The following is a 72089-nucleotide window of genomic DNA, read 5'->3' on the forward strand; positions in this document are numbered from 1 at the left end:
ATGAGTAGTGTCTTTGTTTAGTTGAAGTATTGCTTGTTGAATATTGTTTCTTTTGGTTGCAAAACATTGTGTTTGTCGTTTGTCATTTATGTGTGTTTTGAATATTGTCATTTGAAGTTGTTTATGACCTTTTAATGATAAATTATGTATTGTTCATTTTGTGAAATTGTTAAATTTTTGAATCTTATTAGTTTAAAAATTATTGAATTTAACTTTTTAAAATTATGTATTGAATTTTTTATAATTTCACTCTATATTTAATTAAATCGGTTCAACCACGGTTGAACCATTGAACTATTGAACCAATCATTTGACCGGTTCGATGACCGGTCCGGTTCTCGCAACCTTGCTCAAGATCAATATGTCCAGATTTTGAAGAAGTTAGAGACTTAAATATATTTTTATATCATTAAAAATTTAAAAGTCCGCAAACCAAAAAATCAATGATCGATTTATCCTTTTCTCTTATATTTAAATATTTTCTCCTTTAAATTGATAGTATTATCTGTTTTATCTTTTTGAATTAGTTTTTATTTTTTAAATAAAAGAAAAAACTTAACGGAAACAATGTATCCATAACTAACCTTTAAAAATCAGATAGAAAACATGGTTGACTATTAATATATCTAATTTTTTTTGTGTTATCAAAATTTAAATCTAAATCTTTCTTGTCTTCATTTAAATTTTAGGAACTGGCAGAATCTATCTTTAGTTAAGAGTAATGTTACACATTTAAGTTTTTTTTATAAAACAAGTTCAATCAACTTAAACAATAAAACTTGAAATAATGCTAGTCATAATTAACTGATTTTTGTTATGTTAGACTAATTTAATTAGACTTGATTAATAAAAACTATAGTTATCTTCATGATCTTCAAGTAGTCTTGTGTGCTATTTGCATGGATTCAAAACCATTCCAAGAGATTTTCATCAACCAAAACTGTAACCACTCATTCTGTGATGAATGCATTGCAAAATATGTGGCTGCAAAGATTCAAGAGAATATATCAAATGTGAAGTGTCCTGAACCAAAATGCAGAGGAATATTGGAGCCTCAGAATTGCATGTCAATAATTCCAAAGGAGGTGTTTGAAAGATGGGAAAATGCACTTTGTGAGAATCTTGTTCTTGCAACATCAAAGAAATTCTATTGCCCTTTCAAGGATTGTTCAGCAATGTTGGTGAATGATGATGGGAATGAAGTTGTGACTTGTTCTGAGTGTTCACATTGTCATAGATTGTTCTGTGCACAGTGTAAAGTTGCATGGCATGGTGGAATGGAATGTGGTGAGTTTATGGGTTTGAATGAAAATGAAAGAGAGAAGGAAGATCTTATGGTGATGAATCTTGCAAAGGCTAAGAGATGGAGAAGGTGTTCTAAATGCAGAATCTATGTTAAAAAAAAATCAGGGATGTTCATACATTTCTTGTAGGTTTGGTTAATTAATTTCTAATGAACAATTAGTCTCTTTTTTTGGCACAATCTTATAATGTTAATGTTACTCTTTTCTCAGTTCTATTTCTTTTAGTTATGTTTATGTTCAAAATTTGTTGACTGAGCATTCCTAATGAAAAATGATGGCGTTTGTTTTAAGAATAAGTATGGGAAGTTAATTTTTTTTAGTTAGTTAATGTTAATTATTTTATATGGTTAAATTATGTTTTAAACTTTTTTTTAGAATTTATTCTTTAGTCTTAGGATATAAGATTTATAATTTATGATTTAGTCTAAAAAAATGAAATTTAAAGTTAATATATAATTCATAAAAAAATGGCTATTTTTTTGGGGAGCTGATTACTAGTTGAACTCTTGATTAATTATGGTTTTATTATTTAGATTTGAACATAGCTTATGTTTCTTATAACACCATAATCTTATATTTTATAATTTGAACTTGACTAATTAACAATATAGTATCTAGTTAGTACTATCTTTTTTATTTGAATTAATTTTAATTTGCAAATTACTCTAATTTTATTTTATTATATTTTGATTTAATTTTTTTAATTTCTTGTTTTGTAGGTGTGGCCATCGCTTCTGCTTGTGGAAAGCCATGGAATCAGTACCATGGTTGTACATAAATAGATATCACTAGAAATTTTAATTTCTTAATCGCCCCGCCGATGATCATAACAAGGATGACAGTAACAGCAAGGTGGTTGTTAACTTCTTCTCCGATAACAGGAACAAGGCACAAGAGCAGCAGCATGTTAAGTCCAACATCTCCGTCAAGAAAAGGAGATTCCTCACCATGATGATCTGCCTTCTGTCACCAAAATTTATGTAATTAATTAATTAACTAACATAGTTTTTTCCCATTTAATTAAGATAATTAATTATGTGGTAATAATAATTATGTGTTAATTATATGATCTCATACGGTTACATTAATGCAACAACAGCAACAACAACAAGTAGATGATGAGGTTGTTGAAGGAAAAGTAGTAGGGGGGAAGGGAAGCCAGACAGTTGCTTGATTCAGGAAACGATCAAGCTTCAAGCATCAGATTCTTCTTCCGATGAAAGAACACGATCCAGCACACCTCATGCCCAAGTTGGAATCAGGAAAGAACGAGAGGGAAGACAGTCCAGATCCACAATCACAAGCTTGGAGTCCCGTTCCCAACAAGCTCCAGAAACCCAACTCCACCATGGACCAATCCTCTTCTGAAGCCTCCATAAGAAAAGCCCGTGTTTCAGTCCGTGCTCCCTCAGAAGCTCCCATGGTATCTCCCTCTTCTTATTCGTATGGATCAATTAATTAACTAACTTATCTCACTCAAGCATAAATCGCTATACTCCTATCACAATTTATGTATTTTTGAAATTTTTAAAAAAATTGCTGGAGGGGTGTCGCAGTTTATTTTTTATTGTGTTTAAACGTAAATCACTGTATCTCTCTAGCAATTTAAGTATGATATTAATTTGGTGATCTTTTATCACGATTTCTATAATAATGTAAAAATTGTATTTGCGTATGTAATTTTGAGATAATGTAATCTGATAAAATTAAAATGCAAATAATTTATTTTAATAACTTGTTTTTTCATAAGTTAAAAAAATTATTTATAAACTTATTTAAATTAGTCTTAATTTAATTTTTAATTTTTTTAAAAATCTTATGAGATAAATATTATATTTTTATTAAATTATACTTGTTTATTTAATTTATTTGATTGATACGGTATTTTAAAAATTTATAACGATATTTGTAACTAATTAAAAAATATATTTATATTCAAATATTTTTTTAATTGATAATAATATGTTTTATCTTTTTGAACTGTTTTTATTTTTTATGAAACAATGTATTCATCATAATCATTCTTTAAAAATCAATTAGAAAACAGTTATCTAAATCTTTTTTTGTGTTATCTAAATCTAAATCTTTTTATCTTTGTTTGAATTTTAGGATAGTAAAAATCTATCTTATATCTTCGAAAATAAATATGATTATGGATGTGTATATATATAACATAACAATCACTCAAGTGAGTATTTTCTTTCTTAGTTTAGCTTTTGTATAGGCACTTTCTCTTCTTCAATTCTTGAATCACTTTTTATTCTTCTTAATATTTCTCATCTACAACAGAGGAGTGAAGTAACTACTCTACAAATCTGAGTTGATTTTTTTAATTCTAATTTTTTGCATCAAGGTCAAGAATGGTATTAAGTATTGACGGCAATAATCACAATACTAATAATGAAGATCCAAAAGTTGAAATGATGAAACCACAGAAGAATGGCGTAGAGCTACCCTTTTGTGGAAGATGCTGTGATTTCAAGCCATCGTGGGAGATGTTTAAGACTCTAAAATGTGGCCATAATTTTTGTAGGTTTTGCATGCATGAATACGTTGCTTCATGTCTCAGGGACAATATCATCATGGTGCCTTGTCCTGATCCAAAATGCAAGGTTAAGTATGGACTTGAATACTTTTGCTCTCTTCTTCCATTTGAAGTATTCAAGAGATGGCAGAAAGTGATTAAAGATTGTAACACTCCAATTTTGGATAAACAATTAGATAAGAATCCTATTCATGTTGCTGATGATGAAGAGAATAACGATGTCAAAGAAGATGCTACAATAGTAATTGAATCGGATGATGATGATGTTGATTATGAAAATATAGTCGACAAAAAAAAGAAGAATAAAAAACGTGGTAGGAATGTTTATTAGAATTTGCATAGGTTATGGTCAATTTTCAAGAAGATATTCTAAATTTAGCTTTTTTATTTCATATATGAGTTATGAATTTTATGGGTTTTTTATTTTTTTTAAGCTTAATAGTTTTTCATTTGTACAAGTCATGGTCTTTTTTATTTTGAAGTCAATTTTTTTTAATAGGAGTGATAAAATAACTTTTAAAAAAGAGATAAGTCATATTTTTCTACTTCTTCGAATGGGGAATACTCCCATAAAGGATTTGGATCCTCTAAAGTTTTAATTTTATTTTAGAGAGTGAAGTGTGATCTTCTATCTTTGATTAGTTTCTCTTTCATATTTATTCTTAGTCTCGTCTATAAAATAAATGGTGAAAGATTAAATTTTATTCTTTAAAGTGAAATTCAAACTTTAAAAAATTTAAATCCTCCCATAAAAATGTTCCAAACATCTTTTTTTTAAGTTATTGATATGTCAGATTTTAATTGGTTGTATCTAAAAAACTAATTAATAAATTATTCTTTAAACTCGGTTTAAAAATTCAGTTTAACTCTGTTTGGTTCACATAAACCAAACCGGATCATGCTTAATTTTTTTTTAAAAATGGCTGATACGACGTCGTTCAGCAATCCTAAACTCTACCTTCTCCTCCCTCAACGTCACTCTTCACTGAAGCTCTCGAGCTCTCTCATCTCTCTCGCTGTCGCTCATTGCTCTCGCACCCAGCTCTCTCCTTCTCTCGTCTCCGGTCTCCCTCACTGTCTCCGGACTGGCACTCAAGCTCATCGTTGCTCTCTCGGCTCCGGTCTCTCTCACGGTCTCTGGTCTCCCACTCAGTCTCGCTCGCTCGCCTTCCCTGCCTTCGTCGTCACCGACGGCAGAAGCAGCAGATCCCGGGACTGGTCGTCATCGTCTCTCCCTGTCTCGTCACCGTCTCGCAGTCAGTCCCACGCCTTCGTTGCGCTCGTCGTTGCCGGCGGCAGAAGCAGCAGGTCCCGGGGCTTCCTCCTCGCTGTCAGCAACTCTCGCCGTCAGCTTCCTTCGCAACCAGAAGCTGGTCCCGATTTGGTGAGTCCCAACAAATTCCCCTGTTCTTTCCTTTTCTGTTTTGTTGCTGTGTTTGATTTTGCTGCTGAAAATATCTCTGAACTACTCTTTTTGTTGCTGAAAATAATCACCGACGTGAATTTGTTACTGATTATCACTGAACCATCCATAATTTGTTGTTGAAAATATCACTGAGATAGATTTTTTGTTGCTGAGAATCATCACTGAGATGAATTGGTTCCTAATTATCGTTACTGAACTTTGATTTTGTTGCTGTTTTACTCAAATAATTACTTAGCTAAATCTTTTTGTTGTTGAAAATCATCACTGAGTTGAATTTGTTAGTGATTGAATCTTGAATTTGTTAGTGATTGAACCTTGACTACAATTTGTTAGTGATTTGTTAGCTAAATCTTTTTTGTCTTTATTTAAATTTTAAGAACGGAAGAATCTATCTTAGAGAAGAGTATTGTTACACATTTAAGGTTTTTTGTTAAACAATAAGACTTAGAATAATGCTAGTCATAACTAACTGATTTTTGTTATATTAGACTAATTTGATTAGACTTAATTAATAAAAAATTGGAGTGACTTCCCTTCCACCATTGGGTTGCCTACTTGCTGCAAGAACCTTGTTCGGATTCCATGAGAACGGTTGTGTCTCAAGAATCAACAATGATGCCCAAGGATTTAACAAGAAAATCAACTCAGCTGCAAAAAATCTCCAAAAGCAACTTCCTGATCTTTGATATTTACAAGGCTCTCTATGACCTTGTTGAATCCCCTTCAAAATTTGGTAAGACTGGAATACAATAATCTCATACATGGCATTTATGTCTTGGTGAAAAATCATGTTATCTAATCTTCTAATTAACCTGTCTGATTTAAAATGTTCAACATCCTTATTGTGCAATCCAAAATCACTAGGAGCTTGCTGCAGTGCAACTCTCTTTCAGATTTATGACATTGGAAATGGATTTGGCCATTTTGGTGATGTAAGTTTGCCTAACTTTTGTGTCAACTACCATGTGCTGTGATTTTTATAAACATCTTTGCATAATAATTTGATTGTTTTGATTAATAATTTGATTATCCTCTCTATTGTCTTTTGGCCAATCTATATGATGATGTCATCTCATTTGTTACTAGATTTCAAGCATAGTGGACATTGTAAGAGATAATAATAATTGCATTCATTGAAGATCCTGATGGTTATAAATTTGAACTTCTGGAAAGGGTTCTCTCTCACGAACCTTTAATGCTTCGAGTGGGTGATCTTAATCGATCCATCGAATCTTATGCAATTTCATGTTGGTTTATAGTCTTGTATCTTATTTTCTTTTTGGATCAATTACTTATTTATGTTTATTGTGCTTTTGAATGCTAAGCTGTTGTAAGGTTCAATGTTGCTCTTGAATCAACCTGTTCTGTGTTTGCTTCACTCTGATATTTTAATGGCTTTTCTTCTTCCCTTTTTGGCAGTATACCATAGCAATCATGGGTTATGGCCCAGAAGATGAAAATGCTGTTCTGGAGTTGACATACAACTACAAATGAGATGTCTAATAAGGGCGGTTACAATGTAAAGGAAATGTCCTGAACCAAAATGCAAAGGAATCTTGGAGCCTCAGAATTGCATATCAATAATTCCAAAGGAAGTGTTTGAAAGATGGGAGAATGCACTTTGTGAGAATCTTGTTCTTGCAACATCAAAGAAATTCTATTGCCCTTTCAAGAATTGTTCAGCAATGTTGGTGAATGATGATGGGAATGAAGTTGTGACTTGTCCCGAGTGTCCACATTGTCATAGATTGTTCTGTGCACAGTGTAAAGTTGCATGGCATGGTGGAATTAAATATGGTGAGTTTATGAGTTTGAATGAAAATGAAAGAGAGAAGGAAGATCTTATGGTGATGAATCTTGCAAAGGATAAGAGATGGAGAAGGTGTTCTAAATGCAGATTCTATGTTGAAAAAAGTCAGGGATGTTCACACATTTCTTGCAGGTTTGGTTAATTAATTTCTAATGAACAATTAGTCTTCTTTTTTGGCACAATCTTATAATGTTAATGTTGCACTTTTAGTTATGTTCATGTTTATAATTTGTTGATTGAGCATTCCTAATGAAAAATAATGGCGTTGTTTGTTTTAAGAATAAGTATAGGAAGTTAATTTTCTAATTAGTTAATATTAATTATTTTAAATTTTAAATTATTTTTTAAGCTTTTTTTTTAGAATTTATTCTTTAGTCTTAGGATATAAGATTTATAATATAAGATTTAGTTCCAAAAAAATGGAATTTAAAGTTAAAAGTATATAATTCATAAAACAGTATAATTACGGTCTAAACTGTTTAGATTTAAACTCTTGATTTAATTACGGTTTTATTATTTAGATTTGAACTTAGTTCATGTTTTTTTTATAACAGCATAATCTTATATTTCATAATTTGAACTTGACTAATTAAGAATATAATATCTAATTAGTACTGTCTTTTTTATTTGAATTAATTTTAATTTGCAAGTTACTCAAGTTTTATCTTATTATATTTTGATTTAATTTTTTAAATTTCTTGTGTTGTAGGTGTGGCCATCAATTCTGTTATGCTTGTGGAAAGCCATGGAATCAGTATCATGGTTGTACATAAATAGATATCACTAAGAATTTTAATAGTTCATCAACTACTTAGATTACAAGTGACAGTTTTACTATTTTCAGAAGTTATAAGTTTTTGTGAAGTTGTAATGCATAATGATTTTGTTGTTAATTATGCTCTTTTAAGTACTTATTTATCTAACTAATTTGACTCTGTCATTTTTAAATCTCACCAGATATATCATATTTGGTTATTTAATTTATTTTTTTTGATATGGTATTTTAAATTTTGATTAAGATATTTGTAACTAATTAATAAGATATATTTATATTTAAAATTTTTTTCTTTTAAATTAATAATATAATCTGTTTTATGTTTTTGAATCAGTTTTTTTTTAAAAGAAAAAAAAAACCTTAAACGAAACATTGGATCCGGAACCTTAAAAAATTAGTTACCAAACATTGTTGACTATTAATATATCTAATCTTTTTTTGTTTAATCTAAATCTAAACATTTCTTATCTTTACTTAAATTTTAGAACCAGCAGAATCTATCTTAGATAATAAATATGATTGATGTGTATATATATCACATAACAATTATCTAGGTTGTTTTATTTCTTAGTTTAGTTCTTGTATAGTCACTTTCTCTTCATTTCTTGAATCACTTTTTTTTTTATCCTTTGTGGTATTTTACATCTGCCTCAAACTAGTGAGGTGACTATTCGATAAACGATTTTGAATTTTTGATCTCTTATCATTGAATTTTTTTTTATATATTCTCTTGACCTAAAAAATAAATGGTGATAGATCATATTTTACCCTCTAAAATTAAATTCAAAATTTAAAGAATCTAAATTTTCGATAAACTTGAGTTGTTTTCTTTAATCACTTCTTTAATTCCAACTTTTTGCATCAAAGTCAGGATGACATTAAGTATTGATGGCAATAATTAATATTAACAATGAAGATCCAAAGGTTAAGATGATAAAAGCACATAACAATGGCATAGAGTTACTTTTTTGTGGAAGATACTGGGATTTCAAGTCATTGTGGGAGATGTTTGTTGCTTCATGTCTCAGGGACAATATTGTCATTGTGTCTTACCATGATTCAAAATGCAAGGTTGAGTATGGACCTTAACATTTTTGTTCTCTTCTTTCACTTGAAGTGTTCAAGAGATGACAGAAAGTGATCAAAGGTTGTAATACTCCAATTTTAGATAAACAATTGAATAAGAACCTTATTCATGTTGATGATGATGAAGAGAATAGCGATGTGAAAGAAGATGCTATAATGGTGATTGAATCAAATGATGATGATGTTGATTATGAAAATATATAAAAAAATAAAAAAATAAAAATTGGGGTAGGAATGTTTATTAGAATTTACATAGGCCGTGGTCAATTTTTAAAAAGATATTTTGAATTTAGCTTTTTTTACTTCATATATGAATTATGAATTTTAGAATTTTTTTTATTTTTTTTATAAGCTTAGTATTGTTTCTCATTTGCATAAGCCATGGTCTTTTTTATTTTGAGGCCAAATTTTTTTGTATAAGAGTGATAAAATAACTTTTAAAAATGAAAGAAGCCATATTTTTATACTTTTTAAAATATATTGAATTAACTTTTCTAAAAGTCAAAAACATTTTTTTAAAATGGTACTAAACACACGTAATCTGACTCAAATAAAGGGTCAGTTTGGATTGACTTTTAAAAGAAGTACTTTTTTTTTTAAGTTTTTAAAAAAGATCTTATTTAATCGACAAAAATTATTTCACATTTAGATAGACTTTTTAAAAAGAATTTTTAAGTATTAAAAACGTTTTTACTTTTGCTTTTTTAATAGAAGTATTTTTTTTTTAAAAGATGTACACAAATATGTTTTAAATTGAATAAAAGTACTTTATTAAAAAAATACTTTTTCACTAAAAAAGTCAATCCAAACTAGTACGAACTCTTAGTTCATAAAAATGACTTGGATATATAGTATTATTCTTTAAAATTTGATTAAGATATTTGTAACTAATTAATAGGATATATTTATATTTAGAAAAAAGGATAAATAGATCTTTGACCTTTTAATATGCGGACATTGAAGTTCTATACGGATGCACACGTGGGAGAGTTTTTAAAATAGAACAAATTAGACTTAGATTTTGAAGAAGTTAGGAACTTAAATGTATTTTTATATCATCAGGAATTCAAATATTTACAAACCAAAAAATTAAGAAAAGATTTATTCTTTTCTCTTATATTTAAATATTTTCTCCTTTAAATTGATAGTGCTTTATCTTTTTGAATTAGTTTTTATTTTTTAAATACAATGTATCCATAACTAACTTTTAAAAATCAGTTAGGAAACATGAGTGACTATTAATATATCTAATCTTTTTTGTGTTATCTAAATCTAAATCTAAATTTTCTTATCTTTATTTAAATTTTAGGAACGATCGAATCTATTTTAGATAAGAGTAATATTACACATTTAAGTTTTTTATGAACCAAGTTTAATCAAATTAAACAATAAAACTTGAAATAATATTAATCATAATTGATTGACTTTTGTTATGTTAGACTAATTTAATTAGACTTGATTAATAAAAAATTTAAATATGTAGTATTATTTCTTAAATAATAAATATAATTATTGATATGTATATAACTATATATATAACATAACAATCACCTAGATCAGACATCAAAAAATATGAGAGACACCACATTATCATAGATTGTTTTGTGCCCAGTGTAAAGTTGCATGGCATGGTGGAATGGAATGTGGGGAGTTTATGAGTTTGAATGAAAATAAAAGAGCGAAGGAAGATTTATGGTGATGAATCTTGCAAAGACTAAAGAGACGGAGAAGGTATTCTAAATGCAGAATCTATGTTGAAAAGAATGAGGGATGTTCACACATTTTTTGTAGATTTGGTTAATTTATTTTTAATGAACAATTAGTCTTTTTTTATGGCTCTATTTCTTTTAATTATGTTTATGTTCACAATTTATTGATCGATCAATTCTTAATGAAAAATTATGATTCTGTTTTTCAGTTTATGTTTCTTGTATCATCATAATTTATCTTTATAATTTAAAGTTGACTAATTATCATTATAATATCATTTCGGTTTAATTACTCTGTTAGTCCTTCAATTAGGTCCCTATACTTTTTTCTTTTTAATTGGATCTCTACACTAAATTTTTTTTTTCAATTAAGTCCCTCTTAGTAGTAATTAGCTTAATTTTATAGGGACCCAACTAAAAAAAAAGAATTGGTATAGGGACCTAAATAAAAGGAAAAAAAAGTGTAGGGACCCAATTAAAAAAAATTTGGTGCAAAGGACTCAATTAAAAGGAAAAAAAGTATAGGGACCTAATTAAAAATTTCGTAAAACTATAGAGACTAACAGAATAATTAAACCTATCATTTCTAATGAACAATTAGATAAAAGATTTTTTTAATGTGAACTTGTTTGATTGTAATAACAGCCAAGTCTTTTTATCTTATTGATTAGAGATTTAATTAATTAGAAAAATGCTCTTTTTCGGTACAAATTTTTAATGTTAATGTTTCTTTATTTATTTTTTATTTTGTTTCTTTTAATTATGTTTATGTTCGTAATTTGTCGATTGAGCATTCCTAATAAAAAAATGATGGCATTGTTTCTTTTAAGAATAAGCATAGGAAGTTAAAATTTTAATTAGTTAATATTAATTATTTTGGATGGTTAAATTATGTTTTAAACTTTTTTTTTTTTAGGATTTATTCTTTAGTCTTAGGATATAAGATTTATAAATTTAAAGTTAAAAATATATAATTTATAAAAAAAATGGCTATTTGGAGGATGGAAGTGGGATAGAAGCTGATTACTAATTGAACTCTTGATTAATTACGGTTTTATTTTTTAAATTTGAACTCAACTCATGTTTCTCATAACAGCTAGCATAATCTTATATTTCATAATTTGAATTGGACTAATTAACCGTATAGTATCTAATTAGTACTATCTTTTTTATTTAAATTAATTTTAATTTGCAAATTAATTTAGTTTTATTTTATTATATTTTGATTTAATTTTTTAAATTTCTTATTTTGTAGGTGTGGCCATCACTTCTACTAGAAATTTTAATAGTTCTCAACAATTTAGATTGCAGGTGGCAGATTAACTATTTTCATTAGTTAAAATTTGTTGTATAGCTGTAATGCATGCTAATTTTGTTCGTTTTAAGTAGGGTTAAGTACTGAAATCGTCCCTAAGATAAGTGGCGAAAATCAAATTCGTCCCCGACATTTTTTTGCTATTAAAATCATCCCGAACGTTCAGAAACACTTTAAAATCATCCTTCGCTGCTTAAAACAAAAATTTTGGACAGTTTTGCCCTTGTAGCAGTTAAGTGTCTGTTGCAGCTTTTAATGAATAAAATAAATTAATTTGTTTATTTATATATTTATATTAAATGGTTGTTTGGGGAGGGTTGGGTTGGGATTAAATCAGAGCTGTAATCCCCAACCAAAGAAGCAGTGCAGGAGATAGGGCTTGCGGAGGTGAGTGAAGCCATGGCTGCCGAGAGCTCACGGTCGTGTCAGAGTAGATCATCTGCGCCGAAAAGGGAGCTTGTGTGTCGGCATGGGGAGAGACCCGTGCTTAGAGTTTCTGGAACGAGGAACAACCCTGGGCGACGATTTTGGGGGTGTGTCTACTATGAGGTCAGTGATTTAAGTTTCTGTAGGTGGGTGATGGCAATGTGTTGTTCGTTCTGGGCACTGACTCTAGTGGGTTGCTGCAGATCCAGGAGGAGTGTGATTTCTTCCGATGGGCAGACCCAGAAGCAGACAGTGACGATCCTCATGTTGCAAGGATGAAGAGAAAAGTTGCGGCCATGAAAGCAAAAGTGAGGGACGTTGAGTGGAAGTTCAAGGTTGCTGCAGGGTTAGGAATTTTTGGGTGGGCAGTCCTATTTTGCTTCTTGTGGCAGATTTGGTTTAGTCAGAGACAGGGGGTTGCATGTGTGATGCCATTGAAGTATGGTTAATGAAATTAGGGGAGAATTTATGATGCAGTTTGTATTTGTTTGATTGGGTCTGAGTAATGTAAATTGAGTGTTACTGGGTGTTGAATGAACATGTGGGTTTGGTTTAGGGTTTAGGTGATTAACTATGTGAGTGGAATGATGTCCTTGTAATTTGACAATTAATTGGAGAATAATTTTTTCATGTTAGTCTGCAATTTTTGATTGATGAGTTGTGTTAATGAACTTTACAGCATATGAACCTAAAGATGGAAATTGATTAAACAGATGCAGAATAATACTAGCCAGAAGACAATTTTGGGTAATTGATTAATAAGCATAGCAATATAACACCAAAAGGTGGAAACTTCAGTCACCATGATTTCCATTACATGGACACATAACAAAATATAGTCTGTAGGCTAAGGAAACAACAACAAAAGCTGGATTCCTAGGATATCTAGAAACATAGAGCAAGACTGTTGCTCACTAAGAGAGTTCAATTACAAACCATTAAATATAAGTTTCAAACAAACCAAAACAAGTGTCACACACATTGAGGTTGTTTAATCAAAAGTACATTAATAACAGCACAGAACACAAATCTTCACAATAGTCTAAAGTTTTTCCCAAAGTCTTGGAGGAAGTTTTGCCATGAGTCTCAGCTTTCTTGGAGAAACATGAAGTGGGAATTTGTGGCTGAAGGAGACAGTCCTGGCTGCTTGGCTGGAGCAGGCTGCACCCATCTCCTTTGGTGGTGGTGGTTGCTGTGTCTTGCTTCTGGTGGGCTTTGTCTTGGGCCTAGTTGAGGATGATGTGGGCCTGGACCCAGATTGGGTTGAGTTGGGCTTGGATGTTGTAGTGGCTGGTTGGGGCTGATCTGCCTCTCCTCTCTAGTTTCATCCTAATTCGAGGTAGAAGTGTACCATTAAAGTTTTTAATTCTTTCTCTATTAACAGCCCACCTAGTCATCAAATAAACCCTGATGTCCTCCAATATTGTCACTATAGGTTTCTCCCTAGACTCTACTATTGCACCATTAAAGCTCTCACACATGTTGTTTACAATAGTGTCACATTTAGGGTGAAAATTAAACCTGGATCTGCTCCAAAATCTTGGAGGAATAGCATTCAGATGTCTGTGTGCATCCACATTGATGGTCCTGATGATTTGCATCTCTTTCTCCCATTCCTTCCAATGTGTAGCCTTTGCAGACCTCCACATCAGCTGTTTCAAGTGTAGGCCAGAAAATTTCTTCCTGAAGTTGCTGTAAAGATGGCGGACACAGAACCTATGATCTACTCCAGGGATGACTTCATCGAATGCAGGCAAGAGTCCCTAAGATAGCAGGTAAATCCCATTATTTTTCAAACAATGTAATCAATATTCAATGTATTTAGTAACCAATCTAATCAGTCAATCAACTTACATTATTTAGAAGGCAACATGTTTAGCAAGCAACATATTTATCAATCAATATATGTAGCAAGCAACATATTTATCAATCAACTTATTTAGCAAGGAACATATTTATCTAATCAAACAATTTATTTATCAATCAATTTACTTTCTGCTGATCAGACATGAAGGTTGTTTTTCCAATGATGTCTACTCCAAAATCATCAATTAACAACCTGAGAAACCACTTCCAGGTGTCTTTGGTCTCTGCCTCCACAACAGCGTACGCTATAGGAAGCATTTGATCATTAGGATCCCACCCAACGGCTGTCAACAACTGCCCTCCTTGAGGTGTCTTTAGAAAACACACATCCAATCCCAGAAACTTTCTACACTGCAGGAAGCTCTTCTTACAAGCAGCTAGACACACATATACCCTTTGAAAGATGCAATAATTGTTTAACCTCTGCTGCTGGTCCTCAACCTCGAAATCAGGGGACCGCTGGACCTTGAGTGTGACTGATGACCCTGGATTAGCCCGTAGCAGCTCCGAGCAGTAGTCAGCGATCCTTTTATACTGCTCTAGGTAAGCTCCCTGAATCTCCTCCAATGCAGCTTGTCTAGACCTACCTGCCATCGAAGTTGTCACTGTCAAATTTCATTTCCTTTGAGCCTTGTTGACCAGATCATTTATCTTCACCTTAGGGTTACCTTGCACTTTCTTCCTAAAAACCCTACTCAGCCAACCAGTATGGAGTATCCCTACCCTGTGTGACTGGCCACAGGTATGCTTAAGATTCATTGACCTGAGTTGCCAAGTCTCTTTCTCACTCATTTTTGCTGCGTACAACCAAAACGGACACCCCTCTTGACAAACAGCCCTCACTCTCACCAAGTCCAGCTTTGCATACCTAAGTCCCTTTCTTGTTTGCACTGCATAAGCTGTCACAGTGTCCTTGAATTCCTCCCTTGAAGCATATACAGTTCCAACTTCCCATTTGTAAGTTGTCATGTCTTTCACATCCCTATGTATTGGATACCGACTAGCTTCATGGTTATCATCATCCTCACTGTCCTCTTTCTTCGAACCACCACCAACTTCATATTCCAAATCAACTTCATCACTATTGAACCCTTCATCATCACTGAAATCACCTCTTGCTACCCCTTTTCCTTTATCAACCCGATCACCATCAGTCCCACCTCCTACTTCATCAAATTCACTCTCATCATCGTACTCCTCTTCGCTGTCAGTAAACACAACATCATCTGCACTGTCAACCTCATCAGCAGATGGAATAAAATCCTCATCATCGCTATCGTCGTCACTGTTCGATTTGCCCTGCTCCTCAACATACTTATCTCCCTCATCAACCTTCTCCACATTGTCCATTTCCCCCTCCTAACCCAGTTCACCCTGAAATATCACCAACTGCTTCTCATTATGTACCTCTTCATCATTGCCCCTCTCCACCTCCTGATTAAGTTCACTCTGGCCTCCAACATCAAGAAACCCTACCTCAGGAAATTCTTCAACATCATCAACCTTATGGACCACATATAGCTCAACGTGACCCCTTTTTCCCGCTATTTTACACATCTCAATGGCATCTCTGTCTCCCTCAAATAACTTCAGATCCTTCTCTAACCATTTAGAATTTGGGTCCTTATACCAAAAACCTGCAATGTTCTCCTTTGTGTACCCAAACTGTCCTACCTCAGCATATGCCTCAAAAAGAGACCAGCAATCCATATCGATATCTTCGATCACTGTCCTTTCTCCACCTATATACTCCAATGTACCATTGTCATATCCAAATCTACCACCATGGTACACAGTCAGGTTAAAGGTTCCCATCACCTAAACCCTGCAAACAAAAATCGCACCCAAATCCCATTTGTAAACTAACGAATACCCATGACTGATTATGTAGTCCAAGCTGAAAAAAACCGAAACAAATGCGGCACACATACCTGATTCGAGATGGCTGACACGAGAATGAGCTCGTCTCCCAGTCTTTCCCACGCAATGCAAATGCAGTGACGATTCTACTTCAATGGAGCTATCACACTGTTAGGGCATCATTGAAGGTGAAGGATCAGTTTTCCTTGGGTTAACGTTACTCATAGAAGGAACATCTTTCGCGGGAATATAACCCCATGCGTCAATTGGGCCAGGGGCAAAATTGGAATTAAAATTTTTTTAATGCGCTTCAGGATGATTTTAAAGTGTTTCTGAACATTCGGGATGATTTTAATAGCAAAAAAACGTCGAGGACGAATTTGATTTTCGCCACTTACCTTAGGGACGATTTCAGTACTTAACCCTTTTAAGTACTTATATGTTATCTAACTAAAACCCAACAAACAACTTAATTAAATTTAAAAAAAAAATAACTTAAATAATAAATATTTATATTAAAAATAATTTGTAAATAAATTATTTTATATTTAATTTTTTAGTTTTAAAATTATTTATTTAAAAAAATTTTAAAAAAAATTAATAATTTTTTTTAAATTTTTCTATAAACAATTAAATAACTTTTTAAAAAGTTATACTTTATCTTTTTATAAGGACAATTTTTTAAAATAAATTATTTATATTTTAATTTTATCGAATTACAACATTTTAAGATTATATACGCCAATACAATTTTTATATTTTTATAAAAATCACAATAAAAAATTAGCGAATTAGGTTCACACATAAATCGCCACAGGGATATAATGATTTACGAGTATAGGAAGCTAATGAAAATTTTGTACAATATGTACAATAGAGATTTATTCTAAAAATATAACCATTAGTATTATATTTTTTGGTCAGCTTTTGAGATGAATAGTTTCTTGACATGTCATTTAAACATAATAAAAAAGAAATCGCCACACCCCTGCCGCAATTTCTTTACAAACTACAAAAATGCATAAACCGCAACTAGGTATGGAGTCTCCAACCATCCCATTCTTTCATTCTTCTTCCGCCGCTGCTGCTTCCGTCAACCTTACTCGCCCCGCCAATGATCATAACAACGATGACAGTAACAGCAAGGTGGTTGTTGACTTCTTCTCCGATAACAGGAAAAAGGCACAAGAGCAGCAGCATGTTAAGCCCAACATCTCCGTCAAGAAGGAGATTCCTCACCATGATGATATGCCTTCTGTCACCAAAGTTTATGTAATTAATTAATTAACTAACATAGTTTTTTTCCCATTTAATTAAGATAATTAATTATGTGGTAATAATAATTATGTGTTAATTATATGATCTCATACAGCAACAATAACAAGTAGATAATGAGGTTGTTGAAGGAAAAGTAGTAGGGGGAGGGGAAGCCAGACAGTTGCTTGATTCAGGAAACGATCAAGCTTCAAGCATCAGATTCTTCTTCCGATGAAAGAACACGATCCAGCACACCTCACGCCCAAGTTGGAATCAGGAAAGAACGAGAGGGAAGACCGTCCAGATTCACAATCACAAGCTTGGAGTCCCGTTCCCAACAAGCTCCAGAAACCCAACTCCACCATGGACCAATCCTCTTCTGAAGCCACCATAAGAAAAGCCCGTGTTTCAGTCCGTGCTCCCTCAGAAGCTCCCATGGTATCTCCCTCTTCTTATTCGTATGGATCAACTAATTAACTAACTTGTCTGACTCAAGCATAAATCGCTATACTCCTATCACAATTTATGTATTTTTGGAATTCGTAAAAAAATTATTGGAGAGGTGTCGCAGTTTTTTTTTTATTGTGTTTAAACGTAAATCACTGTATCTCTCTAGCAATTTAAATATGAACCTAATTTGGTGATCTTTTATCACGATTTCTATAATAATGTAAAAATTGTATTTGCGTATGTAATTTTGAGATATTGTAATCCGATAAAATTAAAATGCAAATAATTTATTTTAATAACTTATTTTTTTTATAAGTTAAAAAAATTATTTATAAACTTATTTAAATTAGTCTTAATTTAATTTTTAATTTTTTTAAAAATCTTATGAGATAAATATTATATTTTTATTAAATTATACTTGTTTATTTAATTTATTTGATTGATACGGTATTTTAAAAATTTATAACGATATTTGTAACTAATTAAAAAATATATTTATATTCAAATATTTTTTTTAATTGATAATAATATGTTTTATCTTTTTGAACCGGTTTTATTTTTTATGAAACAATGTATTCATAATCATCCTTTAAAAATTAATTAGAAAACAGTTATCTAAATTTTTTTTGTGTTAATATATCTAATTTTTTTTTTTGTTATCTAAATCTAAATCTTTTTATTTTTATTTGAACTTTAGGATGGTAAAATCTATCTTATATCTTAGAAAATAAATATGATTATGGATGTGTGTATATATATAACATAACAATTACTCAAGTGGGTTATTTTCTTTCTTAGTTTAGTTCTTGTATAGGCACTCTCTCTTCTTCAATTCTTGAATCATTTTTTGTTCCTTACAATATTTTTCATCTGCAATAGAGGAGTGAGGTGACTACTCCACAAATCTGAGTTGATTTTTTTAATTCCAATTTTTCGCATCAAGGTCAAGAATGGCATTAAGTATTGACGGCAATAATCACAATACTAATAATGAAGATCCAAAAGTTGAAATGATGAAACCACAGAAGAATGGCGTAGAGCTACCCTTTTGTGGAAGATGCTGTGATTTCAAGGCATCGTGGGAGATGTTTAAGACTCTAAAATGTGGCCATAATTTTTGTAGGTTTTGCATGCATGAATACGTTGCTTCATGTCTCAGGGACAATATCATCATGGTGCCTTGTCCTGATCCAAAATGCAAGGTTAAGTATGGACCTGAATATTTTTGCTCTCTTCTTCCATTTGAAGTGTTCAAGAGATGGCAGAAAGTGATTAAAGATTGTAACACTCCAATTTTGGATAAACAATTAGACAAGAATCCTATTCATGTTGCTGATGATGAAGAGAATAACGATGTCAAAGAAGATGCTACAATAGTAATTGAATCGGATGATGATGATGTTGATTATGAAAATATAGTCGACAAAAAAAAGAAGAATAAAAAACGTGGTAGGAATGTTTATTAGAATTTGCATAGGTTATGGTTAATTTTCAAGAAGATATTATGAATTTAGTTTTTTTATTTCATATATGAGTTATGAATTTTATGGGTTTTTTATTTTTTTTAAGCTTATAGTTTTTCATTTGTATAAGTCATAGTCTTTTTTATTTTGAAGTCAATTTTTTTTAATAGGAGTGATAAAATAATTTTTAAAAAAGAGATAAGTCATATTTTTCTACTTTTTCGAATGAGGAATACTCGCATAAAGAATTTGGATCGTCTAAAGTTTGAATTTTATTTTAAAAAGTGAAGCTTATTTTAAAAAGTGAAGCGCGAAAATTCTGTTTAACTCTGTTTGGTTCACATAAACCGAACCGGATCATGCTTAATTTTTTTTTTAAATTGCTGATACGACGTCGTTCAGCAATCCTAAACCCTACCTTCTCCTCCCTCAACGTCACTCTTCACTGAAGCTCTCGAGCTCTCTCATCTCTGTCGCTGTGGCTCATTGCTCTCGCACTCAAGTTCTCTCCTTCTCTCGTCTCCGGTCTCCCTCACTGTCTCCGGACTGGCACTCAAGCTCGTCGTTGCTCTCTCGGATCCGGTCTCTCTCACGGTCTCTGGTCTCCCACTCAGTCTCGGTCGCTCGCTCGCCTTCCCTGCCATCGTCGTCACCGACGGCAGAAGCAGCAGATCCCGGGACTGGTCGTCATCGTCTCTCCCTGTCTCGTCACCGTCTCGCAGTCAGTCCCGCGCCTTCGTTGCGCTCGTCGTTGCCGGCGGCAGAAGCAGCAGGTCCCGGGGCTTCCTCCTCGCTGTCAGCAACTCTCGCCGTCAGCTTGCTTAGCGCAACCAGAAGCTGGTCCCGATTTGGTGAGTCCCAACAAATTCCCCTGTTCTTTCCTTTCCTGTTTTGTTGCTGGGTTTGATTTTGCTGCTGAAAATATCACTGAACTACTCTTTTTGTTGCTGAAAATAATCACCGACGTGAATTTGTTACTGATTATCACTGAACCATCCATAATTTGTTGTTGAAAATATCACTGAGATAGATTTTTTTGTTGCTGAGACTCATCATTGAGATGAATTGGTTCCTAATTATCGTTACTGAACTTTGATTTTGTTGCTGTTTTACTCAAATAATTACTTAGCTAAATCTTTTTGTTGTTGAAAATCACCACTGAGTTGAATTTTTTAGTGATTGAATCTTGAATTTGTTAGTGATTGAACCTTGACTACAATTTGTTAGTGATTTGTTAGCTAAATCTTTTTTGTCTTTATTTAAATTTTAAGAACGGAAGAATCTATCTTAGATAAGAGTATTGTTACACATTTAAGGTTTTTTTATGAACAAGTTCATTCATGTTAAACAATAAGACTTAGAATAATGCTAGTCATAACTAACTGATTTTTGTTATATTAGACTAATTTGATTAGACTTAATTAATAAAAAATTGGAGTGACTTCCCTTCCACCATTGGGTTGCCTACTTGCTGCAAGAACCTTGTTCGGATTCCATGAGAACGGTTGTGTCTCGAGAATCAACAATGATGCCCAAGGATTTAACAAGAAAATCAACTCAGCTGCAAAAAATCTCCAAAAGCAACTTCCTGATCTTTGATATTTACAAGGCTCTCTATGACCTTGTTGAATCCCTTTCAAAATTTGGTGAGACTGGAATACAATAATCTCATACATGGCATTCATGTCTTGGTGAAAAATCATATTATCTAATCTTCTAATTAATCTGTCTGATTTAAAATGTTCAACATCCTTATTGTGCAATCCAAAATCACTAGGAGCTTGCTCCAGTGCAACTCTCTCTCTTTCAGATTTATGACATTGGAAATGGATTTGGCCATTTTGGTGATGTAAGTTTGCCTAACTTTTGTGTCAACTACCATGTGCTGTGATTTTTATAAACATCTTTGCATAATAATTTGATTGTTTTGATTAATAATTTGATTATCCTCTCTATTGTCTTTTGGCCAATCTTTATGATGATGTCATCTCATTTGTTACTAGATTTCAAGCATAGTGGACATTGTAAGAGATAATAATAATTGCATTCATTGAAGATCCTGATGGTTATAAATTTGAACTTCTGGAAAGGGTTCTCTCTCACGAACCTTTAATGCTTCGAGTGGGTGATCTTAGTCGATCCATCGAATCTTATGCAATTTCATGTTGGTTTATAGTCTTGTATCTTATTTTCTTTTTGGATCAATTACTTATTTATGTTTATTGTGCTTTTGAATGCTAAGCTGTTGTAAGGTTCAATGTTGCTCTTGAATCAACCTGTTCTGTGTTTGCTTCACTCTGATATTTTAATGGCTTCTCTTCTTCCCTTTTTGGCAGTATACCATAGCAATCATGGGTTATGGCCCAGAAGATGAAAATGCTGTTCTGGAGTTGACATACAACTACAAATGAGATGTCTAATAAGGGTGGTTACAATGTAAAGGAAATGTCCTGAACCAAAATGCAAAGGAATATTGGAGCCTCAGAATTGCGTATCAATAATTCCAAAGGAAGTGTTTGAAAGATGGGAGAATGCACTTTGTGAGAATCTTGTTCTTGCAACATCAAAGAAATTCTATTGCCCTTTCAAGGATTGTTCAGCAATGTTGGTGAATGATGATGGGAATGAAGTTGTGACTTGTCCCGAGTGTCCACATTGTCATAGATTGTTCTGTGCACAGTGTAAAGTTGCATGGCATGGTGGAATGAAATGTGGTCAGTTTATGAGTTTGAATGAAAATGAAAGAGAGAAGGAAGATCTTATGGTGATGAATCTTGCAGAGGCCCAAAGAATCACAAGAAGGCAACAGGAAGCACAAGCACGCAATAGTTTTGATAATAATTTTAATCCTCCCTTATGATGCGTCAACCAATTGGTCAGGGTAAATTTTTAAATAGAATTTTGATATGCGAAATAAATTTTTAGCCGGTCAAATTAAAAAATATTATGAAAAACAAAAAAAAATTGTTGATTCTATTAATTAGAAAACAATAATTTTCAGGGAAAAAAAAGGAAACAATAGTTTTGATCATGTTATTTTATTTTAAACATTTTGAAAAGGTAAAATTAAGAATATTAAAAGTTTTAAAATATATTTAGGGTGTGTTTGGCAAACATGTTGCAAGAGAAGAAGCACGTTTAGCTTTCTTGAAAGCTTCAATTTTTTGTTTGGCAAACTTTTGATCCATGAACGTAGAAGTGATTTTACTCTCAAAATCACGTTTACAAGAAGCTACAATTTTGAGCTTCTGCGTTTCACCAACGGGCTTTTAGCCATCAATACTCTATCTTTATTTATCTTTTACCAACTTTATCCTTTATGCATGTTATTATATTATTTATGAAATTCTTATTATTTTTGTTTACATGAACTCTTTTTTTCTATTATTTATTATTTTTTTATTAATTATTTATTCGATATTATACACTTTTATAATTGTAATTTTTTGTATTATTTTTATTATCTTTTTATAATATGATTTATTGATTCTATTAGGTAAAATAAATTAAACAAAAAATTAATTGCAAATAATAATAATAATAAATTATAGCATATTAAAAAAGAGTATTAAGAGTATTAAAAATATACTATATAAAAAAATAACATAAATTTTTTTTTGATTTATTTCAATTACTACCAAGATCAATATTTAATTTTTTTTATTATTCTTAGTACTTTCTAAAATTTATATTTTGTTAGTTTTAATTAAAAATATATTTTGTTAATTTTTATATATTATTTTTATTTTAGTGTATAAATATTAATTTTATTATAGAATTAATTAATAAGATCTATTCAAATATCTAAATTAAAATGATAAGATAATATACAAAAATTATTTAAGTTGGTGTCTATTTTAGTAATTTTTTATCTAAAAGTGATTTTGAGTAGTATAATCCAAACAACATTTATTTTACTATAATCCATTTTGATATAAAAATTGCCAAATATAAATCACTTTAACACAAACTTACTTTTTATCAAAATCAAGTTTGCAAAATCAATTTTATACAAACTCCCATTTGCAAACTATAATCCAAACACACACTTACAGACCTAACAATCATTTAGGTTTTCATATTATTTAGATTATGGGATTTATATATTTTAATAAAATTATAAATATTCACGTGTCGTAATATTTTTATATTTGATTCTGAGAAATTTTAGAAATGATTTTTAATTTGATCAAGTTTATTTTCAAAAGTATTTATCATAATATTATCATTCGTCATCTATTTAAAGTAAAAATATTATAATAAAAAGGTTTAATTACTTTGTTGGTCCTTATAGTTTTGCCAAATTTTTAATTAAATCTCGGTACTTTTTTTCTTTGTAATTGGTCTTTGTACCGAATTTTTTTTTAATTGCTCTCTACACTTTTTTTTTCCTTTTATTTAGGTCTTTATACCAATTTATTTTTTTTAGTTCGGTTCCTATAAAATTAAGCTAATTAGTAATTACTACTAAGAAGGACTTAATTGAAAAAAAATTTAGTGTAGGAACTCAGTTAAAAAAAAAAAGTATACGGACCTAATTGAAAATTTTACGAAACTATAGGACTAAAAGAGTAATTAAATCTAATAAAAATAAATAGTACAAAATTAAATAAGTTTTATGAAATTTTTGTTAATATTTCAGTCGTCTTCGTCTTCAAAGCGAAAGCGTACAATTGCATCCTGAGAGGGAAAAAGGGAAAGGAAAAAACGAAAGCATCAACGAGTCAACGACGATGGGTGGAGCATCTCACGCTATGAAACGAATCCCTCGCATCAAATTCCCGCAGAGGCATCCTAAATCCTCAGGTAAATCCTCTCTTTCTCTTTCCCTTTCATGACACAATTTACTGATTTAGGGCACACTTTCCGCTTATCACACAACATTAGCTTAGTGATTCTACAATTTAATTCACATTAGAATTGGAAATTTCAGATGAGGAAATGAATTTGCGGTTTGTTTGTTATCAAATTTTCAATGCAGGATCTGCATCCGCAGCTCAAGGTTTGAATCAAACAGGCGACGCTGGTTTAGCATTCTTTTCCGGTTCAAACGCTTCGGCACCAGCTGCTGGGAAAGCCTCTCTTCAACCAAAGAGAACTCCTGTTTCCAAAGAAGAGATTGAGGCCATTTTGGTATGTATTTGTAATTCCTCTTCGCATTACAGAATGCACTTTCTTGGTCCATCTTTTGTGAGATGAATATTTTGGCTGTGGAATTATTTATAATTAAACTTTCTTATCTTGTGGCAGTTGGGCGGCTGCTTCTAATCGAATGAGTTCTGTAACCCTGATTGATGATTATTTTTAGCATGCTGTGTTATTTTGGAATACAACAGTGTACTGATTATAATACTTGTCAATAATGTAAGTGTTTGCCACCATTAACTTTTTCCATTGATGAAATTCACATATTGTTTCTGGAGAAAAGTTTTGTCTCTCTTGGTTTTGGTTTCATCTATGATGAACTTCTGTGGTTATTTGTCTAATTAATTAGTAATTACCCTACCAATTAATCAGATCTAATTATGGAATATGAGTCGGCATAATTTTTAGGAGAAGGTCATGTTATGAGTAAACAAAGAGACACGGGAACATAGTTGATAGCTTGACATGGATAAGGCTAAATCCTGTTACGGCATAATCTGTGTTTTTCTATTATAAATTTATAACACGATCCTTTCATGTTCGTAAATTGTCTAATTACCGGAGACTGTAGTACATTTTCAACGTCTCTTTGTAATCAGTTGCATATTTATAATTTACGGCTATTATAACGAGGATTGATGGATTGAGAAAAAAAGAACTATTTCAAACAACATCTATTACTGGTAATGTTGATGACAACATTTTGAATATTCTCGTTACTCCTTTCTCAGTGAGTCGCGAAACGAGCCTTCTTTGTTATTAACTAGTCCTATGAGTTCTCAGATGATGAAACTTCTGCAGTCGATTCGTAGAATTCGCCAGACGCCTTAATCGGCGGCATAGCTTACGGAGGATATGCACGGAAGGTAACATGGTGTTTACTTTCCGTTCTTTGTTTACTTCCTTATAGATCCAACTTGTACATGGCAATTTATCAAATGATGATTCTATGTTTGCTTAGATTGTTGGTAGAGCATTGAGATCAATGCAATCTGAATATGGTGGAGCTGCTAGAATAGAGGATCATCCTCAACACCTTTTGATGGCTCTTAAGGAAGCACTTGCTTTAGTTGGACCTGTTAAATGTTTATGATATCCATAACTTGTTCACAATCACAATCAGTGGTTGCTAGTTTATATTTGGAACTATAGTAGTGCAGCATATAGGGTAAGGAAGAATAAAAACTTTTTAAAAAGGATAAAAAAATGTCATAAGAACGTAAAAATAAGGTTTAATTATTTTATTAAAATTTTAATTAGGTCTTTATAGTTAAAAAGTTTATAACTGAATCTCTATACTAGATTATTAAAAACTTTTAAAAACTTTCAATTAGGTTCATTCTAACTATTTTTTGTGGATAAAACATATTTTAGTAAAATATTCGTTTTGGTGTTTGATAATATTATAGGATTATTATGTTATTTTTTAAAAAATATTAACTAACAAAAATTTAATTACAAAATTATCTAATATAAAAATTTAATTATAAATTTTTAAATTATAATAATCTAATTAAAAATTTAGTAAACTTATAAGAATTAATAGAATAATTAAACTTAATAATTTAGAGGAGTCTGTTCTTGTATATGCCTTTTATGTTGGGCCGGGTCGAATTATCCACAAATTAGGATATCCTGCAAGACAAAGGAAACATATCTCACCAAAAAAATAAAGAACGAAAACTTATAAAAGGACAAAGGAAACAAAATTGTATGTAGTGTATAACTTGAGATTTGTTATATATATAAGTCTTTTTGGCATATAAGTTTATATAAATTAATCTTAACCCAACAAAACTCACTTATATAAGTTAACCGTAACCTAGTAAAACCCATTTTTATAACACACCCGTGAAATCATGACATTCTTCCTCCAACATTTGTATCCTGCGTTTTTCCTCCTCTTCCTCTTTTTTCCTTTTCTTCTTTGCGTTCTTTCTCTTTGTCGTTTTTTTTATTGCTGCTGTTGCTGCACTTTTTTCCTCCTCCTCTTTCTATTGATTTTGTAATACTATGTATTTTTTGATAAGATAAAACAAGAAAGAAAAGATGAATAAGAAACAGTAGAAGATGAGAAGGGAAAAGAGAAAGAGTTCAAGAATCCTATTCATGTTGATGCATGATGATGAAGAGAATAGCGATGTCAAAAAAGATGCTATAGTGTGGTGATTGAATCGGATGATGATGATGTTGATTATGAAAATATCGTCGACAAGAAAAAGAAGAATAAGAAACGTGGTAAAAATTTGCATAGGTCATGGTCAATTTTCAAGAAGATATTCTGAATTTAGCTTTTTTACTTCGTATATGATATATGAGTTACGAATTTTAGGATTTTTTATTTTTTTAAACTTAGTATAGTTTTTCATTTGCATAGGCCATGGTCTTTTTTATTTTGAAGTCAAAAATTTTTTTAATAGGAGTGATAAAATAACTTTTGAGAAAGAGAGAAGTCATATCTTTCTACTTCTTCAAATACTTCAAAGTATTTTTTAAAAATGGTATCAAACACGCGTAATGTGACTTTTCATAATTCAAAAATAAAAAAAAAATAACTTTTACTATTTTCCAAACGAAGTGTCATAGTTTGGATTGATTTTTGAAAAAGTACTTATTTTTTTATTTTTAAAAAAGATACTTTTTTAACCGATAAAATTATTTCACATTTGGAATAGATTTTTTAGAAAGAGTTTTTAAGTATTAAAAACGCTTTTGCTTTTGTTTTTTTTAATACTTTTGTTAAAAGACGTATCCAAATATGTTTTAAATTGAATATAAGTACTTTATTTTAAAAAAATACTTTTTCACTAAAAAGTCAATCCAAACTAGTACAAACTCTTAGTTCATACAAAATACTTGGATATATAGTATTAATTTTTAAAATTTGATTAAGATATTTGTAACTAATTAATAAGATATATTTATATTGAGTAAAAAGGACAAATATATCTTTGACCTTTTAATTTGAGGACATTTAAGTTCTCTAGGATTTGAAAATACATTTAAATCCTGACCTTTTCAAAATCTGGACATATGAATCCCTCATGTTTACTTAGATTTGTCAGACCTAACGGAAAAATCAAACGTGACTCCCGTTGTATGACCTGATCGATACGGATGCACACGTGAGAGAATTTTTAAAATGGGACAAATTAGACTCAAGATTATTGTGTCCAGATTTTGAAGAAGTTAAAGATTTAAATGTATTTTTATATCATCAGAAATTTAAATATCCATAGACCAATTTATTTTTTTCTCTTATATTTAAACATTTTCTCCTTTAAATTGACAGTACTATCTGTTTTATCTTTTTGAATTAGTTTTTATTTTTTAAATAAAAGAAAAAACTTAACTGAAACAATGTATTCATAACTAACCTTTAAAAAACAGTTAGGAAACATGGTTGACTATTAATATATATCTAATCTTTTTTGTGTTATCTAAATCTAAATCTAAATCTTTCTTGTCTTTATTTAAATTTTAAGAATTGGCAGAATTTATCTTAGATAAAAGTATTGTGACACATTCAAGGCTTTTTAATGAACAAAGTTCAATAAAGTAAAACAATAAAATTTGGAATATATATAATATTAGTTATAATTAACTAATTTTTGTTATGTTAGACTAATTTAATTAAATTTGATTAATAAAAAATTTAGATATGTAATATTATTCCTTAAATAATAAACATAATTATTGATGTGTATCTATATAACATAACAATCATCTAGGTCAGGCACCAAAACATATGTGAGACACTAAAAAAAAATCACCTAGGTCAATTGTTTTCCTTCTTATTTTAGTTCTTGCGTACGCATTCTTTTTTTTTTTATTCTTGAATCACTTCTTTTTTTTCTTACGGTATTCCTCTTCTGCGGCGGACAAATAAGGTGACTACTTGACAAACCCAAATTTAATTTTTTAATCACTTCTTTAATTCTAAATTTTTGCATCAAGGTTTAGCTCTTATATACACACTCTCTCTTCTTCAATTCTTGAATCACTTTTTTTTCTCTTATGGTGTTCTTTATCTGCCGCAAATGAGCGAGGTGACTACTCAACAAATTTAAATTTATTTTTTTAATCACTTCTTTAATTTTAAATTTTTGCATCAAAGTCAAAAATGACACTAAGGATTGGATGTAATAATCACAATATTAATAATGAAGATCCAAATGTTAAGATGATGAAACTACCTAAGAATGGCATAGAACTACCCTTTGTGAAAGATGTTGCATGTGATTTCAAACTATCATGGAAGATGTTCGAGACTCTTCAAATTCCTTATTCTTTTTTATAACATTTTTTAAAATCTTTTATTAATTAAATAATATTTTATAAATATTAAAAAATTTGAATTTTAAAATTTAAAGTTATTCATCTTATTACCTTAAATACTTCTATATTTCGTAATGAAAAATATTAAAAAACTGTCAGAATTTGTTAGATTTGATTGTCACTTAGGCATTATTTCAACTTTTTTAGTTTAATTTTTTTAATTTAATAATTTAACAACATATTTTATTTTATATTTTAAAACCTAAACAACTAAATAATGACTGAAATAATAAATTTTAATAAGCTTCCATCTTCTAGTATTTAAACTTCATTTTCTAATCGTCAAGATTCACCTCACCCAGTGGCGGATCCACGGGGGACCTAAGGTGGCCATGGTCCCTCCCAAAATTTTTTAAAAAAAATAGTAAATAGTAATAATTAATAATATTAAATTTTTTTATATATAATATTAAAAAAATATAAGTTACAAAATTTTATAAATTAAAATAACTAAAAACTGCACTATGTATTGAATATTTGAATTATTGTTGCTCTTGTTAATAAATAGTCCATTCTAATAATTAATAAAAATGGTTCTATTATACTAGCCCAAGCCCATACTATTAATTAAAGTAACCCTAGTACATTTTTTAAATATTTGTTTCAAACCATCAGAGGCATCAGCGCCACTTTTCTCTCTCTTTTAGTGGTTCCTAAACTTTTGGTCTTCTACTCTTCTCATTCTAATTTTCCTTCCATACTAAAACAAGACATATGAAGAAAAACCATTGAAGAGAAGTGAACAGCAAAATATTAACCATTGAATGCACAACAAAGATTCAAAGAGGTATATTTCAATTTTTTTTAAGTTAATAACAATGTCAAGTATTATTTATATTATTTATTTAAAATAATTAATTTATTTTTTTTTATAATAGACAGTGTTCAAAGATTGAAGTGAGCACAAAACTCAATAGAATTATTTTTTTGGTGAGACTTGGAACAAAAAAATCATCAGGTAAATCAATAACTTTATTTTTGGTTATTATATATTTGTGTTTCTAAAATTATTTGTTATTACTCAATAGGTTTAATATTTTTTTTAAGAAAATAATATATGCAATTATTTTTGTTTTTTTTTTTTTTGTTAGATAGTTCAAGTTAAGTTAAAAATGTCAAAGATGAAAACAATTCACTCATTTTTCAAGAGAAAAGAGAGAATATATGATGAACAAAATTCAGCTTCAGATTCTTTGAGTAATGTTCAAAATATTATTGAACAACCTGTGACACAACTTGTTGAGTAAGATATTCAACCCCCTGCTTCCAAAATAACAAGGACTGAAATAGATCAAGTTAATATTGATACATTGATGCGTGATCCCGGAAAGCGTCCGCAAATTTGGATACCAGGTGGAGCTCTCACTTCAACTCAATTTGTAGCCTTTTACGTATGTTTGGAGCAACAACTTCAGTTCTGGAAGATTTGGCTACTAATGGATCTACATATTCTCAACGTGGTGATGCTACTTATGCTCTTAAATCTTTATTATTATTTGATTTTGTTTTCATTTTGCATATGATGAAAGAAATCATGGGAATCACTGATAAACTTTGTCAAGCATTGCAACAAAAATCTCAAGACATTTTGAATGCTATACATCTGGTTTCTAGTACAAAGTCATTGATTCAACAGTTAAGAGATAATAGTTGGAGAGCACTTTTGGAGAAAGTTAGTTCTTTTTGCAATGATCATGCTATTCAGATACCTGATATGGGTGCTTTTTTTAGTGACATAATTCGGTCTCGTCATAAAAAGGATGTTGTCACTGTTGAACACCACTATCGTGTTGACATTTTTACTAGCGTGATAGATTTTCAATTGAAAGAGCTAAATAGTAGATTTAGTGAGCAAGCAACCGAGCTCCTCATATTGAGTACATCTTTAGATCCTAAAGATGCTTTCAAGTTATTCAGTGTTTGCAACATATGCAATCTTGTAAAAAATTTCTATTCTTTAGATTTTTCTGAGCAAGAAAAGATTCAATTGGATTATGAGTTACAACATTATGAACTTGATGTGGTTAAAGCTCCAGATTTTCAGAATTTGTCTACTCTTGCTGAATTGTGTCAAAAATTGACAGAGACAGGAAAATCAAATATATATCCTTTAATTGATAGATTAATTCGTCTTATTTTGACTCTTCCTGTGACAACAGCAACAACTGAACGGGCCTTTTCAGCTATGAAGATTATTAAAACAAGGCTTCGAAACAAGATGGAAGATGAATTTTTAGCAGATTGTATAATTGTATATATTGAAAAGGAAATTGCTTCAAAATTCACTTCAGAGATAATAATTGATGATTTTAGTTCCATGAAGCATCGTCGAGCAAGTTTAAAAATATCAAAATCTTAAAGTATGTAGTTGAACATTGACTTTTATATAATATAATTACTTTTTTAATATATATGGTACAAATCATATTTTATTAATTTTTTGTTATATTTATATTTAATTGCCCCCTCTTATGAAATTTGTGGTTCCGCCACTGACCTCACCAGCGAATTCATCTGAGTGACGTGAAATGCCAATGGAGTTGCAAAGAATTAGGACTTACACAGCACGTTCTTGTTTTCCTTTTTTTATTTGTGGTTTACCAAAACCTATATATGAGAGACACCAAAAAAATATATACATAAAAGAGGGAGTATTTTATAATAAGCATGACACGTATACTATTATTATATAGGAGAGTGACATTATTTTATTCAGTTATAGTTATGGGAATCATAGTATTACTATCATATGATATAACAGTCAAATTAAAATTTTGAAAAAAAAAATATTAAAAGATCCACAGAATTTAATATTTTTTATAGTAGTTAATCAATAACATTTAAAAATATAAATTAAAAATATGTTATTGAATTATTAAATTATAAAAATTGAGCCAATAACTAAAAATATTGAATAAAAATAATAAATTATGTTAGTTCTTAAATTTTTCTCATCAATAAATAACAAACTAACAAAACCAAAGAATAGGACTTACAATTCACCAACGAGTTCATCTTGGTGAGTGAAATACCAATGGAGACATTTGCTTGATTAGTAAATAAAAAAAAATTATATGTCTATTCTTGTAATTTTCAAAAATTAAGTGTTTCTGAAGATTAATGTCTTAGTTAATATGTGTTGTTAAATTTATTTTTATATTATGAATTTTTATTTTAAAAATTGTTTTAATAAACACAACACACTTAACTATTGTTTAGGTATATTAAAAGTTGTTTTTTATTTTGTTAGAATATAATTAGGATCAATTAAGATCAATTAGTATTATTTAATATATCTGAATAATACTAATTGATTCTAATTATATTCTGATCTAACATCTGAATAATACTAATTGATCCTAATTATATTCTAATAAATTTAATTTTATTAAATAAATATAAATATTTCAACTTTTAAAAAATTACTTTAGTAAGATCCTTTTCAAAGTTGTTTTTTTTTTCTCTTTTCTATTTTTGTGTACCAAAACCCAAAAAAACATATCGAAGAGGGAATACTTTAATTTATAACACGTATTGTATCATATAGGAGAGTGGCATTCTATATTGAGTTATGGGAATGATAAAATTACTATCCATATGATATAACAATCAAGAAATAAATCAAATTAAAATTCTGATACTTCACTCATATTCTTTACTACTTTCCACATCTTTATGAACCAAAAACTAAATGCATATGAGAATCAAGTAATTAACAAACTAACAAAACCAGAACTCGTCCAAAATTGAAGCAACTTAATTAGGGTAATATACTAATTATCCCTCTGTAATAAAGTACTATACTAATTAACAGGTTCAGCCATATACCTAAGAAAATTAACATTAATAATGGCCAAAACCAATGCTAGGAAAAAAGGAACAACTACTATTTCCATTACCATTAGCAGCAGCAATTATAGTATTGTTCCCAAAATCGCATGATCCTAAAGAATTCTGATTGTTACTGCTAGCAATTCCATTATTGGTCCAATAATCCCAATGTGCTTGTTGTTGTGGATGATGAACCGCGTTGAATCCAACATTATTCTTCAAGTTTGAATAAAAATTAGAAGAAGAAGAAGAAGCAGCATAATTCCAATGTTCTTGCTGTTGTGGATGATGAACAGCATTGAATCCACCATTATTGTTCAAGTTTGAATAAAAATTGGGAACCCTAGTTTGCATTGGAGGCATAATTGAAGAAGAAGAAGCAAGTGGTGGTGATGGCATCAATTCTTGGAACATGATCTTCTTTTCAGCGGTTGCAAATAGGTTAACCTTCAACTGTTCCAAGGATTCTTTGAACTTAACGAGCTCCTCCAAATCCATATCATCAATTGGATTCTCCCACCACTGCGATGAAAACCCTAAGCAACCGCCATTGTTGTTCATGTTCTTTCTTGCATTCTCAGCCTCTTCGAGTCGCTTCTTCTCTTCTTTGAGAGATTCTTCCAAAGACTCATATTGTGCTCTTAGGGCTTCCACTTTCTCCTCTTGCTTCTTCTTCAAGGCACCTACGGTGTTCGTGTGCGGAAGAGCGGAACCAGAACCAGAATTGGAATCTCCTCCGGAGAGGAAACGGTGGATCACGGCGTCCGGCGATGGATATCCGCAGGCGTAAAGCTTTCCGATTTGCGAGGAGACGATCAAGGCGGTTTCCGCCTGGCAAAGGATGGAGAGCTCGGTGACCTTGTTGAAAAGCCCTAATTTTCTCTTGGAGAAGGTGACGTGGCGCTTGTTGCTTTGTTCAACTCTTTTGATCTCAATCTTCCTTTTACGTGTTGCTTTGTCTGGGATTATTGCATGGGAAGAAGCCATTGTAATAGCAGCGACAAGAAACTCAAGAAATTAGGAAAGACGAAAAAGAAGAAAGAATTGATATAGTGTGAATTGAATGAGAAAGAAAATTGGTGAAAAATCTTTCACTTAATTTCCCTTTATATAAACTTGCTATTGAGTGTAAGAAATTAATTTCATACTAGTATTTTTACACGTGTAATAGGGCTTGTTTGTAATAGGGCTTGTTTCATGAGCTTTTAAAAATATTTTTTTGAGTTATTTTTTTCTAAAGATCTTATGAAAAAGTAAAAATAATTTTATGTTTGGATATTTCATTAAAAAAGATTTTTTTATTTATTAATTATATTTGGGTATAATAATATAAAAGTACTTTTTTATTTATTTATTACATGAAAAATATCTTTTTTTTAAGAAAAAAATATCTTTTAAAAAAAGATGTAAATTACAACTTCTAAGAAAAGATCTTTTTTTTTTTATTTTTCTAAAATTTTTATTTTTACCACTAGAAATTTACCAAAATAATGACTCCCAAACAAGCACATAATATTACGGGAATATAATTTTTTTAAAATTATGGTCTATTTTGTTCTGTTCATTATAGATTATGCATGTCATAAAAAATTTATAAAATTAAATTATTTTTACAATAAAAATCGTAAGTTAACAAAAATTTCTGACTAAAAAGATTAAGGTATATGTAGATAAAAAATTAAATAATAATATTTTTAGTTAATATTTTTATAAGAAAAAATCTGATTTTTTATTAATAATTAATTTTAATATTCGTTATCTAAAATTTAAAACAATTTAACGTGTATAATTTTACATTTAATTAAGTGTTAAGTTTATTGCACAAATAGAAATAATTAATTTTTATACTTGTTATCTAAAAATAATATTTTTTTCTATGTATATAAAAATATAATTAGATATTAGCATAAAAAATTATACTGATAGTTATAAAATTAACTCAAAAATAATTTTTTTTTAAAATTATATATAGAGTAAAAATAATAGAGAGAAATAAAAAAATGGAGAGAGGTAGATGAGAGAATTTATTAATTTTAAAAAAAAAAATTCAATTTTAATAAGAGTGTTGTAACGACCCAATCCCTAGTAAGTCATGATCATACTAGAAATCAAGTGTCACCAACTTGTTCACATGAAACCTTTACTATGTATTATTAAGCCTGTAATCGGGTTAGCGTACTATCGAGTTTTGGATAAACTTTTATAAGAAAACTTGCAAGAACAACTAATTAAACATACACAAGCATAAGCATACAGGTACTGTCGTACATATAAGTATATGTATATATATATATATCCTGAGTTAGCATACAACCCTTCAGAAATACTACTATGCACAACCCAACACTCCGGGCCCTGGTCCATATAGAAAACCCCTAAACTGGCGCCCGAACTAGCCTAGGCCACTATGTACACCCTACTCTCTCAGTGAGTCTGACCAAAAGTGAGAGATTAACACAAAGGCTAGGCTAACAAAAAAAAACTAGCAAAAAGCACAACCGCAGCTCCCAGAACTCAGCTGTCATCGTCAGAAGAGATCACAACCACATCAGAACACTCCTCAGGATCCTCGTCCTCGTCATCGGAAATCTCTATAATCTCGGGAGGGGCACTGGCACTCGTGCTACTGATCTGACCAGCACTCGCCGGTCCACTAATAGAGGCGGTGAGCGGCTCCTCAGAAGATGGCTCGGAAGAAGATACTGAGATCTGCTCCACGGGGATGTCCTCCTCTGGTACAGGCTCTGGAAAATGCTCCTCCATGGGCTCAGGCTCAGGGTCCGCCTGATCCGCAGGCTGATCGGGATGCTGGTGAGGCACCGGCCCATCATGAAACGGGTGAAATGGAGCATCCGGGTGGAGCCACTGCAGTGGGAACTCATAGGGCATGTCGGGGTTAAACTGTGGAGTGTCAATCGGGTGATGGAAAGGATGATCACGCAGAATGTACATACGAGTCCTAATCTCCGCAGCTACTACATAAAACCTATGCTGTACAATATCCTCGTATATATAGGGAGGGTCCATCTCGTAAAATATAACTCCGGTCTCCATCTGAAGGGGAGGAAGAGAAGGGGTAAGAACTGGGGGGTTCTTAGTAAGGTCGGGGGTGGTTAGTTTAGTCAGGATTACCACAATTCAAGTAATTCACAACGAAATATACAAGTGTCACAAAGAAATATCTAGTCACCACTATTCAGAATAACATTAAGGAATGTATAAACACAAGAAGACAATCACAAACAATTTCACAATGTCAAGTAAAATGTAAATGCGCAACAAGAATGATGCATGTCTATTCCTAACGCAGGCCATGAGCTCATGTGTCGGTTGCCTACCCGCTCCCGACATTACCCGGGTACAAGTCCCAGATATGGCTTTCCAGATGCATACAGTGTGCTTATAAGTCGTACGGCTAGGCCGCATACAATGTGACTTTCCAAATCAATAAGCGTACATCTGGAAAACAGTTCTCAGTGTGTGGGCGTCCCCACTTTACATTTGGCACTAAGGCCCAAACAATGTCACATCTGCTCTCCTGTGGCAGTAATTTTGAATAAAAACTCAAAATAGCATTTTCCTTTCAAAACTTAGTTTATAATGATAAACATAACCTCAGTCTTTTTATAAAAATATAATGACATTCTTTAAAATAAAATTTCCAAACTAATATCTTGTCCTTCAACGAGACCGAAAACCTGTTTTATTTTGATCAAAATATTAACTTAAAAATTTATCCATTCTCGAGCTAACTAAACACAACTTCATCAAAATATCAATATACCAACAAAATTCAACAGGAAATGCAATCAAATTTCAATAACACTCAATCCAAACATCAATTTACTTTCAAATATCATTTAGTCGGTGAAAATTTATCAAAACCCTACCTTCGTACGTAATCGAAATACTCGAAACTCTAGAGAAACTTTCTGACCGTGCTGCTGAAGGGAAAAACGTCCGGAATCCTCCGTGCCTCCTAGAACTCCAGGTGGCCAAGCTCAAGGGGTAGGGGAGCTACGTCACCGTCGATTTCCACCGGACAAAAGTAACACCAACACGTAGAGGAGGAAGATACGAACACTTTTACCGGATTAGATTTTTTATTGGAGTTACAAATCGTAAGAAATCGAACTCAGAAGAGGTAAGGTTCCATGGTTTCTGATTCCTCTCACTCACGGCTTACTCTCTCTTTTTCTTTCAAAGTTGGTTCGGTGATGCATGAAGGAAAAGAAAGTATGATTAGTGATGAAGGTGATTAAAAAGGATTTGTGGTAATAAGGTTTATTAGGTGTCATTGGGAATTAAATGAATGTAACAGGTGTCATGGTTGCATAGACATATGTATACATATAAGCCACGACCCTTTGTTTCTCTTTTTCTTTCTAAAGGGTTCGGCTATAATGAATAAAAGTAATAAAAGAAAATGATGCTAATGAATGATAGTTTGTAGTGTAAAAGTATTATTAGGTGTCATGAGTTCATATAAGTATAATAGCATGCAAGCCACGTTCTTTTCTTTCTTAGTCCCTTAATGACATTAGTTATATATATATATGCACATACTTGTAAATGAGCCACATTTGGCTTTTCTTTATACATGTTTTCTTAATGGCTTCGGCCAAAAGAAAGAAGTAACTAATAATAATAATAATAATAATAATAATAATAATAATAACTATAAAAGATTAACTTAATTTTTGTCTATCAAAATAGTTTTTAATAAATAGTTCAAACTAATAAAATAAGTTATAATTAAATTAAACTTCGATAATCATAAAATTTTATTTAATTATCTTTGTTAAAAAAAAATAAATTTCTTAAAAACAAAATCTCAATATAATATGATAACTCATAAATAACTAATTACTTAATTTTTAAAAACAAAAAAAACCGAGATGTTATATCCTACCCACCTTACAAAAATTTTCGTCCTCGAAAATTGCTATAAACGAAAATTTTCATCCTAAAAGAAAATTTTGCTCTCAACATTTCCTTTACCTGTAAGCAGGTGTGGGTAAACGGTTCTTATCTTATTTTCTAGTCCTCAAGTATGTTGTGTGTCCTCATCTCGTCTCAACTTACGTATAGCAGTTAAAGAAAAACAAGAACTTGACGCACCAGAAACATAAAGTGCAGTTAAGGAGCGAGTCTTAACACAAAACTGACCTTGGGTCAGGGAGTCCGAGTACGAGCATCTTCAGTCATCATTGTAAATACTCTTCCTGGCTGCTGAGATTTAGCTGAATCTTGAGCAATCTTCTTCTCACAATTCCTCGCCATGTGTCCAGGCATACCACAAAAATAACAAACGCTCGAACCCAATCGACATGGATTCCTACCATGGTTCTTCCCACACTGATTACAAACAAGGTTTGTTAGTGCTGGCTGTGGTTGCTTTCCAGTATCTCGTCCTTGCCTATCGATATTGTCACGAGCAGGAAGATTACTAACTTGCTGATTCCCATAAGAAAGTGTTCTATTCATTTTAAAGTTCCTTCCCTGAGGGGCTAAATACCGATTAAAATTTTTCGGAGGTAATTCTTGACGACTCATCTTTGCTGCCGCCACCTTCTTGGTACAGTCTTCCACCAACTGACTCCTATTGACAAGCTCTGCAAAGTTTCGTATTTGCAGTGGTACCAACGAGTGCATTAGTTCTTCGCAGAGTCCTCCTTCGTACTTCAAACACTTCCATTCCTCAAAATCATCTGGGTTTCCCTGACAGATCTTAGAGAATCGGCACAAATCCTCAAATTTCCGAGTATATTCTGCTACTGACATTTTCCCCTGCGTCAACTGCATCAGTTCCATTTCTTTAGCATCACGAACAGTTCTAGGGAAGTACTTTTTGTAAAATTCTTCCTTAAAAGTATCCCAGTCAATCTCTTCCACCACCTGCCTTAACAAGCGTTGCACTCCATGCCACCAGTGTTCAGCTTCTCCTTCCAGCATATAGGTCGCAAATTCCACGTACTGTCTTTCTGGTACATGTTGCGCTCGCAATGACTTCTCAATACCACGGAACCAATTGTCAGCTTCAGTTGCAACAAGCGTCCCCTTAAACTTGGGCGGATTTACCTTCAGAAAGGTTGCTAGTGTCATAGGGTTATCGTGGTTTCCGACACCTTCATTATCATTACCGTCTCCACCACGCTCACCATTGCGTCCTCCGTTACGATCTCCGTTCCTCTCCCCTAAACGGTCAATTGCTCGCGTAGTAGCAGTTGCCGTTTCACGCACAGCCTCAGCCATGGTGTTCATTGCAGCTATAAAAGCATCTGCACCCCTCGTTGGTTCCTCTGCATGGTTCGCACCACGCCTACCATGTCCTCGTCCCTGTGCAGCCATCAAGATTCTGTGCACACCCAACATGTAATATTAAGGTGATCAGTCTTAACATTTCAGGCAAAGTGTGAATAGTCTCTAAAATGGAAACACAGTGACAATCATGCAATTCATATCACAACGATATCCTATGTGCATGAGACACAACTCAGAGAATGCAATGAAGCATGATTCAGTCCATATCCCCAGGCTTTAATAGGAACGAACTGCTCTGATACCAAGTTGTAACGACCCAATCCCTAGTAAGTCATGATCATACTAGAAATCAAGTGTCACCAACTTGTTCACATGAAACCTTTACTATGTATTATTAAGCCTGTAATCGGGTTAGCGTACTATCGAGTTTTGGATAAACTTTTATAAGAAAACTTGCAAGAACAACTAATTAAACATACACAAGCATAAGCATACAGGTACTGTCGTACATATAAGTATATGTATATATATATATATCCTGAGTTAGCATACAACCCTTCAGAAATACTACTATGCACAACCCAACACTCCGGGCCCTGGTCCATATAGAAAACCCCTAAACTGGCGCCCGAACTAGCCTAGGCCACTATGTACACCCTACTCTCTCAGTGAGTCTGACCAAAAGTGAGAGATTAACACAAAGGCTAGGCTAACAAAAAAAAACTAGCAAAAAGCACAACCGCAGCTCCCAGGACTCAGCTGTCATCGTCAGAAGAGATCACAACCACATCAGAACACTCCTCAGGATCCTCGTCCTCGTCATCGGAAATCTCTATAATCTCGGGAGGGGCACTGGCACTCGTGCTACTGATCTGACCAGCACTCGCCGGTCCACTAATAGAGGCGGTGAGCGGCTCCTCAGAAGATGGCTCGGAAGAAGATACTGAGATCTGCTCCACGGGGATGTCCTCCTCTGGTACAGGCTCTGGAAAATGCTCCTCCATGGGCTCAGGCTCAGGGTCCGCCTGATCCGCAGGCTGATCGGGATGCTGGTGAGGCACCGGCCCATCATGAAACGGGTGAAATGGAGCATCCGGGTGGAGCCACTGCAGTGGGAACTCATAGGGCATGTCGGGGTTAAACTGTGGAGTGTCAATCGGGTGATGGAAAGGATGATCACGCAGAATGTACATACGAGTCCTAATCTCCGCAGCTACTACATAAAACCTATGCTGTACAATATCCTCGTATATATAGGGAGGGTCCATCTCGTAAAATATAACTCCGGTCTCCATCTGAAGGGGAGGAAGAGAAGGGGTAAGAACTGGGGGGTTCTTAGTAAGGTCGGGGGTGGTTAGTTTAGTCAGGATTACCACAATTCAAGTAATTCACAACGAAATATACAAGTGTCACAAAGAAATATCTAGTCACCACTATTCAGAATAACATTAAGGAATGTATAAACACAAGAAGACAATCACAAACAATTTCACAATGTCAAGTAAAATGTAAATGCGCAACAAGAATGATGCATGTCTATTCCTAACGCAGGCCATGAGCTCATGTGTCGGTTGCCTACCCGCTCCCGACATTACCCGGGTACAAGTCCCAGATATGGCTTTCCAGATGCATACAGTGTGCTTATAAGTCGTACGGCTAGGCCGCATACAATGTGACTTTCCAAATCAATAAGCGTACATCTGGAAAACAGTTCTCAGTGTGTGGGCGTCCCCACTTTACATTTGGCACTAAGGCCCAAACAATGTCACATCTGCTCTCCTGTGGCAGTAATTTTGAATAAAAACTCAAAATAGCATTTTCCTTTCAAAACTTAGTTTATAATGATAAACATAACCTCAGTCTTTTTATAAAAATATAATGACATTCTTTAAAATAAAATTTCCAAACTAATATCTTGTCCTTCAACGAGACCGAAAACCTGTTTTATTTTGATCAAAATATTAACTTAAAAATTTATCCATTCTCGAGCTAACTAAACACAACTTCATCAAAATATCAATATACCAACAAAATTCAACAGGAAATGCAATCAAATTTCAATAACACTCAATCCAAACATCAATTTACTTTCAAATATCATTTAGTCGGTGAAAATTTATCAAAACCCTACCTTCGTACGTAATCGAAATACTCGAAACTCTAGAGAAACTTTCTGACCGTGCTGCTGAAGGGAAAAACGTCCGGAATCCTCCGTGCCTCCTAGAACTCCAGGTGGCCAAGCTCAAGGGGTAGGGGAGCTACGTCACCGTCGATTTCCACCGGACAAAAGTAACACCAACACGTAGAGGAGGAAGATACGAACACTTTTACCGGATTAGATTTTTTATTGGAGTTACAAATCGTAAGAAATCGAACTCAGAAGAGGTAAGGTTCCATGGTTTCTGATTCCTCTCACTCACGGCTTACTCTCTCTTTTTCTTTCAAAGTTGGTTCGGTGATGCATGAAGGAAAAGAAAGTATGATTAGTGATGAAGGTGATTAAAAAGGATTTGTGGTAATAAGGTTTATTAGGTGTCATTGGGAATTAAATGAATGTAACAGGTGTCATGGTTGCATAGACATATGTATACATATAAGCCACGACCCTTTGTTTCTCTTTTTCTTTCTAAAGGGTTCGGCTATAATGAATAAAAGTAATAAAAGAAAATGATGCTAATGAATGATAGTTTGTAGTGTAAAAGTATTATTAGGTGTCATGAGTTCATATAAGTATAATAGCATGCAAGCCACGTTCTTTTCTTTCTTAGTCCCTTAATGACATTAGTTATATATATATATGCACATACTTGTAAATGAGCCACATTTGGCTTTTCTTTATACATGTTTTCTTAATGGCTTCGGCCAAAAGAAAGAAGTAACTAATAATAATAATAATAATAATAATAATAATAATAATAACTATAAAAGATTAACTTAATTTTTGTCTATCAAAATAGTTTTTAATAAATAGTTCAAACTAATAAAATAAGTTATAATTAAATTAAACTTCGATAATCATAAAATTTTATTTAATTATCTTTGTTAAAAAAAAATAAATTTCTTAAAAACAAAATCTCAATATAATATGATAACTCATAAATAACTAATTACTTAATTTTTAAAAACAAAAAAAACCGAGATGTTATAAGTGTCATGTGACACATTTGATTATTAAATTAGATAGTAATATATGATACATAATATAGGTATATTTCAATTTTAATTTCAATTTTAATATTTTAATTTTAATTTTAATGCAATTAAAGAATGTCATGTTGCACATTTTGATTGTCAAATTAGTATTTTAGTTGTAAAATTAGTAAGGAGGAGGGAAGAATTCTTTAATTTTAGAAGGAAAGATTTAATTTCAATTACAATGAGAGAAGACATGTGACACATTTTGGTTGTAAAAATTAGTAAGGAAGAGAGAAAATTTTCTTAATTTTGGAGGGAAAGATTTTATTCCAATTGTAATGAGAAAGTGACATGTGGCACATTTTGGTTGAAAAATAATAGATATATAATAGATATAATAAAATATATAATAGATAATAGATTGATAATGATATATAAGAGAGATAGAGTGAGTGAAGGAATGAGAGAGATAGATAAAGGAAGAGAGAAGAGGGGAGAGTTTTTTAATTTTGGAGAAAAAATTTTGATTTCAATTGCAATGAGTGACATGTGGCATATTTTGGCCTTAAAATTAGTAATATATAATAGATAATAGATATAATAAATTTTTATTTTAAAATTATAAATTTAATATTAATAATTAAAAATAAATTATAAAAAAATAAAATATCTTAAATTATTTAACATGTCAATTGTTAAAATAAACAAATTTAAATTAAAAATAAGATTAAAAAATATTAATTATTATTATGTGTAACAAAATCAATATAAAAATTTACTAATATTATTTAAAGACTAGTTATTTATAAATATTATTAAATTTATTTATTTTCTCAATCCTATTTAATTAAAAACAAATTTAAAAATTTATATCTAAAATATTTTTTATCTCTATCTATAATTCTAATAGATAAAAAAATATATTTCTTCAATTTATCTTAAAACTCTTTAATTATCTTTAATTTTATTATTTTTTAAAATTATTAATTTTTATTTTAATTATATTATCTCATCATATTATACACTATCTTTTCTCTTATCATATTATTATGTTGCCTTATTTTATTCTCTTTTATTGTTTTCTTCTTCTATTCATTCCAATTGCAATTAATTATCACTATACCATTGTCCCAACTTTCATTTTTGTTTATCACTTTGATCTATAACTACTATTGTGTTAACTTTTGAGTTATTAAAGATTTGCTAAAAGAATTATTTTCTTCTTTAATTTAGATATTTAGATGTATAACTATTATATAAATTCTTATTATTTTTCAGACTTACTTGTTAAGTCATATTTTATTGCTTTAAGAAAAAATTTAAGATATCAAATATTCAAATTTTTTGTTAATCAAATTATAAAATTTGTCAACAATTATAAAAAAATAATATCAAATATATTATATCTTCTTAAAAGAGTAATATTATATATATGGACACTAATATTTTAGCTACTATTAATATGTACAATTGAATATAAAAATATTATATTGTTAAATATCTTTTCTACTCTTAACACTTATTTGTAATAATTTTTAATCTTTTTCTAGATTTAATATGTGAACTTCTATATCTCTAACTAATAAAATTTTTAAGATTTTCTTAAAGTTTCATTTAATTTCAAAACAAAATTGTAATTTTTATATTGTTATTTTTTTAATATTTTTAGAAAATTAATTTTTATGTTTTTTAAATTATAAATTAGAGATAAAAAATAAAAATTTTAATAAATAATAAATTATTAATAAATAAAAATAAAAATAAAAATTTTATAAGTTTTTTTTATGTATAGAATAATGAAATTTAAATTAATTTAAGTATAATACTAAAATTATTATGTTGTTATTATACGTAACAATCAAGATAAAAAGTTATAAATTTATATATTCTTTTAATCTTATTTAATTGGAAGCAGATATAAAAAATTAAATTTAAAAAACTCTTTTTTCGCATAATTTCAATTGCTAAAATTTTTTTCTTTTAATTTTATATTTAATATCTTAAATCATCTTTTATTCTATTATTTTTGAAAATATTTTAATTTTTATTTTTATTATTTTTTTACTATTTTTTATACACATATTTATTATTATTTTTTTATTAAAAAAAATAAAGATAAGGAGAGAGTATTATATGTACTTCATAGAATAAAAAAAAAATAATATAGGTAGAAGTTATATTTTTTACCAAATTTTAAAATGATAATTATATTAATTACTATTTATTAATAAAATGAAGATGAAAAAATTATCTGGATATCAAACTTTTCTATTATCTTTATATATTGTTATAAATTTGGTGTCTTAATATATGTATTTGTACATTTAATTAGTGCATTGGCAGTGTAACAAGCACGTACCGATGTAGGACACATGAGCAAGAAAATTTTTGGTGTAGGGTACATTTCTTTTGTTTAATTTATTATAATTGATTCAGATAATTAAAGTCTTGTGTATTGCTAATTTAAACTATCCATATTTATTAGTAATTGGTTGGACTTTTTGCAAGGATATAACTAAGGTCATATAATAATTATAATTTGTTAATTAACGATAAATTTTTAAATAAAATTTTTAATTTAAAAGAATTAGTCTTTAATTTATTAAATTAAGAGATATTGTAAAAAATTTTGTGTAAGGATGTGATCAATAAGATTCGTGATATAGTAATTTAGAATTTGTTTGATAAAATTTTTAAAAGAGATATTTATATTTTTAATAAATAAAAAGTCATGTATTTATATTTGTAGTTTTTTAAAAATATAAATACTTTTAAAAGTACTTAGAATGAAAATTTTTAAAAATGATTTGTACTTAACGAATTTAAAAAGTTTAACATAAGTTTATACATTAATTCATTTATAAATTTAATTATTTCATTAATGTTTATTACAGTATTTTTTAATTTTAAAAAATATTTTATCAAACACACTTATTATTGTTTATGTTTATTGAAAGTTATTTTTAATTTAATTTATTAATTAATTTTATTAGCCAAAGACAAACTTTTAAATGAAATTTCGATCCGTGATAAATTAGTCTTTGACCTAATTTTTCTTTACATAGTGTGAATGAGAAAGAAAAATTGTGAAAAATCTTTTACCTGATTTCTCTTTATATAAATTTGGTGTCTTAAATAATGAGATCTAGCGTGTAGTAATTTATATTTTTAAATAAAATTTCAATCTATAAGAATTAGTCTTTAATTTTTGATATTGAAAAATAGAATGAAAAACTTCTTGCAAGGATGTAATTAATGAGATCCGTCGTATGATTAATGATATCCGTCGTATAGCAATTTAGATTACTTGATTTGGTAAATTTTTTGACTATTTATATTTTTGATAAATAAAAACAATCGTGTATATGTGCTTCTAGTTTTAAAAAAATATGAGTACTTTTAAAAGTACCTAAAATAAAATTTTTTAATAATAACTTGTACTTATCAAAGTTAAAAAGTTTAGTATAATTTCATATATTAATTCATTTTTAAATTGAATTCTTTCATTAATGTCTGTTATAGTAATTTTTAAATTTTAAAAAATATTTTATCAAACACATTTGTTATTTCTTATATTTATTGAAAATTATTTTTAATTTAATTTATTATATATAGATGTTATAATTTTTTTAAATGCTATCTTTTAAAAATTAATTTTTATAAGTTATTTTTAAAAAGTAAAACGTTATCAAATCAAGTTTTATTGGTCAAAGACAAATTTTTAAATAAAACTTTGATCCGTGATAAATTAATCTTTATTACATCGGATTAGAGGATACAATGAGAAAATAAAAAAATTCTAATTGTGCCAAAGAAATCTTGTGAAACAGTTGATTTTAGCAAATCAATGGATATGAATCCGTTAATGTCTTTGTACAATATGTAATATGAGCAGAACAATGCAAGTTTAATATTGAACATCTTTTCTTGATGTGTGAAATGACATCAAAAGTGTGGAGTTTCTTGTAACATACAGAGGCTTAAAAACTTTCATGAGTTATATTACATCATAGACTTTGTAGGAATGTTTATGAGTTGTTTTGGAATTAAAAGGAAAATTAAGATTCGAAAATACTATGAGTCAGATCATTCTTTGCAATCAACTCTACGATTTGAATTTGTAAAAACTCAATGGTGCATACAACCATTTCTAGCCCTGATAAAAAAAATCTATGTATTCTATATAACTTTTGAATATGTATGTGAGTTGGAATCAATATTTATGTTGGCTCTCTTTTTTTTTTTATCTTTTTTTAAATATTTTGACTTTACTCTGTATTCTTTATAACTTTTGAATATGTATGTGAGTTGGAATCAATATTTATTTTATATATATTAAGGTTCTGAGAATTAGACCAGTCATTAAACCGTTTTAATTACTGATTTATTAATTTATTAGTTTAATTAGTGGTTTAATTAAAAAATCATTTTAAATAAAATAATAAATAAATTATAAATAAATATCTTAAAATTTAATTATAGTTTAATATAAATTTTAAAATATCTTCTAAATTTAAAAGATTATATAAAATATCATCAACCAAATTCATATGATCTTATCAAAATACAAATTTTAGAATAATTTTGAATAACTATTATTCCCACTACGGTCAAACACAATATTTTCATAAAATCCTTAAGATTAAAAAACCATAACACTACTACTCTTTTGGTTGGTTTTAGAAAACAAAACTTTAATCCTCTCAATACAGTAATTCCACATAGATTCAAAGCAAGTAAAACCAAAAAATTTTAAACGTATATTCCAAGAAATGATGAATAAACCAAACGTGAGAGCGGTTTTCACATAAACTAAAAGTTAGTTGACAGAGTTACATAATATAAAGTTGTCAAAATTATTATGATATTTTTTTACATAGTATAATATAATACTCTTTACATAGTATGATATTTTTTTACATATGCGCATGTTATATTAAATAAAAAAAAGTTTAAGAGTTAATAATGTTAATTTATATTAACTAGTATTTTTAGTTAGTAGTCTAATATTTTAGTTTAGCAGTTCAACATATTCTTTTAATCAATATTTTTAAATATTATTAGTTAATTATTGGTAAAAAATAATAAATTTTATTGATTCTATAATATTACCCTATTAAATATTTAAATTGTAATATGTTATATTATTTAATTTTTATTATAATAAATATTTAGTCCTAAAGTTTTTAATATCAGACATTTTAATCTTTAAATTTTTAAAATACACAAAATAATTTTTAATATTTATCTCTGTTAGACAATATAGTGTCCATTCAATTTAATCCATTTAATCAAAATAGCTATTTTTTTTATAATTTTTCAAGTATTGTCTAAAAATCTTTTAAATTTTTCAAAAACTATTTTGTATTTCACTCTTTGAATTAAATTAAAAAGAACTATATTATCTAAAGAAATAAATATTAAAAACCATTTTATATATTTTAAACATTAAATACTAAAATGTTAAATTTTAAAAACTTCATACATTGACTTGGATAATTACTTTAAATATTATATTATAAAAAATTTGATCAATTAGGATAATAAATTGTCTTTATCAAATCTATTCACATAAAAGAGTAACAAATATATAGTCAAAATCTAGTCATGTAATAAGTAACCACCATGTAATATATCTGGCACCCATGCTTCTTCTTCTTAAGAATTCTTTCTCTTCTTTGAAGCTATGTATTCGTGTATTTGGGGAAACACCCCTCTTTCTTTTTTGGAGGATGCTCTCATAAAGATGCGTAAAATATCTTTTTGTAAAGACACTTATGTGTCGCATTATTATTGAACGTATTAATGAATTGATTATTTTTGAATTTTTAACAAATTAGAATAAAACCAATTTTTTTATAACAATAGTAATAAACCTAATTGTTATCAGATCCGGTCGAACCAACCAATTTACATAATCCACTAGATCATGATTTTAAAAAAAAAAACAAAAACAAAAATCAGAGATATATTTGTCTTTCGGGCCTGCTACACATACAAGCAAAAAGACCTTACAAGTGATACAAGCCCCCAGTCCACAATCATTCCACACGCGCAGTGAATAACATTGAATGGAGCGTCATTTACACGCGCTCTACCCAAACGGTTGCACTTCGCGTAAACCGCTCCTTAATGGCGCATTCTTCCACTTCTCAAAGCCATTCAAAGAAAACTCAACAGTTCCATTTTCGAGCAACATTCGAAAGCGAAGATATACAACTCGTCGTTCATATTCGAAAATTTCATCAACACAACATAGAACTCTCGATCGAGAATCTCCAGAAAAAACGAAGTTATAATACTGAAGGTACATTACGTTACTATTTTAGTCATCCTGTATACATTCCACATTTCGAAATCGAAGAACTAGGTTTTACTATTCTTCTACGTTGTTGTACGTTTTACTATTCTTCTTGTTCTACGTCTCATTTTACAGTTAATAATGTTCTACTTGTTCTAGTTTTTACTGTTATTCTTGGTTCTATATTACACTGTTCTACGTAGTTCTTCTAGGTATCACTGTTCTTGTTGTTCTAGTTCTACTGGTAACTGATTTTTGGGGGTATATTCCGTAGTTTGGTGGGTGTATATGGAGTAATTTGTTGGGTGTATATGGCATAAATTGTTGGGTATATATTTCTGAACTGATATATTGTAATAGTCAACAGTTGCAACTGTTCTTATATTTGCTTGTCCATGGGTGTATATTGCTTGACCTTGTAATATTGCTTGACCTTGTAAATTAATGCATGTTTGAGCGATATCTGACTGATATATATGGGTGTATCTGACTCATATCTATGGGTGTAACTGACTCATATCTATGGGTGTATCTTACTGATGTCTATGGGTGTATTTTTCATTTCAGAAAAAATGGCAGCGAGAAACTAAGCTGGAAAAAATGTAAGAACAATAATTTGTCTTAGATGAAATCAGTTTTATATAATAGAAATATATCTGACTATAATTTTGTTTTTTGTTTACAGCAAACCAAAGACCTTAAGTGTGCAACATATCTGTTAAATGAGAAATTTAGAAACATGAGTGAGGAGAAGAAAACGATTGTGAGGGATTTGGGATTCGGTGGCTTGATGCACATCCCGCCACTAAGGGTGAATCACCAACTATTAAGGGAGTTGGCTAACAACTTCAAATTAGGGGAGAACAGACTGGAAACCGGATACGGTTCTTTTAAAATAAGACAAAAAACAATAGGTGATGCGCTTGGCATCAATGTATCAGGTAACTCGCTAAAAATTATAGTGTATATTAAGTGATGCTTGGGTGTATTTAAATTGATGCTTGGGTGTATTTGAACTGATTTTTATACTATATTTTTTTCCTTTTTGTAGGAGATCTATTTCCTCAGAAGGTCAATTATAAGAAACTTTCTGAGGATGATAAAGAAATTTTTAGAAGATTTCAGGGTAAGACCCTCAAAAGTCTTACAGATGAGATGATGGATATTGGCGTTGGTAACGAACAGGATCGCCTAATGTTCAAGAGGATTTTCATCCTCTATATACAAATGGCATTCCTTTTACCAACAACAATAAACAAAATCTCACCTGTGTACCTAACCCCAATTTTTGAGATGGACACCATAACAGAGCGAAACTGGGGAGGGCATGTTTTGAGTTTTATCATCAAGGACATAACTGATTATAAGGAGGAAAAGAAAAAGGCAATTGATGGCTGTCTCTTTGCCTTGATGATAATTTACTTCATCTTTCTAAAAATAAAGACAAGAAAAGGGCAGAAAGACCTCCAAAACCATGGATTGCCAACTGGAGTAAGGAGCAGTTGGTCGAAAGAATGAGGGCGGAAATAGAGGAAAATATGGTAAGTCATCATAATATGTTGGGTGTATTTTATTTACCTGAATGCTGCTAACTAAAATTTCTAATGTTTCAGGGGATTGTAAAAATGACGGAAACAAGAGAAAAAATGAAAAAAATAGAGAGAAAAGAAAAAAAAATAAGAAATAAAAAAAACAAAAAAAAGGAAGGCAAGTTCAACATCGTCTTCGGAGACAGAAATAACTGATAGTGACAGTTCTACCTCTGAGTCTGAGACTTAAGAAGACTCAGAGGATTCACCAAGAAAAGAACCCAGCAAAAAAGGAAAAAAGTAAGTACCATAGTTAGGTGTATTTTCTTTATAAAGTTGGGTGTATTTTGTTTATCAAGTTGGGTGTATATTGTTTATGCAGTTGGGTTTATTTTGTTTATTAAGTTGGGTGTATTTTGTTTATTATGTTGGGTGTATCTTGTGCATTCATTTGGGTGTATTTTATATCTTTAGTATGTTTTAAATAATGATTGTTTGCGTTCCAGAATGGACTCCAAAAAAAGAAAGAAGAGTCAAGAGGATTCTGATTCCGAATCCGAATCAACTGATGAATAATGTTCTGAAATTATTATTCCTTTCTTTTGCCTTTATTGTCAAGATTTCATGTATTAACAGGGTGTCTCTTATTAACTTATAGAAGCGAGGAATCATCACCGGTGAAGAAGCAAAAAAAAAAAAAAAGAAAAAGACACAAAGAACACCAAAAAAGTAAGCACTTCTTTGGATAATATTTTGTGATAAAATTAATTTTTTATTTCTGATTCATAATTATTTTTTTCACCCAGGACACAATCCAAAAAAAAAAAAGGTTGTTGTTGAGTATTCATCTCCTGAAGAAGATCAATCCTATCATGGGTATAGTACTTTGTAAGCTATATTACCGTCTATCATCAAGATTATTTTTGTTAACATCTTCTTTTATGAATGTAGTGACAGATATGAAATAGGAAGTGAAGATCTAGATGAATTGTTAAGGGAAAACAATAAAAATTCTGCTGCACAGGGGTATGTCTTGTTGGGGTATATATTTCAGATTTTAGGGTGTTTTCTTTGCTAATAATTGTTTCTTGTTTCGCAGGGAGAAGGAAACTGACATGCGATCGACGGAAGGTCACTATGTCCCCTCTGAAACGTAAGAAGCTTTATTTGATAAAATCTTGTTATCATGATTTAATTGTATGATATTTTGTCTGAATAACATGAAATCTGTTTAGAATACCTGACGTAAACTTGGGAAGTGATGATCCTTCCTCTCAAGGACTTACAGAACAAAGCAGTGTAAACAGACCGACAGAGAGCATGTAATTTCTGTTTCAAATAACTGTTACTTTTGTTCTTTTATTACCTTCTACTTCTAATTCTGTATATATTTTTTTTTAGAAAAAATCCCTTTATTGTTTTATTCGAGAAAAAAAGGCAGGAAAAAAAAGTAAAAACTGCAAGTATGTAAGTTCTCAAAAAACAAAGTCTGTCTTTCTTATGAATTGTTCGGGTGTATTTTTGACTTTCTTTGGGTGTATTTTAGGTTGAGTATGGTTGAAGAGTCAGCCAGTGAGTCGGCTGATTCGAATATGATGGTTGTGAAGGAAGAGACACCATCCGAAAGTCTTGCCATGTGAGTTTTTCAAGAATATTTCAACCTTATAACTTTTTTATTTTCAAAGCCATTGTTAACCTTTCATTTTTCTTCTTGTTTAGAGTTTCGATTCAAGTTTGTCTACCAGTATCCCAAACAACCATTGAGCCAGAATTTCAAGAAACACCTTAAACAGAATATGAACCAAGCCCTCTGCTACAAATTGAAGAACCTACAAAAACGTAAGAAATAGTATTAGATGTATATTTTATTACAGTATGGGTGTATATTGGGTTACAGTTTGGGTGTATATTGCCCCTAAATAGTTTTTTTTATGTCATGATTAATTTTATGTGCCATGCAGCACTCCTGAACCCCCACCCCCAACAACTTCAAGAAAGCACACCCACACTTTCCCCAGCTCCATCGAAAATGTAAGTTCATTAGAGTAAAATCAATGTATGGGTGTATATTGGGTTACAGTTTAGGTATATATTGGGTTACAGTTTGGGTGTATAGTGCCCCTGAATAGTTTTTTTTATGTCATGATTAATTTTATGTGCTGTGCAGCACTCCTGAACCCCCCCTAATAAGTTCCCCCAGCTCCATCTAAAACGTAAGTTCATCAAAGTAAAATCAATGTTTTGGTTATCATCTGTATATTCTTATTGTTATAATATGTTATACATGATCACGCAGTAATCCAGCCCCAGAAGACGCTGCTGCGTTGATGATGATGGCACGGACAGCATCGTACATTCCTAAAACGGATCCGATGCCATCATTCAGCCTTGACTTCACTGATTCTAGCCAAGAAGAAATAACAACGCAGGAGGGAGCGTCAATGCAAGATGAACACAGGGCAAAAACTCCAGAAACCCTAAAATTGCTGGAACAGTTAGAGGATCTGGTACATAAAATTGCAAGTGGTGGGGTGACAAAAAAAGAAAAAAGTCCTCCAATTCCAAAGGAGAGTGGGGCAGAGAGTTTCGAGAAGTTTGAAACTCCTGTCAAGCCGAATTTAAATACTACTGACATGAAACAGAAATACTACCACTGGGCTATACGGGTGAAGACCTATTCAAATGGGAGAACTGATGAGTTTGACGACATCTGCAGACTCCAAGCCCAAGATAGATACACTCTGTCAAAATTCCACCTTGCATCACTCGCGCCTAAATCACATATAGAAGCTGAGGTAATATTACAACAACATTAAGTTTTGTATCACCAAAATTAACTACAATGCTGATTGATGTAAAATTGATTTCGGCATCTTTTTCTAGATTGTCACTGCCATGTGCTTCATCATAAACCAACAAAATATTCCAAGGTTTCAAGAAGAAGTATACTGTCTCTCCCCTGATATTTTGGTAAGGGTTGCTTCAACGAATTTTGGGTGTATTTTCTTCATACCTTCGGGTGTATTCTTTTTCTTATATTGGGTGTATTCTGTTTATTCATTTGGGTGTATTTTCTGTGTCCAATTGGGTTTCAGTTGTTTATTCGTTTGGGTGTATTTTTTGGATTCATTTAGTTGTTCACAATTTTTGCAGAACATGACCCTTGCAAATCATCCAGATGGCGTATTCTTACAGCCTAAAAACGATAAGCCATTCAGCGTGGAAGACTATCCAATGTTCATACCCTTCTTGGACCTTCAAAAATTAAAATTGCATCGTTATGTAAGTTTTCATTTATAAAACTACTTATTATCATTTTTTACTTACATGGAAAATAAACTAAAACAGTGTTCAATCTGAACATATTTCAGATATTTGCACCTGTTTGCTATTCACATTATTGGTGGTTATGGATCGCTGATACAAGAAAGAGGAAATTTTATATAGTCGACCCATTACACAACAAATCTCCTTCCGATACAAGAACTGCGCTGAATAAATTTGTTGTAAGTTGGTTCTGTATTCTGTATATATATATATAGTTGGGTGTATTTCTATTTAATATAAGGTGTAACTATTAGCTCCTTTGGGTGTATGCTTTTATTGAAATTATTCATGTATTACTGATCTGTTTTGTGTTTTAAGGGATACGTAATTTCACGAATTAAAGTATATGCTGGGGACACCTCTGAAATCAAAGGATATGGACAGGAAAATTGTAGCACCATACCTTAAGATCTCAGGCCAAAAGACAAGGTATAAATTTTTCACTCTGAAAATTAAACTTTTCTATATGTAATTTATAATTTATTTTTCTGTTTTCAGCTATGACTGTGCTATCTACGTATTGAAGTGGCTTGAGATATTTGAGCCCGCAAACATTAAGAGGCGGAAGTATGAGTGGGACAATTGGACCTAGGTAAATATGTCTAAAACTAAATAACTCTGTATTGCATTACTCAATTAACATGGTTGATTAAACAGAATATTCTTTTTTACTGTAGGACGAGGTGGACCACTTTAGAGTAGAATATGCTTCTCGGATTCTATGTCATGACATGAATCTAGACAAAGATGAAGCCATTAGGGGAAGTAATGCAATCAGACTGTCCAAGCCATCCTCGTTCTTATTGAGTCCATATTGTCAGATAGATTTCTCAGGATGTTGACACTGCTTAATGTAAATGTTATATAGTCTTGTAACAAATGGAAGACATGTTGTAAATATTTGACAATTATAATGCAGTTTATTGTGAAATTTCTTTCAATAATTAAACTCTGTCTGCTGTATTTAAAATGTATGAATTACAGGTACTATAATATGAAGAAAAATATCAAATCAAATATACACCCATAACCTGCCATTTTTTACACCCAAAGAAAGTTGATTATACACCCTGAAATGTATCACCCCTGATGCTTTATCCCTAAAATCCTGAACCCTAAACACTTAATACCATCCATATGCAAATTGTATTTTATAACATAAAATCCATAAAACGTTGTAAAAAAAACAAATAGTATTTTATAACATGTATATATATGTAAAATGTGAAATACAAGAAAATTCAGAAATACACCCAAACGAACACTGATTTTACACCCATATTCTGTAACTTTATACCCAAAGAATTATCCACTGCTGCTGGTACCCTGAACTGATAATTCATAACACGTGCTTGATATTGGCTAGAATTTGAATGCACCACTGATCAAAGAGGTTCAACTGAATATAAGGAACTCACATATTAGTTAAACTATTAACGAGAAAATTAAACTCAATCACCACGTACTTAAAGAACATCACTTTTACCTCGTTTAAAGCTTTCGTTTTCTTCTTCTTTGTGGCATTTGCAATCTGTTTCTCCAACTTTGAACCTAGCCTATTTTTTGGACGTCCTCTTGTTCGAATCCTTGGAGGGCTTTGAAGCTCGTTAACGAATTTCAAGTTGGCATCTTCGTGAGATAAAGAATATGTGCCCTTCCTTTTGGCTTTCAATGATTCCATCTCAACCATGACGTTATCGTACGCATGGTGTAGAATTGCAGTCAGCTCCTCAGATTCGGATGCGAATTCGCAAATATTTTGCGAACGAAAAACCAATTGGTCAAACCTCTTGCTTCTTGGCTCCAACAGTGGCTCATCGTGGCTGCTCTTGATGTGTGTGTGTCGCCTCTTTACCTTCTTGCTCCATCGTTCCAGTATATATCTCGGTGACACTTGGCTTACTCGTTCAAAGCTTAACACGCTTAGTGCGTGACGGCACAGTATCCCTCTCGACTCGAATAATAAACATTGGCATTTTACCTCAACTGCTACTGAGTCGTAAGTAACCACAAACTTGTTGAATATTGAGCTGAAAACTTGTTCTCCGACTTCGTATACTGAATAGCCTAGAGCGGAATTCGTTAGTCTAGTGATGCAATTCGCCTTTCCTCTGAATTGTGCTTGAACTTTCCTAAACTTTTGATGAGTGTACACATCTTGAAACTGATCTTCAATGGAGGATTTTGTTGCACACGGTATGACCGTATGAAAATCTTCAGTATCTGATTCTCTCTCTACTTGCTCCCTGCTTCCAAGGTAATTATCGTATTGTTTGACGAATTGAATAAGCGAACTGTTCCGAGTAATAAACTTGTTAAAAAATGAATGCATGCTCTCGCTCCTTTGTGTGCTTCTCATCCCTGCCCAAAAGTGGTGATCCAGATAGATTGGAACCCATATATGACGGTCTTCATAGAGATCTGCAGAATACACCCAAACATACATTATGAATACACCCCAAAAAACATGTGATTTACACCTCTGCTGCATATTTTAAACAAACATTATCTGAAAGCCACTTGTTGTCCACAAGACCAAAATTCAGCAGAAAATCGTTCCAATTCCTATCAAATGAGTCTTTGCTATGAGAGTTCCAAACAACTTGGCTCATTTCTTATTCGATTTCTGCATGTCCCTTGTACCCGTTTAATTTGCTTGGAATCTTCTTCATGATGTATCAAATACACCAACGGTGAATTGTTGTTGGCATACAGGCCTCTAAAGCCCTTTTCATTGATGCACATTGATTGGTGAGAAACCCTTTCGGAGCATTTTCTCCCATGCAACGAAGCCAACATTCAAATAACCATTTGAATGATTCAATTTCTTCGTTTTTCATCAAAGAGCATCCGAGAAGTGTTGACTGACCGTGGTGATTCACCCCGACAAAAGAACCACAAATCAAATTATACCTGAAACAAATTACCATAGTGCAGAGTGAAAAATCATTAGGTACACCCAAAAAATGCTTTGTATACACCAAAAAACACCCAATATACACATCTGCTGCGGTTTCATAAAAATACATTAATTTAGCATCATAAACAGGGACAGTTTGTTACCTGTTTGTATTGTAGGTGGTGTCAAATGAAATAACATCTTCGAAATACTCAAAGGCAGCTCTACTTCTTGCATCGGCCCAAAAAACCAGCTTAATCGATTGATCCTCCTCGAGTTCAAGCTCAAAAAAGAAATTCTTATTCTTCTCTTTTATTCTTAACAAATATTTTCCGAATTCCTTTGCATCTTCTTGTTCGGAAACATTTCGCACTTCTCTCGTAATGTAATTCCTCACATCCTTTTCGATAAAATTTAACTCGCGGTGACCCCCGGCAGCCGCAACAAATGATTGGTAGGTTTTGCTTGGTCTGATACCGGCCTCCTCGTTATTCTCTATTGTACGACGAATGGACATGCTTAGCTCCCTGTGCTGTTTGAGCATCTCTGCTTTACTTGGACAGGAAGGGTGTGAATGATCCAGCACAACCTTTGAAATGATCCAAGCACCAACATCCTTCAATGTGTGTATATAAATTCTTGCAGGACAGTTTAAACCGGCTGTCGGATTGGTCTTCTCGGTTGGAGATATTTTAGATTTCCATTTTCCCTCTTTGCTACATGTAATCAATTGATTCTTAATTTCGTTTCCCTTCCTATTTGTGCTCCGAACTCTTGTAGAAAAACCTGCAGCCTTGGCATAGTTCCTGTAAAATTTTCCAACATCTTCAAGGGTGGTAAAGGTCATTCTAACCTTCGGAACAAACTGGTCATCAACAACAGAGAGAGGCTGCAGAATACACCATGTCAAAAACTAAAAATACACCCAATCATTGCTGATATAATACACCCGAACCGCAACAACTCAACTAAAATAACAAAAAAAAACTATAAACTGTAAATACACAGGCTGCAGAATACACCATGTCAAAAATTAAAAACACACCCAATCATGTCTGATATAATACACCCGAACGACAGCAACTCAGCTAACATAACAGAAAAAGCCATAAACTGTAAATACACCCACACTTATCGCAAAAATACACCCAAAAAAGTTCTGATCTACACCCGAGCGTCTGCTATAAATTCCAGATAATTAACCAAAACTAATACATTACATTCAATCCACAGATTCATGTTAACGTGTTAGTTTCACAGTCAATGTTCACGAATTATTCAGCCACACAATGCTATTCAAATGACTGTAACAAAATTCAGAGTAATCATATGTAAATCAAACCTCAGGAACTTCGTTAGATTCAAATTCATAATCCACTTCGCCCTGATTCAGCTGACAATCTGAGGTTAAATCATCCATAATCTTCAAAACGAGTTCAAAGTTTGATTTCAGAAAACAACAAATCAAATAGAAAACGAAGCTGGAGTTGCAAAGAGAGGAACTAACGTAAATCACGAAAAACATACCAGTGAGAAAGGAGGGGAAAAGAACGATCGAGAAGAAGGAGGGAAGACGCGCGAGAAGAAGAACGAGCAAATCTGAAAATAAGGAGAACGAAGAAGGAAAGAAATCTTTTAAATTTGGTAGTTATATATACGCGGGATCTTATATAGCGCGTGTATTGGACGTATGTGTAGCAGCGTATTTTTTGGGTTTATTCCTTAATGAACTTGTAAAACATACAAACCCTAATAGCTTGTATGCAGAGTTTTTCTGTTTGTCTTTTTATCAAAAAATTTAAACATGATTCGATTTATTATTGTTGTTATAATAAATCGATTTTGTTCTGATTTATTAAAAAATAAATTATTAACCAATTTAATAAAAATGTCCAATAATATCATCACATATAAACATTAAAAAAAAGATATTTTTAGAATCTTTATCAAAATGATCTCTTTTTTTTACCTCTCTGTGTAGTCCGAATGTGGACCAACCCTCTCTTATTTTTATCAATGAAATAAAAGTCTATCTTCGCTTGAAAAGGACCAAAAGAAAAAAAAAATGGTAACCACCCGATCTATATACACGCAGAACAATTTTTTATAATAACTTTTTTTTATCGGTAATCTTAATTTATATTTTTAGAACACATGTGAGTTAAATTTTATTAAAATTATAACTTTGTTAATTACCAAAAAAAAAAATTACAACTTTGTTTAAATTAAATTCCCAGGTATCCTTACCACTTTAGAATGGCGCCTATAATAAGAATGACTTAAATAATTAGGTCGTTTGTTGTTTTGTAAAATTGAGCTTATATTACTTAGATTGGTTATTGAGACTCTTCTGATTTTCTCTAATTCAAGGATAACAAGAGGTTAAGATTTAGTTTGGTAAAAATTTTTATTTTTTAAAATTAGTTTATAAAAATTAATTTTTAAAAGTTAATTTTTTTTAAAATTATAGTATTATCTGAGTTTGATAAATTAAATTAAAAACAGTTTTTAATAAGTATATACAATAAGTACATTTAATAAAATAATTTTTAAATTTTAAAAATATTATAATAGACATTAATATAAGAATTAAATTTTAATATTAATTAATGTACGAAATTATATTCAATTTTTTAATTTTGATAAGTACAAGACAATTTTAAAAAATTTCTCTTTAAATATTTTTTAAAAAGATCAGTATTTTTAAAAATTGCAAGTATAAATATATAAGCTTTTTATTTATCAAACATAAAATGAGATGCGCTTTTAAAAAGAATAAACATCTCTTTAAAAAAGTTTATTAAACCAAGTTATAAATAAATTAGAATATCTTTTGGTAAAGATGGGTCAAATTGAGATTGATAATAAATAAATAAATAATACCAACAATTAACAAAATCAAAATGCAAGTGATTGAAGAAGGTTCTAACATGGGTGAATTAATTTTAAAATAATTAAAGATGGCCCTTAATATATCATATATGTTGTTGACTCCTCTTTAATGTGATTGTGGCCCATATTAATCCATCAATACTACCTGCCTTTCAATCACAATTGATTGGTTTCTTTGTTGTATTAAAGTCGTCAGATCCTCTTACCATTCAACCTTAGCTGGTGTGTTTTCAAAAGGCAGAGATATGCTGACCAAAATTAAATATTAGAAAAGAAAAAGGTCAAGACATGTATATGTAGTAACATTTAAATAAATAAGTAATATTAGAAAAACAAAAAAAATTCAAAATTTACTTTATTTAATATTTATTAATTATAATAATTAATAAATATTAAATAAGAGATATTTTAATTATTTTTTATTAATTTTTTTTAGTTACTAAATATTTTTGTAAATAAATATGCGACACTCTGTACGATTTATATGCTTTTAAATATATACGCAAAATAGACTTTTGAGTGTGTCGGTCAGGGTTGTTGGTGAGCAATAAGTTTCATTTTTCAGTTAATTTTTTTTCATGATATTAGATAAATATATATATATATATATATATATATATATATATAGCACTGGTTAGCAAGCAAATTAAAACCTATTTTCAATTCTATTATCGATAGAGAATTACATATCCAACATAAAAATAACATAATATACTTTGAGTATAATTTAAAAAAAAATGTTTTGTAAATTTGTTTTTTTTTTTTTTGCACAACAACAATATTATATTTTTTTTAATTAAATACAGCAGGTAGTCAAGAATTAATCCGCAGCAAATTTAAGTTTCGTTTAGAGAAAAGGACAAATAGACCTTTTGTCTCGCGGACATTTTCGTCTCTGACCATTGAAAAATACTTTCAAGTCTCTGACCTTCACAAAACTTGGACGAATTAGTCCCTGACGGAGGCATTTGGACGGATCAGTTCCTGACGGATGCATTTGGACGGAAGGACTGAATACTGATCCGTCTAAGTTTTGTGAAAGTCAGGGACTTAAAAATATTTTTTAATGATCAGAGACAAAAGTATCCGCAAAATAAAAGGTCAGAAATCTATTTATCCTTTTCTCTTTCATTTAAAAATTTATTATTGATCAATTAACATATTTCAATCTGATTGATATATCAATCAGAAAATATTTCCATCAAAGCATCACTAAAAAGATGGTTATAAATAAGTAGATTGAAGAAGTAGTAATTATTAATAATTACGTCCACCTTTGAATTTGAATAAAAAATAATGAGGGAACTATAAACTATAAAGTTAAACACGTATGCCTTATGTATAATCGTGTCATGTGTGGGACATTATTGTTTTTAATTCCTGAGACAAACATAAAATTGAATCAACATATATAAACAATTTGAATGCGACAGAAAAAGTTGGTTTAGACATAAATATTTGTCTGTGTGTCTAACTCACCTTTTTGTGAGCCTATGACTTTTGCTATGATCAATTTCGAGGATAGGGGGTTGATTGGAACGAGTAATTACAAATTATTAATTAGTACTAAATTAGAGGGCAATAATTGAAGGAAGAGACAAGAGAGTGATGAGAGTGAAGAGAAACAATATACAGAAAATGTAAGAAGGATCAATTTTTTATTGTAAATTATAAATCGTGTTCCAATCTAATCAGATTGTCATTAAATTTAACAAAAATCTTAATAAGTTTTAGACGAAATATGATTGTGAGTTTAGTTTGAGATTTTCATAGCTGGTATATTGTTTTAAAACTTATTTTTATTAAATATTTTTTTATAATTGTTAACAAGGAAATTTTGATTAACTAAAACTCTTTCAATTCAATTTCAAGTTTTAATAAAATATTTTTTCATACTAGCAATAAGATAATAATTGTATGATGGAAAAAATATGAGTTTACAAAACTTTAATTATTTAAAGCTTCATATATTGGAGATATATATATGTGTAAAATCTACATACCTTGAGCTAAATGGAAAATGTTTTCTCCTTAAGATCCCAAGGTTTTATCCAATTAAATATTTAAAAGACGTCTATTAAAATTTTTAAAGTAGTAAGTTTTTGTGAAAGAAACAAAGATGGAAACTGTGATCTTAATATATGATTAATATATTCAAAATTTTAAAAGTTACTATATTAAAATTTTCAATAAAAATCATTAATTTTTTTATAAAAAAAATTACGTATACATAAAAAATTAGTTATCATATATTTATACGTATTAATTGACATATTTTTTAACTAAATAATCAACCACAAGAAATACTCAAATATATATAGCATAATAAAATAATCAAATTCTTAATAGACTAATAATAATCAAACTTGTTTAGTATAATAAAAAAGTTTTATAAGATATTAAATACATATTTATATATAATAAATTATTTTTGGTATATAAATAACTTTTGTTCTATAATCTATATTCATCATATAGTTACAAGATTCCTAATAATTGCACCTGCACTAATATTGCAAACTCCACATGTTTACTCCAATTTAACAACCAATCTTTTGTATCTTTTTAGCAATTTCTTTCTTCCTTTCTTCCTTTCTTTTTTTCTTTTTTCTCTTTAGTTACATCCATCCTTGGACATTGTTATGGGGCCTCCATCCAATGCAATTATACTCTACACACTTTAGATTTAAAAATTAAAATCTTTTTCTTTCTCTCTTGTTATTAGAGATGGATCACTCCCTTATCTCTAGTAACATATTTTGGCCTTTTCCTTTATTTTGTCCATTCATGATTAACCATTTTACAGCAAAGAGAATGATATAATATCTTATTCCAAATTCTTCCTTTCACTCTAATAGGCAAAAGTAAATTGAACTTGGATTTGCCACTTTACAAGTGTTTCAAATTCATGGGGTGGGAAAAATATAGAGAGTAAGAAAAAAAAAGTACCTTGTTTTATTGAAGGACCCCCACCCACCCACCAAAGGCAAAGATTGTAGTTAAGATCATCAAGATTTATATATAGATTAAAGAGGAACAACAACTAGCCAAGAGGGGTCACCATCAACTAGCTCAATTCAAGAAAGATGATGATTATGTTATTTACATTCAATTAGTTTTTGTCTTATCAACATTAATAGAAGAGAAATGTTATTTGTACACCAAAATCAGTCACTAATATATTTGTGTATAAATATATGTATGATTTTAATTTATTTTTAATATGTATTTATATTTCAGCATGTATTTTATATTGGTGGTTGACTTTGGTGGCTTATTTTAGTGTACATGTAATATAACTCTTTCTTTTTTTTTACCAAAGATATGAAGACTCGAACCCGCAACCTCTTAATTGAGTATGGGGAGACTATGCCATTTGAGCTATTGCTTCTTGGCAAAATTTGGAAAGATAGGAGACTCGAACCCGCAATCTCTTATTTTAGTGTACAAGTAACATAACTCTTAATAGAATGATGTATTTATTCTGTATTATTATTATTTTATTTATCATATGATATATTAGAATAAATATAAATTATTTTATCTTATAATAATAAAATATAAATAGATGATAAATAAAAAATCAGCCACATATATTTATATTATATTATTAAAAATTTGACTAATTGTTCAATTCAGTCTTAGTTACAAAATTTACATGAAACAGGTTTCAGTTAATTTTGAGACTTATTTTTTAAGAGATTAAATATCTATTACATGGAATTTTTACATGGGTAAATATTTTTTTGGGTAAAACACTCAAATTAATTCTCAGCAATTTTAGATTGAAATTTTAGTTCTTAATAAATTTTTATTATTCTAAAAATTCTTCAGAATTATTCCTAAATAAATAAGTTAGTCCTTTCATTGTTTTTATTACAAAATTTTAATATACATATTTAATAAATAATTTTTAAAAAAATATTATAAAACAAATTACTTCAATTCCCCTAAAGAAAACCAATCTATTTGATGATAGTTATTTTTTAAAAACTTTAAAATAAATAAAATTTAATTAAATAATTTGTTAGTAAAATTAGTCAATATTTTTCTTCCCACTTATGACGGGCATGGAGACAAATGAAGTGAGACCCCACACTCTCTCTCCTTTTCTTAGTTTCACTTCAAAAACGTTGAATGATGACATTTGGTGAGCTACAATGTCGTCCTAAGCAGGCCCCATGCATAATGCATGCGAATTGCCAAGCTCTACCTTTTTTTTTAAAATTGGGATTTACCTAATTCATCTTTCTTTTCTTAATGTTCTTTTTAACCTCTTCTATATTGATTTTGTTACTTACTTACTTTGGAACTACAGCTTGATTGATGGATATACAAAGAGTAATTTTTGGGAGTAAGTAATTTTTAGTATTTTTTTATTATTATTTGATTAAATTATTTTTAATAAATAAAATTTATTAATTTATGTATATAAATGATTAAATTCTAAAATATAAGTGTAAATTTAAGCTGTATTGATTTATGTGTATAAATTATAATAAATATATGTATAAAATATATATTTTTTATGTATAATTTTTTTTTATAAATAAGTATAAATTATTATTGATCAAATTAAAAATATTAATATTTATTGGCCGTATAACATTGCTCGTGTGTGTATATATATATATATATATATATATGTGTGTGTGTGTAAATTTTCCATATAATGTAAGTGGGTGGGTAGGTGAAAATTTTGTCACAACAATGATTATTTTTATGCATACTAGACTATGGAGTAGTGTTATAGGAAGAGTTTGAGGTGTACGGGAATACCGGTGTTCCAGTTGTTTTAACCGTCGATATGAATTATAAAAAATATATAAATTGAAATCAACGGTTAAAACAACTGGAACATCGGTATTTTCTGGTACACTTAAAATTTTTCCAATGTTATAATTGGTGTATGTTAAGATGACTATTATTATAGTGATTATTATGATTATACAACTTTAATAATATTTAAAAATATTACTAAAATTAAAATAATATTTTTTAATATAAAAAATAAAAAATTGTAAGAATATAAAAAAAATTAATCTTAATTTTAGTAAATTTTTTAAGAACTACTTGTTAAATTTGTGTAATCAACATGGCTATCTTAATGATAGCTACCATAGGCTCAACTATTATAATTTTGATTAGTGCCTTATATATAATTTTTTTTTCTAAATTTTGCCTAAAAGAAATCTTTACTCAAGGTTTTTAATTTACATTGGTTTTTTCACATACCATATAGCAAAAGGTTAAATATTAGCGAGGTAATAATCAACTTGTATTTCAAATAAACCAATACGCCCATGTGAGTAGCTATTTATAAGTGAATGATTTATTTATGGGACAACAAAATCAACACAAGAACTTGCAAATACACGTACATTAGGATATTTTGGTAGCCCTAGTGTTCTTTTTATTTGATACATCATACATCATGGGTCCATTACCATATGTAGGAATAGGCACTGGATTTTACAGACTTCAGTAACTACTCAATTTGTATGCATACACACATAAAAATATGAAAAATAATAAATTCTACAGAGGAAATAAAATTTTCCCATAGTTAATTAACCCTAAGATAACTTAATGTTGAGACTTGAATAAATTATTTATTTAAAACAATATAATTTGGACTCAGTAAAGTGTAAGCCTGTGTGTAAGGTAACGAATTTGACATCTGACAGAGTTGTGGGCCGTGGGTACCCGCTAGAGTTAGCTGACGTCATCATGGACCCAATTGTGGGCCTACACTTTTATTGGGGCATTGATTTTTTCCTTCCAAACAAAAATTTATTAAAACAGGTTCTACAGAATCAGATGGGTTGGTCCTTCATAATGACTTAGTTTATTATTTAGCTCTGAGGCAGTAATTAATAATTTAATATTTTTTGCCCACAACAAACACCTTTTATCTTTTCCATGTTTTTGGACTTTGGCAAATTAAAGTAAATCGTCTTTTAAAATATTCGTACAAAGATGAAAATTTTAATGAGATGAAATTAGTTTACTTAATTGTTTTTTGTTTTTATAAATATTTGCTTTTTAGTTTTAGTTTAGTAAAAATTTTAAAAGTCTTATTATAGTTTCTACTGTTAATTTATTTTATTAAATACTATTGTGGAAGTTAAATATATATTGATTGGTCAAGTGTTGCCACGTTAATATAGGACAAATTAACAATAAAAAATAAAATATAAATTTTTAAAATTTTATTAAATATTTGTTTGAATGCCATTAAGTTGATAAAAAAGATTTTTTTTAATAAAAAAATATTTTTTTAGCATGTTCAGTAAATTTTTAATAATAAAAATAAAAGCATTAGAAAAATAAAAAAATATTTTTTTGAGAAGCTATAATTTATATTTTTTTAAAAAATATTTTTTACGTAATAAATAAATAAAAAAGTACTTTTATATGGTTATATCCAAACATAAATAAAAAATATTTTTATATGAAATATCCAAACATAAAATTATTTTTACTTTTTTATAAGATCTTTAAAAAAAAATAATTTAAAAAAAAATTCTTAAAAACTCACCTAAACAAATCCTAAACTAAAATTAGAAAAAAAATTATATAAAGACCAAAATAAAAAAATTAAGACCTTATAAAAATAAAAGCTTAATTAAAGTTTATTTATTTATAATAAAATATATTATTATATTTTTAGCAAAAAAAATTAGAAATAAATATTTTTTACTAAAATTATTCATGGAGAGTATATCTTCTCAATTTTTTTTCTAATGTAATTTTTTATCGTTTAATATTTTTTTGATATATTTTTTCTTCTATCTTACTTAAAGAATATAAAATAAAAAATCACATTTTACTAAATATATGTTTTTTTTTTCTATACATAATGCATGCATAGGGGATATGTTAGAATTAGATGTAGCCAGGCAGTGGTAGTTTTCTTTTCCCATGGGACATTTTTCTCTGTGTTGGCCTTAGTTTTTTATGACATGACAGGTGCCATGCTGTGTCCACTACAGTGTCTGTCCTCCATGCACATTGCAGACCCACAACAAGACACCATGCCCACTCTCAAATCCTCTATCACTGCTTCATGTATTTCTTAGCTACCAAAATTCCAACTCACTATCCACACAGCATTCCTTCCTTCACCCCCTTTTTTCTCTCTTGTATTTTATGTCATGTACAAGTGCTAGATATAACATTTTCCCATTAATAGTTATACAATAGCTTCTTTTATTACTAACAAATTAACTTTCATAAGGCTCTTTATTTATTAAAATGCACTAGGACACTATACCCTATGCTCAAAACTCCACCTCACCCTCCTGCTACTGCTTAGTAGTAATAAGTAAAGTAATAATAGATTAGTAATGTGGGTCTTCTCCCAATAACCTTCCCTTCCCTTCCATTAAGAAACAAATCTAACTCCTCTTTATATCCAAGTCCCCTTCACTCTTCACTCTTCAGTCTTCACTTCACCTAACAATGGCAAACCCTCCCATTTTCCTCTTCCTTACTATCTTCATTGCCACACTTCTGTGTTGTTGTTCTTCTTTTGAAGAAGAAAAGAGAACAACATTCATAGTCCAAGTCAACCACAACCTGAAGCCTTCCCTTTTCACAACCCACACTCACTGGTACCAATCCACACTCTCTTCACTACTCTCAACCAAAACTACAAATGGAACAACATCCAAACACGCCCTTAACAACAATAACCCCATTCTCCACACATACGACACCGTTTTCCACGGCTTCTCAACAAGGCTCTCACCTTCAGAAGCAAAGAGGCTCCAGACACTCCCTCACGTGACAGCACTCATACCTGAACAAGTTCGTCACGTGCACACCACGCGCTCTCCTCATTTTCTCGGCCTTCAAACCGCCGCTAAGACCGGCTTGCTCCGGGACACCGATTTCGGCTCTGATCTCGTCATAGGAGTTATCGACACCGGAATCTGGCCGGAGAGGCAGAGCTTCAACGACCGCGACCTAGGTCCCGTTCCCGCCAAATGGAAAGGACGCTGTGTTGCTGGAAAAGATTTTCCGGCCGCCTCATGCAACCGGAAACTCATCGGCGCAAGGTTTTTTTCCGCCGGATACGAGGCTACCAACGGGAAGATGAACGAGACATCGGAGTACCGGTCGCCAAGGGACTCAGACGGCCACGGCACGCACACGGCGTCAATCGCCGCCGGAAGGTACGTTTCTCCAGCTTCGACTCTCGGTTACGCAGCTGGTGTCGCCGCTGGCATGGCTCCGAAGGCCAGGCTCGCGGTTTATAAGGTGTGCTGGACCGGCGGATGCTATGACTCCGACATCCTCGCCGCCTTCGACGCCGCCGTCTCGGACGGCGTCGATGTAGCGTCGCTCAGCGTCGGTGGCGTCGTGGTGCCGTACCACCTCGATGTCATTGCCATTGGAGCGTACGGCGCCGCATCAGCCGGTGTTTTTGTCTCGGCTTCCGCCGGAAACGGTGGTCCCGGTGGCCTCACCGTCACAAATGTCGCCCCCTGGGTGACAACTGTTGGCGCCGGAACAATTGACCGGGATTTCCCCGCTCATGTGAAGCTTGGAAATGGTAGGGTTATAGCTGGTGCTAGTCTTTATGGTGGTCCGGGTTTAATTCCGGGTCGGATGTACCCGGTTGTATATGCTGGATCCGAATTAAGTGGCGGTGGAAGTACCGGTGGTGGTGATGGTTATTCGGCTTCACTTTGTTTGGAAGGTTCCTTGGATCCCAAGTTAGTGAAGGGGAAAATTGTTGTTTGTGATAGAGGGATTAGTTCTAGAGCTGCTAAGGGTGATGTTGTGAAGAAATCCGGCGGAATTGGCATGATTTTGGCCAATGGGATATTTGATGGTGAAGGCTTGGTGGCTGATTGCCATGTACTCCCTGCTACCGCCGTTGGAGCGATAGGGGGCGATGAGATCAGGAGGTACATTGCGACTGCGGCGAAGTCCAATCACACTTCGCCACCAACTGCAACGATTATATTCAAAGGTACTAGGCTTGGTGTTAGGCCAGCACCTGTGGTGGCATCATTCTCAGCTAGAGGGCCTAACCCCGTATCAACAGAGATTTTGAAGCCTGATGTGATTGCCCCTGGGTTGAACATCCTTGCTGCGTGGCCGGATAGGGTTGGCCCCTCTGGCGTCCCATCGGATAAGCGCAAAACCGAGTTTAATATACTCTCTGGAACCTCAATGGCTTGTCCTCATGTTTCTGGATTGGCAGCATTGTTGAAAGCGGCGCATCCGGATTGGAGTCCGGCTGCTATTAGGTCTGCATTGATGACCACTGCTTATGTTGTGGACAATAGGGGTCATGCCATGTTGGATGAGTCCACTGGGAATGTTTCCTCAGTGTTTGATTATGGTGCTGGCCATGTTCATCCTGAGAAGGCCATTGACCCTGGTTTGGTCTATGACATTTCGGATTCTGATTATGTGAACTTCTTGTGCAATTCAAATTACACCACTGACACTATCCAAGTGATCACAAGGAAGAAAGCAGATTGCAGCAGTGCGAAGAAAGCCGGACATGCCGGGAACTTGAACTATCCTTCACTGTCAGCAGTTTTCCAGCAATATGGCAAGAAGAAAATGTCCACGCACTTCATTAGATCCGTGACCAATGTTGGCGAGGCGAACTCAGTCTACAAGGTCACCATTAAGCCACCGGTCGGGATGAAGGTTACAGTGGAGCCTCAGACCCTGTCCTTCAGGAGGGTGGGTCAGAAGCTGAACTTCCTTGTTAGGGTGCAAGCTAGAGCAGTGAAGCTTTCTCCTGGAGGCTCAAGTATAAAGAGTGGTTCCATAGTTTGGTCTGATGGCAAACACACTGTCACAAGTCCCTTGGTTGTGACAATGCAACAGCCTCTTGATTATTAGTGTTGGAGGTTTTTTTTTGTATGTAGAAATTTTGTGCCTTCTACCCATCTTAGAGAGATTTTATATAAAAATCTAGCTCTATATATATAAATATATGTATGATAGAGAAAATGTTTGGTTTTCTGAAGTTTTTAGTTTTTATATTCCTAAGAACTGATGCAGGGTTGATTGTAAGAAAGTAAGAAAAAAAAAGGTATGGAGGTATTAGTAAGACATAAAGGTATTGAATTATATTTTCCCTGTTGTAAAATTAAGGATGTTGCTTGTATAAAATGCAGTGTTAAGAACATGGATATTGAGAAGATGCTTCTTTTTTTTTTTTTTTTTTTTTTTTTGAGTATGAATACATTTTGATCTTTGTTATTTTGTTGTGGTCAAACATTTGATCGCACCATGCATGAAGATATGATAAATGTTTTATGCTTAGATCAATAACATTTTGCTGTTGTTTTCTTTACTAATTTGTATGTATCTCATAGACTACACATTTTGAAAATCTATTGCATGTTTACTGATATAGAGTCCATAGATATGGTTTAAGGATAACAATTTAGGGATTCTAAATTCTTGAAATAAGATTCTTAGAAAGGTGTATATGATAGAGGAGATAGAAGTTGATACAAAATATCGGTTGTTATTACCTGTTTTGGATAGTGGATATTTAATAGTTTTAGACAAATCAGTTATTTAGCACAGAATCTTGGTTAAACTATAGTTGCCTGTTCCATTTTAGCACAGAATTATTAATGGTAATTAAACTAAAGACAAAACGGTATTAGACTATTACTGATCATTGTAAAATATTAAAAAAATGTTATTCTTTCAATATTTGATCTGTATCAGCACATACAAATCAATATTATAATTATAATTCTTAGATTAGCAGTGTTGAATTGATGGAGTATTTATCTGAGAAAGATTGTACACATCTTTGCATTGTAGAATTTAGAAATGATGGTGGCTTCTTTCATGAATCATAAAGACGTCTTTATGCGAGCATAGTATTGTAAATCGTTAGATGATTTAACATATTGTAAATCGTTAGATGATTTAACATATTTGACCGAATATATTTGATAGAACGAGAGTTTACAGGACCATTTTCAGATGAAAATGTCTTTGTAGGAGTATCCAACTGAAAGATACCATGTTTTTAAATTCATGGATACTTGTCAAAATTGAAACTGGCAAAGCAAGACAGAGATACTGCATTCAATTGGATGATGTGGGAACGTGAATGATGAAAGTTGACTCGGACAGAAAGCTAACTAATTTAAACGTTCAAAGGAAGCATCTTAGCTGGAAAATAAAATGCGGCTACTTCACAACCTCAAAAAGATATTTGTTCCTAATCTGTTTGTCTCAATGTGTATCATTAGGTTTCCTTTTTCTTTTGTTCTTCCCTTCTGGACATATAAAAATATTGTCCATAAAACTTATCAATCTGACAATAATAATAATAATAACAACTAAATTTAACAGAGTAGATCAAGTGAATTGGAAGTTAATTTCAAACTAAATTAATCAACAAAATTAAGATAAATGAAAATAGGGGAAGACACAAAGCAATGTCACGTTTTATTTAAAGAGATTGTGATGAATGAAATTTCTCTTAGGAAACTAAATATGGATGAGATTTCTTAGCTTGTCGTGTGTGTATCATTTGGTTCCCTTGGGCTGTGTTTGGTTTATGTATGGGTGAAGACATAGACACAAATACACAAAATATTAAAAACATATATATAAAGAGACAACTTTTATTTTGTTTGGTAACTATGCACAAGATAGAATATAAATTGCAAATATCAATATTATCCTTATCTTCCAAAAAAAAAAAATCATCACAATCACTACTATTAAGGATAAAAGTGGAAAAATTTGTCTTAACCTTTGTGTCTTAGTGTCTCAATAAAATAGCATTACACAAATTTTATGTATTTATATATCAATGTATACTATTGTATCTTTACTTATTTTATGTATTTAAAAACCAAATATAAAATATGGGTGTGAGTATGTCATTGTATCTCAAAATTTGGTGGACACACCCACTAAACAAACGGTGCGTTGTTTCTTTTGCTTTTTTATGTTATTAACAACACTAGAGACAAAACCATTAACAGGATATGCATTGTGCATGCATGGCCCTTCACAACCCTTTTATTATTTGTCCAACTCCGATTCCTTTTTTGTACAATTCAAGTGTAGCCGCTACCATTGCTTGCTTAATTTAAGTAATAAGCTTTTAACACTACTTATTTTTCTTTAAATAAAAGTTTTGGTGATTGAGGCTATCTAGAGAAAATAGAAACCAAACCACATATATAGATGTGATCAGAGAGAGTCAGAGAGTAATCAAGTTGGATTGGTTTAGTAGTTAGTTCATTAGTCCGCTTAAATAAGTGTCGGGATTCGAATATTGTCTTGTGTATACACCAATACAGAGACTATATTTACTTAACAATATAATACAAAGACCCCATGAGTATCTCTAAATGCACAATGATCCCAAAAAAAAAAACCTGAAAAATTACAAAACAATCCTAAAAGTACAAATCTTATATTTCGCGATTTCAATTCTTTTCAGACAACACAACCCTACTAGTCGGAAAAGTTGTCGCCTTTTCGACCAGAAAATATGGCTCCCTAAACAGAAGCGAAACCCTAGAAGAACTCTCTAAGCTAGCTATATATCTCCATGGTTATACTAAAATAAATAAAAGAGCAATGCTAGGGAACCAAAAGGGTATTAGCCAAAAATCAGCCAAATATCTTTGGGTGAATTCAAAATCTCTACGAGTTAATATACATAGATGTTTTTTCTGCCAAGTATAAGAATGTTTCTTTTTCATACTAAATGGATGTTCTTTTATATTTTTTTGAATTTTTTTGTATTACAAATATGAATGTCTCTATTTCTTTAAGCATTTCATAATTTTTTTTAAATTTTATAAATATTTAATTATTTTTGCTAAAATATAACTGAATATTTCTTTTGTTAAATATTAGGATGTTTTTTTTCCATATTAAATAAATATTTTTTTTATATTTCTGTAATTGTTCAAAGACTCCTTTTGACTAAGATCAAATGTGTAATTTATAGTCTCTTTAATCATCAAAACAGCACCTAATATTCCAAAATAATATATTTTTAGATCTAAAATAATATATTTTTCATCCTTATCCATAAAAGAAAAAGCTCCCCCAGAATATCAGTGTGTTATTTAACGGTGCCTATGCTTTTTCCTTCATCGATCAATCTC

General features: G+C 31.0%; 9 protein-coding genes and 1 pseudogene across 13 annotated transcripts; 6 read left to right on the forward strand and 4 right to left on the reverse strand.

Moving 5' to 3' along the window:
• The first annotated feature begins 322 nt into the window (after window positions 1-322).
• On the forward strand, window positions 323-2478 carry LOC107626740 (E3 ubiquitin-protein ligase RSL1-like; annotated as a pseudogene).
• Window positions 2479-12369: 9891 nt separating this feature from the next.
• LOC148572971 (uncharacterized) lies at window positions 12370-12845 on the forward strand. The gene is made up of 2 exons (XM_088505604.1): window positions 12370-12519; window positions 12600-12845. Exons 1-2 carry the CDS (start codon window positions 12370-12372, stop codon window positions 12843-12845), a joined length of 396 nt encoding a protein of 131 aa, XP_088361730.1.
• Window positions 12846-13482: 637 nt separating this feature from the next.
• Window positions 13483-14856, reverse strand: LOC148572972 (uncharacterized). The gene is made up of 3 exons (XM_088505605.1): window positions 14389-14856; window positions 13803-14159; window positions 13483-13725 (listed from the first exon to the last, which is right to left on the reverse strand). The coding sequence occupies exons 1-3, from the start codon at window positions 14854-14856 to the stop codon at window positions 13483-13485; spliced, it is 1068 nt and encodes a 355-aa protein (XP_088361731.1).
• A 6787-nt stretch (window positions 14857-21643) lies between these two features.
• LOC148572973 (E3 ubiquitin-protein ligase RSL1-like) lies at window positions 21644-22152 on the forward strand. The gene is made up of 2 exons (XM_088505606.1): window positions 21644-21681; window positions 21735-22152. The coding sequence occupies exons 1-2, from the start codon at window positions 21644-21646 to the stop codon at window positions 22150-22152; spliced, it is 456 nt and encodes a 151-aa protein (XP_088361732.1).
• On the forward strand, window positions 22040-25644 carry LOC107624773 (uncharacterized). Of its 5 annotated transcripts, none has more exons than XR_015905413.1 (6): window positions 22040-22173; window positions 23935-24098; window positions 24274-24425; window positions 24543-24656; window positions 25221-25303; window positions 25399-25644. XR_015905413.1 is itself a non-coding variant. In XM_088506274.1 (4 exons), the coding sequence occupies exons 2-4, from the start codon at window positions 24026-24028 to the stop codon at window positions 24558-24560; spliced, it is 243 nt and encodes an 80-aa protein (XP_088362400.1). In that variant the 5' UTR covers window positions 22041-22173; window positions 23935-24025; the 3' UTR covers window positions 24561-24719. The 5 variants fall into 5 exon arrangements, 1 of the variants encoding a protein (XP_088362400.1); XR_015905414.1 differs by having other exon boundaries at window positions 25239-25303; XR_015905412.1 differs by having other exon boundaries at window positions 25169-25644.
• Window positions 25645-30168: 4524 nt separating this feature from the next.
• On the forward strand, window positions 30169-31134 carry LOC148572974 (uncharacterized). The gene has a single exon (XM_088505607.1). It carries the CDS (start codon window positions 30169-30171, stop codon window positions 31132-31134), a length of 966 nt encoding a protein of 321 aa, XP_088361733.1.
• Window positions 31135-32618: 1484 nt separating this feature from the next.
• On the reverse strand, window positions 32619-33593 carry LOC148572975 (agamous-like MADS-box protein AGL62). The gene has a single exon (XM_088505608.1). The coding sequence runs from the start codon at window positions 33591-33593 to the stop codon at window positions 32619-32621; it is 975 nt and encodes a 324-aa protein (XP_088361734.1).
• Window positions 33594-35120: 1527 nt separating this feature from the next.
• On the reverse strand, window positions 35121-35660 carry LOC148572976 (uncharacterized). The gene has a single exon (XM_088503999.1). The coding sequence runs from the start codon at window positions 35658-35660 to the stop codon at window positions 35121-35123; it is 540 nt and encodes a 179-aa protein (XP_088360125.1).
• Window positions 35661-39625: 3965 nt separating this feature from the next.
• On the reverse strand, window positions 39626-40165 carry LOC110268677 (uncharacterized). The gene has a single exon (XM_021115336.2). It carries the CDS (start codon window positions 40163-40165, stop codon window positions 39626-39628), a length of 540 nt encoding a protein of 179 aa, XP_020970995.2.
• A 25663-nt stretch (window positions 40166-65828) lies between these two features.
• On the forward strand, window positions 65829-69115 carry LOC107624774 (subtilisin-like protease SBT1.5). Its single transcript, XM_016327228.3, has one exon. It carries the CDS (start codon window positions 66418-66420, stop codon window positions 68824-68826), a length of 2409 nt encoding a protein of 802 aa, XP_016182714.1. The 5' UTR covers window positions 65829-66417; the 3' UTR covers window positions 68827-69115.
• The last annotated feature ends 2974 nt before the right edge of the window (window positions 69116-72089 follow it).

The sequence above is a fragment of the Arachis ipaensis genome, chromosome B2, assembly GCF_059453495.1.
Source record: "Arachis ipaensis isolate K30076 ecotype BB chromosome B2, ASM5945349v1, whole genome shotgun sequence".
NCBI lineage: Eukaryota > Viridiplantae > Streptophyta > Magnoliopsida > Fabales > Fabaceae > Arachis > Arachis ipaensis.

What these genes read in the sequence shown, in the direction of transcription:
- LOC148572971 (XM_088505604.1), top strand. Translation starts at nt 12,370, where the DNA reads ATGGCTGCCGAGAGCTCACGGTCGTGTCAGAGTAGATCATCTGCGCCG. An exon ending in GGGGGTGTGTCTACTATGAG is followed by an intron (nt 12,520 to 12,599) that starts GTCAGTGATTTA and finishes GGGTTGCTGCAG; the next exon opens with ATCCAGGAGGAGTGTGATTT.
- LOC148572972 (XM_088505605.1), bottom strand. Translation starts at nt 14,856, where the DNA reads ATGGCAGGTAGGTCTAGACAAGCTGCATTGGAGGAGATTCAGGGAGCT. An exon ending in TCATGTCTGATCAGCAGAAA is followed by an intron (nt 14,160 to 14,388) that starts GTAAATTGATTG and finishes CTGCTATCTTAG; the next exon opens with GGACTCTTGCCTGCATTCGA. An exon ending in CAATATTGGAGGACATCAGG is followed by an intron (nt 13,726 to 13,802) that starts GTTTATTTGATG and finishes ACCTCGAATTAG; the next exon opens with GATGAAACTAGAGAGGAGAG.
- LOC148572973 (XM_088505606.1), top strand. Translation starts at nt 21,644, where the DNA reads ATGGGTTATGGCCCAGAAGATGAAAATGCTGTTCTGGA. An exon ending in GATGAAAATGCTGTTCTGGA is followed by an intron (nt 21,682 to 21,734) that starts GTTGACATACAA and finishes TACAATGTAAAG; the next exon opens with GAAATGTCCTGAACCAAAAT.
- LOC107624773 (XM_088506274.1), top strand. Translation starts at nt 24,026, where the DNA reads ATGGGTGGAGCATCTCACGCTATGAAACGAATCCCTCGCATCAAATTC. An exon ending in GAGGCATCCTAAATCCTCAG is followed by an intron (nt 24,099 to 24,273) that starts GTAAATCCTCTC and finishes TTTTCAATGCAG; the next exon opens with GATCTGCATCCGCAGCTCAA.
- LOC148572974 (XM_088505607.1), top strand. Translation starts at nt 30,169, where the DNA reads ATGTTTGGAGCAACAACTTCAGTTCTGGAAGATTTGGCTACTAATGGA.
- LOC148572975 (XM_088505608.1), bottom strand. Translation starts at nt 33,593, where the DNA reads ATGGCTTCTTCCCATGCAATAATCCCAGACAAAGCAACACGTAAAAGG.
- LOC148572976 (XM_088503999.1), bottom strand. Translation starts at nt 35,660, where the DNA reads ATGGAGACCGGAGTTATATTTTACGAGATGGACCCTCCCTATATATAC.
- LOC110268677 (XM_021115336.2), bottom strand. Translation starts at nt 40,165, where the DNA reads ATGGAGACCGGAGTTATATTTTACGAGATGGACCCTCCCTATATATAC.
- LOC107624774 (XM_016327228.3), top strand. Translation starts at nt 66,418, where the DNA reads ATGGCAAACCCTCCCATTTTCCTCTTCCTTACTATCTTCATTGCCACA.